The sequence below is a fragment of the Sorex araneus genome, chromosome 6 (assembly GCF_027595985.1).
Source record: "Sorex araneus isolate mSorAra2 chromosome 6, mSorAra2.pri, whole genome shotgun sequence".
NCBI lineage: Eukaryota > Metazoa > Chordata > Mammalia > Eulipotyphla > Soricidae > Sorex > Sorex araneus.
Window position 1 is genome coordinate 48,643,929 of NC_073307.1, and position 72,089 is coordinate 48,716,017.

At 38.7% G+C, this 72,089-nt stretch overlaps 3 protein-coding genes across 3 annotated transcripts; 2 read left to right on the forward strand and 1 right to left on the reverse strand.

The window, feature by feature from the left end:
• Positions 1 to 10,459: 10,459 nt before the first annotated feature.
• Positions 10,460 to 11,410, forward strand: LOC101542386 (olfactory receptor 2T29-like). The gene has a single exon (XM_004622576.2). It carries the CDS (start codon positions 10,460 to 10,462, stop codon positions 11,408 to 11,410), a length of 951 nt encoding a protein of 316 aa, XP_004622633.2.
• A 27,069-nt stretch (positions 11,411 to 38,479) lies between these two features.
• Positions 38,480 to 45,952, reverse strand: LOC129405729 (olfactory receptor 2T29-like). The gene is made up of 2 exons (XM_055142926.1): positions 45,927 to 45,952; positions 38,480 to 39,440 (listed from the first exon to the last, which is right to left on the reverse strand). The coding sequence occupies exons 1-2, from the start codon at positions 45,947 to 45,949 to the stop codon at positions 38,480 to 38,482; spliced, it is 984 nt and encodes a 327-aa protein (XP_054998901.1). The 5' UTR covers positions 45,950 to 45,952.
• A 13,193-nt stretch (positions 45,953 to 59,145) lies between these two features.
• Positions 59,146 to 60,096, forward strand: LOC129405852 (olfactory receptor 2T29-like). Its single transcript, XM_055143532.1, has one exon. The coding sequence runs from the start codon at positions 59,146 to 59,148 to the stop codon at positions 60,094 to 60,096; it is 951 nt and encodes a 316-aa protein (XP_054999507.1).
• Positions 60,097 to 72,089: the final 11,993 nt, after the last annotated feature.

Sequence of the window (72,089 nt, forward strand, 5' to 3'; positions counted from 1 at the left end):
TTTGTTCATTTTAAAAATATTTTATTATAGTTTAGGTAATCACTGTATCACTGTCATCCCTTTGATCACCGATTTGCTTGAGCAGGCACCAGTAATGTCTCCATTCATCCTAGCCCTGAGATTTTAGCACCTCTCTTTACTCATTCTTCCCAGCAGTGCCACAATGGAGGCTCTTTCAGGGTAAGGGGAATGAGATTCATTATTGTTACTGTATTTGGCATATCAAATATGCCATGGAGAGCTTGTCAGACTCTGCCATGAGGGAAGGATGCTCTCGGTACCTTGCCAGGTTCTCCGAGAAGGAGGACTAAGCTATAAGAGAACTAGGCTATAAGAGGTGGGCCATGCCCTTCCGGGAGTTTGTTTTATAGTCTCTGAATCTTGGCCTTTGATGGGATTACATGGCGCCAGGGGACAGTTTGTGGGTGTGGCTGCCAAGCTACTGGAAAATGGGGGATTTGGCTGGAGGAAGCCCAGTCCCAATCGGAGCAGGCTTGGAGATAACAGCCTTGGGTCTGCACACCTGGGTTTCTATGCTGGTTCCTTCATATGTGAGGCTTGTCTGAATGTGTGGAGAATGGCCTTGAGCATGGCTGTGGCTGGGTTCCGGAGGTCTTCAGCTGCCGGGCCTTTGCTTGGGACGAGGAGGGAAACTCAACACACACATTCTCCCTCCCCCATCCCTGCTCTGAGGGGCCTCAATGAAGACATCCAGGCTCGCTCTGCATCACTCTCTTCGGGGAGCATTGTTTAGTATTACCGATACGTGGCTTGAGTTTAGGTAATAGGGTTCTAATAGTGTTCAAGTTTATGGTATTAATGCATAACACCATCACAAAAGTGCCCATGACTTTCAACCCCTGTCCCAATGTCACCTCCAGTTCAACCTTCCTTCCCTCCCTCTCAACTCCATTCCTTGTTAATTGACACTTTTGGTTTTGTTGCATCCTATAACCTCCCTTAGCACCATCCAGACTATCCATCTATGTTCCCATGTTACCTCCAATCGATACTCTCAGAACTGTTTTTCAGGATTCAAAGTTTGTCATCAATTTCTTCATATTCACAATTTATTTCTTTATATACCACTCATGCATAGATAATCCTATATTTGTCCTTCAGCCTTTCCTAATTTTTCTCACATGATAGTCTCCAATTCCAGCCAAGTTGCCACATATTGCACAATTTTATTCTTTCTTGTGGAAACATAGTATTTTCCTGTCTGTATATACCAAAACTTCATCATCTGATTATCTCTGATGGACATTTGTCTTGTTTCCATATTCTTCATATTGTGCTAAGAGTTGCAACGGAAATGGAGGTGCATAACTACTTTTTAATTAATGTTTGTTTGGGTGTAGGACCTAGTCATGAGATAACTGAATCCAATTAGAGTACAAAACTTATATTTTCAGAAATATATATATTTTCCATAGTGGTTGGATCAGGTGAAATTCCAATGAGCAGTGATTGAGATTTCCCATTTTGTTCAGGTACCTGTCAAAATAAGTATTGTATTATATATATTTCTATAAGTCATATTAGAGGTGTGAGGTTGTACTTCTTTGTTGTTTTTGGCTGTTTTTTCTATAATGAGTGCTTTATTAATAAACTTGTTCACTTCCAATATGACTTATTTGTGGAGTGTTTATTCAACCCTTCTCCCAGTTTTTTGTGGCTTGTTGTCTTTTGGTTACTGAGCTTTATATAATGTTCAGAGTTTGTTGTTATTAACATTTCTTTTTAAAGGTTTTATTAAAATTCCATGGTATACATCTATTCATAGTTGAATAGTACACATACAATATTACAGCACCAATGTCACCACCAGGGCCAAACTCACTCCAACAACGTTTTCAGTTTCTGCCCATATTTTCCCAGCCACCCCAGCTCCAGCCAGCCCTCTTCACAGGCATCTTTCTAGGGTCAGTTGTTAAAGTTTGGGTATATAAAATGGATTGATTCATTTATTGATTCATTTGGTTTCTGGGGTCACACCCAAAGTGCTCAAGGGGATTCCCTAATTTTACATTCAGGAATTATGCCTGGTGGACTCAGGAAACCAAGTGGGATGGGGGGATGGAACCAGGATCAGCACATAGAAGGTAAGTGCCCTGCAAGCTCTACTAATTCTCTTGGCCCAAGAGCTTGACAGATTTTGAATGCTATTCATTCATCTGAATTGTTTGTGAGAATATATTGCCTAGTCTAATTATTTTAGCTATAGTTTCTTTTGCCATGTGCAACATTTTCACTTCATATTCCATTTGCTGATTTTTTTCTCATCATTTCCAGTGGAATCAAGTAATTGAAAACATCATTGATGTCCAGATCCCGAGTAGTTCTGCTTATGTTTCATCAAAGTACTTTTTAGTTTTTGATATAAAAAATCTAGGATTTTGATCCATTTAAATTCAGTTTCATTTGCATGGTGTGAGATAGGGATCCAGTTTTACTGTTTTACCCTATAGGGGTTTATCCAATTTTCCAACAACATTTCTTTAAAAGAGTTTTTGATCCACTCATACGTTCAACTCCTCTGTAATAGATTAACTGTCTCTATATCTGAGGATTGATCAATGGGATCTCAGTTCTATTCCATTCATCTGTCAGACTATCTTAATTCACAAAGAATTTTTTGTATAATTCTTAAGTGAGTTTTCATTGAGTTTTTAAATAATCCTTGTAATTTTCTTTTTATATATTTGTGTATATTTATTTTCTTGGCATATTAATTAAAAAGAGTTGCTTAAAACACAAATGCAATATTAGGAACATAACTATAAGTGAACAAATAAAACTCAATCAGTAATCTATTAAATAGCAATTTAAAAGGAGAAATATTTATTACTTCCCTTCCTATCTGGATGCCCTTAATCTCTTTTTCTTGTCTAATAGCTATCGCAAGTACTTCCAGTACTATATTGAAGAGGAGTGGTGAGAGTGGGCATCCTTGTCTTGTGCCTGATCTCAGAGGAAAGGCCCTTAGTTTTTCCCCGTTGAGGATAATGCTTGCCGTAGCTTGTGATAGATGGCTTCGACTATCTTGAGGAAAGTTCCTCCAAACCCCATTTTGGCGAGGGTTTTCATCATGAAAGGATGTTGGATCTTGTCAAATGCTTTCTCTGCATCTATTGATATGATCATATGGTTTTTATCTTTACTTTTGTTGATATGCTGGATTATGTTGATTGATTTCCGAATGTTAAACCATCCTTGCATCCCTGGGATGAATCCCACTTGGTCGTGATGTATGATCTTTTTGATGAGTTGTTGGATCCTATTTGCTAGTATTTTGTTGAGGATCTTTGCATCGGTGTTCATCAGGGAAATTGGTCTGTAATTTTCTTTCTTAGTGGTGTCTTTGTTTGCTTTTGGTATTAGGGAGATATGTGCTTCATAGAAACTGTTTGGGAGAGTTCCTGTTTTTTCAATTTCCTGGAAAAGTTTGAGGAAAACAGGCAATAGGTCTTCTTTAAATGTTTGGAAGAATTCGCCAGTGAAACCATCTGGGCCTGGGCTTTTGTTTTTGGGGAGGTTTTTGATTACCGTTTCAATTTCCTTAACATTCATGGGTCTATTCAGGTATTCCAGGTCTTCTTTCTTCAGTGTTGGGAGATTATAGGAATCAAGGAATCCATCCATTTCTTTTAGGTTCTCCTTTTTTGTGGCGTAAAGACTTTCAAAGTAGTCTCTAATGATCTTTTGAATCTCACTGGTTTCTGTTATGATGTCCCCCTTTTCATTTCTGATTCGATTTATTAGAGTTTTCTCTCTTTCTTTCTTTGTGAGACTTGCTAGCGGTTTATCAATCTTATTTATTTTCTCAAAGAACCAACTCTTTGTTTCATTGATCTTTCGGATTGTTTTTTTGGTTTCGATGTCATTAATTTCTGCTCTAATTTTTATTATTTCTTTCCTTCGGTCTGGTTTGGGGTCCTTTCTCTGGTCCTTTTCTAGGGTCTTGAGTCGTGGTCAAGAATTTTGTAGTCAAGTGGATGGGCATGAAAAGTTTCATGCTGAGTGAAATGAGTCAGAAAGAGAGAGACAGACATAGAAAGATTGCACTCATCTATGGTATATAGAATAACAGAGTGGGAGACTAACACCCAAGAACTGTAGAAATAAGTACCAGGAGGTTGACTCCATGGCTTCGAGGCTGGCCTCACGTTCCGGGGAAAGGTCAACTCAGAGAAGTGATCACCAACTACATTGTAGTCGAAGGCCATGTGGGGGAAGGGAGTTTCGGGCTGAATGAGGGCTAGAGACTGAGCACAGCGGCCACTCAACACCTTTATTGCAAACCACAACAGCTAATTAGAGAGAGAAAACAGAAGGGAATGCCTTGCCACAGTGGCAGGGTGGGGTGGGGGGGAGATGGGATTGGGGAGGGTGGGAGGGACACTGGGTTTACGGGTGGTGGAGAATGGGCACTGGTGAAGGGATGGGTTCCCAAACTTTGTATGAGGGAAGTATAAGCACAAAAGTGTATAAATCTGTAACTGTACCCTCACGGTGATTCCTAATTAAAAATAAATAAATTTAAAAAAAAAAAAGTAGTGAAAAGGCAGAATCTGTCTAAGTCGAATCAGGGGTGATATGTTCTGTGGCAAAGGATATGGGCAAGTTTTGTGCTCCTCGTTAATGATTCAATTTACTTTTATCATTTCCTATGAATACTCTTTCTATTATCATTGAATCTACATGGAAAGACATACTCAGTGAATGTTCAGTTGACTCTGAGCAATGGGAAATACACTTTTGACATAGATACAAATTATTTGTAACTGTATTTTATTTTAACACAACATGGATTCGTTGATGTCTTTTATAATTTCTGTAAAATAAATATGATAAAAATTATCACTATAGTATATAATTAAATGTTTATGAAATTGTCCACCTAGAAAAAAAAAAGGAGAAATATTTAAAACAGACACCCTTAGTTTTCATCTAAACTATGGTATTACTGTATGAGGCCTATGAAATTTAGTCTTGATTTGTGGAATATATTAAAGACACCATCCATTTGTTCATAACATTATTCTGTTTTGTTTTGTTTTGTTTTGTTGTGTGCCATACCAGATGTTTCTTAAGGTTTATTTTGGTTATTTTGGCATTTATTTCTGCATTCAGAAATCATACCTGTTGGGACTCATATGCAGTGCGGGGGATTGAACTCAGGCCAGCCACATTCAAGGTAAACATCCTACCTGCTATACTGTCTCTATAGGCTCATAAAACTATTCTTTAAATAAAGGCATATACACGTACAAAAATATCAAATGAACTTATAGACATATAAATACTAACATATTACTTAAATATGAATTCATTGTTGATGTTGATTTTCAGCTTGTGTTTGGGTAGTTAATATTTGTAACCACCAATTCCAGATTCCAAAAATTCATGAGAAAAAAGAGAGCTATCTTCTAGCTTCATAACCTCTCAGTTTCTCTACCTCCGCTTTGTAGTCTCAGAAAACAGCTATGAAATGAAAAGCATCAACCAATACCCAAGTGGATACTACAAAATGAGGGATGATGTCACTCTACCATTTCTCATTATACTGTTAAATGACCACAGTCTATTTATCTGTCTGAGGAGAGCTGAGGATCATAGGAAGATGGATTCATCCAGAATAGTGAACAGATCTACAAAAGCCAAATGGTAATTCTGCTTGTAATATACTATATTAAACATTTTACATTTTTCTATCGTTTATTGTTTTAAATTTTTCAAAGATATATTATGATTTGTTATGAGAAAAATAGAAAGAAATAAGTTTTAGTTTGTGAAACATTTGTTTATAACATTAGATATGCTTTAGGTATATGGCATATCTCAACACCTGTACATATTCTTTTGTAATATTCACACCACGTAAATCACCCCTTCACATGATGTGCTTACTCCCCGTCTCAACCCCTTTTCTTCTAATGCTTTACTTTCTCACAGTATAAGAATTTTATGGGTTACATTTTTGTTTGCTCACTTGTTTAGTTTCGATTATTTTAATGATTTTTTTTTATTAAACCATCTTGAGATACAAAGTTGTTCCTGACTGGGTTTCCATCATATAATGGTCTCACTGTACCTTCACCAGTGTACATTTCCCACCACCCATGTCCCCAGTTTCCCTCCTTCAGCCTCCCACCCCCAACCTGCTTTCTGCCTTTATAGCAGGCATTTTTTTCTTTCTCTTTCTTTCTCTCTCCCTCTCTCTCGCTCTCTCGCTCGCTCGCATGCTCTCTAAAGCTCTCGCTGGCTATAGCTCTCTCTGTCCTTCCCTCTCTCCTTCCCCCCTCTGTCTCTCTCTGTCTTTGTATCTCTGTCACTATCTCTGTCTCTGTCTCTGTCTCTCTGTCTCCGTCTCTCTCTCTCTCTTTCTCTCTCTCTCTCTCTCTCTCTCTCTCCCTGGGCATTATGGTTTCCAGAGCAGGTACTGAAAGGTTATATGCATAGCCCTTTACCTACTTTCAGAATTCAATTCTTGTCCAGAGTGATCATGTCATAGTAGTCTCTTCTCTACCCTCTACCCACTACCTGAGGCAAGCAAGCTTCCAACCGTGGACCGGTGGACCAGATACTATTTTATCTATTTCAGTATTTAAAATAATGTTTTCTGATATCAAAAATCATAATGACACTATATTAAAATTTTTGTTGAGGAAACATTTATCTACAAAATTTATATATATTAGAATTAAGCCTGTTTAAAATATTTTATTTTGAGGATTCCTGCAACTGAAATACCAATTATCACTCTACAACTGTCTATTTGGTTCCCTTCCCTTCTTTGCCTCATCCTATACTTCTCTAGTAACATCACTTCTTTATATATTTTCTTGAGAATAATTTTTTTCATAGAATGGAAGCTTATGTTTTCCAGATGAAATGGTCTGTGGGTGACGAGTACACAAATTGTAAGGTGTTTAATTGTAGTCTAAAATTTCCCAGTATACTCATCAGAATCCTGTGTTCTCAGAAACTAAGTTACAGGCTTAGATACCATATCTATGCTGTTACATCTGATACTGCTTCCTGATTTTGTTCTTCTTGTTGTGTGTTTTAATTTTGCCCCTCATTCATATTTTATCTGCCACTGCTGATAGAATATGAAAATATAGTGCATTTTTCTGTAATAAAATGTGTCCTATATTTATCTAAAATTTATATTGAAGTTTCAAATTTATTTTCAGTTCTCTGTGATTTAGTACTTCAGATTTTGGGTTTATGTACCTTGACAGATATATCACCAATACTTTACAATTATTAGTAAAACAAAGTATTAGGTAATGAAACTTTCCCTTGAAGTGTCCCTGCATTTCAAAATATAACCTTTTGTAAAATAAAATCCATCTTTTAAAAAAAATTCATATTTACTATAAAATTAAAATGATGCAAAGTTTTCATCTCGTTAAGATAAAGCGGTGGCACTATTACTGAATATATTAGTAAAAGCCAAATGGAGCCAGAGAGCTAGCTCAAAGCACTGAGTGATGGTCTGTCTGCTGGAAATTCAAGTTCAGTCTCTATCATCCCATGGTGCCCTGAGCACTGGGAACAGAGCTGGGAGTAATTCCAGAGCATCACCAGGTGCTGGGAGTAAAAAATAAAATAAATACCATATATATATTTCTTCTACTAAATTTTATTTTTTAATTTTGTAAACATTTAAAATTATACACTGAATCATATTTATATGACCAGGGCCAGAATAAACTGACTGTGGGTCTCCTTAAGAGTAACCAATTTAATTGGACTATAATCTGTCTTCGGTATCTAACACATAAAAATTTGAGAACAATGAATTAAGTGAGTGATCAAGACTCCTTGCTGCTGAGTTTTGCTCTCTGCTTACATTTTCCATGAAAATTGATTACTGCAAGGAATAGTGTAGCGAATATGAAAACCAAACAGAGTAAATTCTTGTTTTTTCAAAGGCAGTTACATTCTACATCTTTTCCCAATTAAAGAATAGTATGGGGGCTGGAGCAATAGCACAGCGGGTAGGGTGCTTGCCTTGCATGCAGCCGACCCAGGCTGACCCAGGTTCGAATCCCAGCATCCCATATGGTCCCCTGAGCACCGCCAGGGGTAATTCCTGAGTGTAGAACCAGGAGTAACCCCTGTGCATCGCTGGGTGTGACCCAAAAAAGCAAAAAAAAAAAAAAAAAAGAATAGTATGTGGGAGAAGAGAAAAGGAGAAGTTGTAAAACTTGTACTTGAGAGACAAAACAGGATTCCTATAAGGAACACGAAGACACTGGCACATACATATAAAAAGATCATTTTTAGGAGCTGGAGCCATAGCACAATGGGTAGGGCGTTTGGCTTGCACGCGGCCGACCCGGGTTCGAATCCCAGCATCCCATATGGTCCCCTGAGCACAGCCAGTAGTAATTCCTGAGTGAAGAGCCAGGAGCAACCCCTGTGCATGGACTGGTGTGACCCCCCCCAAAAAAAACATATCATTTTTATAAAGTAACTAACACATATGTTTTATACTGTACCTGATATATTTATATATATATATCCGAGTGTAGTATATGTACTACACGATGCTTATATAGTTCTTAATATATCTATGCTTATATATTAAAGCAAGGGGACAAGAGAAAACTTGGAACACGAGTGAAGGGAAAGGTACACTAGCGAAGAGACTGGTGTTATTACATGACTGAAACCTAATCATGAATAACTTTGTAACTGTGTACGTCACTGTGATGCAATTAAACAGTAAATTTAAAAAATATAGAAGCTTATAGTATATAGAATTCTTTCATACAAACCTGACAACTTAAGTCTGTATCTAATGTCATAAGACTATGATAGCAGGACCTTCAAACAGCAGGTAGGGCGTTTCCCTGGCATGCAGCCAACCCAGGCTCAATCCCTGGTGTTCCAGTTGGTCCCCTGAGCACTGCCAGGCGTAATTACTGAGGGCAGAGCCAGAAATAACCCTAGGGCACCACTCAGTGTGAACCATAAAAGACAACAACAATAGCAACAACAAAGAATAGCACGAATCATTTCTTGCACACATTTTTAAATAATAATTTTCAATGTTCTAAAGCACACTCAATATTTTGCCTCATTTGAACCTTACCATATCTCAATAAAATACTATTCTTACTCTCAACTTTTTTGTAAAGTGGACAGAGGTATCATATCTATAAGCAAACTAAACTCAGAGCTTCAGTTCACTCTTAGATAAATTCTAATGTTAGGATTCTGATCTACTTTTGAATATACATGTTCAGAGCACAATATGCCTGTGAAGGAAAAGGGAGCTCAAATATTTTACATGGAACTTGTTCAAATTATACGAAAGTTTAAATTATTTATTATTAATGTTATATTGATATTTATGTAAAATGGTTATAATATAATTAATATTAATACTTTTGGTGTAAAAAGTAGCTGCATCTCTATCATAACCAAAGTGCATTAAGATTCCCTGCTCCGATTTTAACTACTGGACTTCTTTACCCAATCTGAAGACCAATTGCCTCTGAAAATAATTTTCCCCCTGTGAAATACATCTCCGACTGTTTAACTACTTCATTTTCTTCAAATGCTAAACAACAGATTAATTGAACATGCCTCTGTCTTAAATACATTTTCTGCTATTGTTTCCATATTTGGTAAACCTCCATAGTTAGTAAGATTTCAGCTGACCTTGAATCTATTACCAAAGACTAATAATTTTTTAATCTTTAATTTTGTATATAACCAATTGTAGGAGATACACAATTAACGAAATTGTTCAGGATTGAATTTCAGTTATGTAATGTACCAATACCTGACCTTTGGCAGTGTATATTTCCCACCATCATGTCCTCAGTATCCCTTCATTACCCAGAGGGAGCCTGCCTCTATAGCAGAGATTGTTCTCTTGTTTTTCTGGTTTTCCTTTTTTAGGCACTATGATTTGCAATTGTGTTACTGAAAGAGTATCATGCTATATCACTTGACCTCCTTTCAGCACCCAGGTCTTGTCCAGAGTAATTATTTTCAACTATAATTGACGTTGAAAAAATTATTTTGTTTTTGGGCCACACCCAGCAGTGTTCAGGGGTTACTCCTGGCTCCTTACTAAGGAACTGTTCCTGGCAATGCACAGGGGACCTTTGGGATGCCGGTTTGAACTGGGGTCAGCCCTATTCAAGGCAAGAACCCTACCCACTGTACTATCACTGTGACCTTAGCTGAAAATATTTTGACCTAACATTATGATTCCTTAATTTTCCAGTCAATTTGATATATTAAAGGAACTTAAACATTCCAAATTATAGCCCATGGTATTTGTTAATAAAAACTATATTGGTCTGCATGTACATAAAGAAAATTCACACTGAAGACAATTAATGAAGGACAATAAACATTTTGAGTTCTCACATTTCCTAAGTTAAATACTAACTCAAAGTTCTCATTGAATTATAGATCAATACTCATGGATAACACAAGCTGGGGGTTAAACCACACTGGATCTTCAGATTTTATCCTATTGGGTTTCTTCACTCAATTGAATCACCCAGCTCTTCTTTGTGCCGTCATTTTTGTGGTTTTCCTGCTGGCCTTGTGTGGAAACAGCATTCTGATCCTTCTGATACACTGGGATATCAAACTCCATACGCCAATGTATTTTTTCATCAGCCAGTTGTCTCTCATGGATGTCATGTATATTTCAGTCACGGTGCCCAAGATGCTCTTGGACCAAGTCATAGGTGTAAATACAATTTCACCTCCTGAATGTGGGATTCAGATGTTCTTATATGTGACAGTAGGAGGTTCAGAATATTTCCTTCTTGCAGCCATGGCCTATGATCGTTATGTGGCCATCTGCCATCCACTCCATTATTCTATTCTCATGAATCAAAAAATGTGCTTCCTTTTAGTGTCTGCCTGCTGGTTTCTGGGATTGGTGGATGGGTTCATGCTCACAACCGTCACCATGACATTCCCATTCTGCAGATCCCGGGAGATCCAACATTTCTTCTGTGAGGTCCCTGCTTTATTGAAGCTTTCTTGTTCAGACACAACCCTCTATGAGACAATTATGTATATATGCTGTGTCCTCATGCTTCTTTTACCAGTAGCAACAATTTCAAGCTCTTATTTTTTAATCCTTCTTACCATCTACAGGATGAACTCAGCAGAAGGCCAGAAGAAGGCCTTTGTAACTTGTTCTTCTCATATAATTGTGGTTACTATTTTCTTTGGGGCTGCTATGTACACATACATGCTTCCAAACTCCTATCACACACCTGAGAATGACATGGTGATCTCTGTTTTTTACACTATAATGACACCTGTTATAAACCCATTCATATATAGTTTTCGGAACAAAGATGTCACAGCAGCTCTGACCAAACTGGTGAGTGGGGGAGTTCTTATGCAGTGAAGTATAAAGGTATTTTATTACTAAGTAAAGTGTTTCTTATTACACATCAGAGTTTTATGTCTTATTATACATTATTCCCATTATTCCCCTGATTATCTTATACTCTGTTGTCATTCCACATTCTGTTCAGACTTCTATGTTTGTTTTGGGGCCACATCACGTACTTTTCAAGATTTAATCCTACATTTGCACTCAAAAAACCTCTGGTAGTGCTCATGGGAACATATGGGAAGCTATGCATGTCAGATGGCTTTTGTTTTGCACTGAAATCCATTGAGCAATGGAGCTGGAGACTTGTAATATAGTGTGGGTCAGGAATAATATAGTCTAGCTGTGCAAAAAAAACACCAGCTCATTTTTTTTTATTGAATCACCATGTGGAAAGTTACAAAGCTTTCAGGCTTAAGTCTCAGTTACATAATGCTCGAACACCCATCCCTTCACCAGTGTGTGTATTCCACCACCAAGAACCAGGGTAAACCTCCCCCCAGCCAACCTCCACCCCCCAGTCCCCCACCCCTCCTGTGTAGCTAATAAATTTCACTTTACTTTCTCTTTACTATGATTACAATAGCCAGAATCTTGGAAAAGACCAAATGCCCGAGAACAGATGACTGGCTAAAAAATCTTTGGTACATCTACACAATGGAATACGATGCAGCTGTTAGAAACCAGGTCATTTTTGATATTTTCTTGAGAAAACTGCATTTCTTGGAAAGTGAATTTGCCTACATATTTCGAAGAGAACTTTGATATTAGCCATCCCAGTTTTATCGATAAATAAGACACTCTTGGAGATTCAAACTGAAAGGGCAGTTCAATAAACTGATTATCGAAGCTACACAGCAAAGCCAGGAAAGTCCCCTCTTTTTTAGAAAGGGTTTTTTCCCATTGATTTCGATGGTAGCTACAATGCAGTTCAATGAAATATACAAACGAATCCAGGATTTTAGCTGAAGGGGCCAAAATTTAAGAAATCCCACTACCGGTTCTATTCAACATACCATGTATGAGTCGTGAAGTGAAAATAACATGACATTTGGTGTATCATTTACATTACCATTAATATTCCTCATACTTTTCCTGAAAATTTCAAACTATTGTTAAATTCAGTTATCTTCCTTAAGGAACTTACATCTTATGGCAATCTCTATTTCTAAAAAGCAGTGATATTTTCCAGGAAAACAGAAAAAAGAACAATGTTTAATTTGTGAAATGAAAAAAGGATTCTAAAGCAAATGAGAGAATAAATGGAGGTCTAATACTAAGTTCATTGGAATCAACAATATCGCAGTTAAAAAGAAAATGGCTATAAAAAAGACAGAATGATAGGCTAAAAATAATTGAAACAAGACACTTGTTCTGCACATGATTCATCTATCAGTACTCCTGTAAATCACAGCTCTTCAAATTAATTTCAACTCAGCAACTATGAAAAATAAAGTGCTCATAAAAAAGAAAGCCCACTCTTACAGGACATTTAATTCATGACAAAGATCTCAAAGTGATATAGTCAGGGGAAACTTGTCAAGAATTGATGCTGGAAAATTTGGATTATCACCCACCTCCCATAAAGCAAGAATGGAATAAGAAATAAAATGGGTTTAATATTTAAAAAAATACATAGAGAACAACAAATATATCTTTAGGCAAAATATTTATAATTACACTTTTGGTTACAATCTTAAACATTTGCTTCTTTCAATTAAAAACTAGGGTCTCTTATGAATTCTATCTTATTTTCATCCATCTTTTGACTTTCTTCATTTAACATTATAACTCTCAGTTCCGTGTCAGTTGTGTCAAATTGCATGATTTTATTCCTTCTAGCATGTAATATTCCACGTGTGTGTGATATTATACCACATCTTCATCTTGCCTCTGGTAGTAATTCAATGGTTTAAAAGACTGAACACAATGGCCACTCAATACCCCTATTGCAAACCACAACGCCCAGTTGGAGAGAGAGAACAAAACAGAATACCCTGCCACTGAGGCAGAGTGGTGTGGGGGGAGATGGGATTGAGGGGTGGGAGGGATACTGTGTTTATTGGTGGTGGAGAATGGGCACTGGTGGAGCGATGGGTTCTTGAACATTGTATGAGGGAAACACAAGCAGGAAACTGTGTAAATTGTAAATGTACCCTCATGGTGATTCACTAATTAAAAAATAAATAAATTATTTTTTAAATAAAAAAATAAAAAGCAAACTGAAAAACAAGTGGGTTGTGCCAGATCACCCTTAGCCTCAGAGCATAGGCAGGAGAAGGAAAGAGAATGGATGGAAGGGGAAAAAGAGAGATGAGAAATCAAGGGGGCAGGGTGTAGGGGTCCAGGGAATTCAGGAACAGTGGTAAATAGCCAAAACACAGAGTTAACTGCATTGAAATTATGAGATCCAAGCTTTAACAACTGAACTTTAAAAGGTCCCTGTCAAGAGGGCCGGCTGAGGGGAGAGGTGGTGTGTGGGTGGGAAACTGGAAACCCTGGTGGAGTGAAGTTGACACTGGTTGTGGGGAGGGTGCTGGACATTGTACGTCCAGAACCCAACAATAAATTACTTTGTAAATAATAGTGCGTTGATAACAAAATAAAATGAAAATAAAGAGATAAATAAATTAAGCCTGAGGCCACTTGTTCCTTTCATTATCCATGGAAACTCCTACTGAAATCAATGGATAATGCATTTTTATAAAAACACATTCTTTTAAGGAAAAATAAGCTAGAACTTAGCATAACTACTATTATTTGGAGTACTTAGAACTCTGATCATAGTGAGAATATCTAATTTCTGCCTTATTTTATTTTAAAATTAGAGGTGCTTGTTTTATTCATTGAATTGTATGGAAACTCCCTTGGAAATTAGCATGAAGATACACTTGGCTAAGAAAGAGTGAGGTAGAGCACTGCCACCACATGGGGAAATCACTCTCCTGAATGGACTCTTCTAAGAAAGACTGAGCTAAAGCGTAGGCATGTTATTTTTATATGCAGCTCCTTATTTAATAATTAAGGGAGACCTCCTATCTTCTCATTTTCTTTTTTTGTTTGTTTTGGGGTATTTGGTTGAGTTTTTGTTTTGTTTTGTTTTGTTTTGTTTTGTTTGCTATCCAAGAGAGTCCAGTTGTTCTGTGATCATTGCAATCCACCAAAACTCCCATTTAAAACACTGGGAAAAACACTTTGTAGAATTTAGGATTCTCCGAGAAGGCGTAAGCTAGAGCTTAGGCGCCTGGCATTTTGACACAGTTCCTTAAGCTGCACCAGGAGAACGTAGTTAAAACTTCTGCCTTTCCCGTAATAAAATTGGGGTTATTTGATCCTATCATTTAAATCATTCAACAGTCTCCTTGACTTCCATGGGAAAGCACACTCTCCTAAGAATGCACTTTTCTCTGAGTAGAGGAGTTAGAGCTTAGTTGGCATGGAGCGTGAATAAGCAGCAAGTTGAATTGCAACTGGAGGGAGAAATGCCAACTATAGCTTTACTTTCCCATGACATTAGGTCACTTGATTCTACAAAGAAATCCTTTGGAAATCCCACTAATATTAATAGGAAATTATTTCATGGCAAAACAGGCTTTAAAAATTTGTTGTTTTCTCTGAGGAGTGAGCTACTTGAAGGGTCACGGCATATATATATATATATATATATATATATATATATATATATATATTCAACTAATTCATTAAACTGCACCTTGAGGGAGATAATGACATTTGATAATGTTTGGAAGTTTCTTTAAAGTGATACATGGTGGTATAAAATCACCAATTTTATTTGGATGTTAACATGAAAACAGAATTATAGAGCAAGAGAAGAAAGACAAATAAAATCAGATTCTTTTCAGGTCTGACATTTTAAAAATTTGTGATAATCTTGTATCGTTAGAAACTTGTCTCAAAAAGGGACCCTTCTACACTGCTGGTGGGAATACCGACTGGTTCAGGCCCTTTGGAAAACAATATGGACACTTCACAAAAAATTAAAAATTGAGCTTCCATTTGAGCCAGCAATACCACTTCTGGGAATATATCCTGGAGAGGCAAAAAAGTACAGCCGAAATGACATCTGCGCTTATATGTTCATCGTGGCACTGTTTACAATAGCCAGAATCTGGAAAAAAAAACCGAGTGCCCAAGAACAGACGACTGGTTAAAGAAACCTTAGTACATCTATACAATGGAATACTATGCACCTGTTTGAAAAAATGAAGTCATGGACTTTGCATATACGTGGATCAACATGGAAAGTATCATGCTAAGTGAAACGAGCCAGAAAGAGAGGGACAGACATAAAAAGATTGCACTCATCTGTGGAATATAAAATGGCAGAGTAGGAAACTAATACCCAAGAATAGTAGTATATAATACCAGGAGGTTGGCTCCATGGCTTGGAAGCTAGCCTCACACACTGGGGGAAAGTCATCCCAGATAGAGAAAGGAACACCAAGTAAAATGTGATTGGAAATCCCGGGCAGGGAGGGAGATGCACGCTGAACGTAGACTAGAAACTGTACATGATGGCCACTCAATGCCCCTGTTGCGGACTTCAACATCCAAAAGGAGAGAGAGAGAACAAATTGGAATGCTCTGCCACAGAGACGGAGTGGGGTGGGGGTGGGATGGGGGGGGAGAGATACTGGGTTCATGAGTGGTGGAGAATGGACACTGGTGGAGGGATGGGCTCTCGATCATTATATGACTGAAACATAAGCAAAAAAGTTTGTAAGTTTGTAACAGTACCTCATGGTGATTCATTAAAAAAATTTTTAAAATGAGTGTACAATAGATATAAATTACTGCAAATTAAATCTCATAATGAAGTTTTTCTGAACATAAAAAAGAAACTTATCTCAAGAAAAAAAAGATGCCAAGAAATTTATACAAATTTATAAAATTTATACAAATTTTTGAAATTTATACAAATTAGAGGGAATTAAACTACAATGTAACCTTAGCTAGTTGTCCTCTTGTAGAGAATCTTCATGATAAGTAAACCTAAAGGCAAGATTTCTCTGTAATACTCATATGTTCTTAGAAGAAATTTCATAGGTATTTGTGGTAAAGAGTTGTTCACATATAATATGTTATGTACCAACAGGGAAAGGAAACAAAACGCATAACAGTTAAATTTCTCCAAATCTTAGTTTCAAGTTCTAAAATAGTCAATTGAAAATAAAATCACCTTCAGACACTGAATAGAGAAGAGGCCAGGCAGTCTGGTGAGCAACGCGGCCGGAGAAATGCTCCGGACCGGAATCCGGGCCAACAACACCAGGGATCCAGACGGAGGAGGTACAGCTGGGACGCCTTCTCCAAATGGAGCCCTGGCGACACTGAGCAGCAACTAACACGGCTCCAGGTTGCGGGACTGGAACACATCCAAACCGCACAGCTGCATTAGCGGCCGCGTGACCTTTTCTAAAAACTGAAAACATACAATCTTTTAATGGAAAACCAATTATCAAATGCTTCCTTAGTAAGGCTGTCTTTCTTGGGGGGGAACTCCAACAACAAAAGTGAGTTTTGTTTTGCAATATGGAACGTAATCAAGGTAAAGAGAAAATGAAGTGAAATTCATCAATTATACAGTGGGGGGTGGGGGCGGGGGGTATGCTGGGGATTCTGGTGGTGGAATTTGGGCACTGGTGAAGGGATGGTGTTTAAATATTGTATAACTGAGACATAAACCTGAAAACTGTGTATCTGTCCACATGGTGATATAATAAAAATTTAAAAAAAAATTATAATTCTCATAAAAAAAAGAAATAAAGGGGATAAAATTCAAAGCAAAAAAAAATGAGTGAAGAGATAAATCATATTAGCTCTAATTAAAGTATATTAACATTTGGTTGCATATGAATAAAAATCAGACCAAAAGAAGGCTGACTTCTCATAAAGAGCAAATTTATGGAGATTTATGAAGATTTTTGGAAACTTGCACAATTTCATTACTCAACATCTCTATTATGATCTTTACAAGCATGAATAATGAAAAGTCTAATAAAAGATTTAATAAATGGAAAAAAAAGAAAATAAAATCACCTTCAAAGTCAAGTATTTCGTATGCTTGAACATGCAAATGTCATCAAATGAACACCAAAATTCATTTTAGAGACCCCTCCAGCCCCCTTACTGGGAATAAATGACTAACTACAAATAAAGGAAATTCTGTTTATTTTACATGAAATTTCTCTACACTCAAAAACAAAATCAGTAATGCAAGAGGTCTGAATTCCACATAGAAGACCATCACTAATGTTTAAATCACATCTGAATATAAATTTGATACTGCTTCCAATTCAGCTACATTTTAACTGGTGTACCACAATTTCTATAGCTAGTTACATTAAATATCCTACACATTTCTTGTATCACTCGATCCTTTCAAATAATTCACAATATTCCTAAAACATTATAAGTTATGTATGTGTTTTCACATACTTTTCCATAGTCCTAACATCATTTTTTAAATTGATGATCCTAAGTCAGTCTAAGATTCATATTTGAGTAAAGAGAGAAGCATAGAATATACGTCTAGAGAAAAAGATACAGTGCAAGAAAACATAAGAGATAGATTGCCTACAGGTATTTCATCCTCCCATTAATAGCTTTATTGGCCACACCAATTTCACCAAGATGAAATACTATTTATTTATTACTCAAAAGTAGTGAAACGTGATTTATCAATCTCAAATTCCAGTGTATTAAGCTTTCATTTTTACTGTATTATTATCTAAGTAACCCACCTTTGAAACCACTACCTTAAAAGTTAATCTCCAAAAAAGAAGTATATTGTCAACATTTCTGTTGTGGTTTTATCATTACATTCTTGGTCTGACAGGTTACATATTATAATGACATCCCGATGTCAAGGGAGAAATTAAATCAAGAGTGAATATTTAATATTTTCCCAAATAGTAGACATAGATGTGAATACACATGTGTGGTTTTCAAAAGATTAAATAAGTACTCCTAGTCCTACAGTACTTTCAAATAAGAATATAGCATTTGGTCACAAAAGCACATACAAGTCATTAACTTAACCTCAAAATAAATCCTCTGACATTCTCCCCCTTTTTATTTTTATCTTTTGGACTAGTGCTTGCTGTGGGATGCAGCTCAGTGGCTGGGGGAACATTCTGGACAGTGTGAGGTAAAGCATGTGTTTCGTTCCTGGGATCTCTCCAGTCCCCAGTTGAGGTTTCAATCCAAATGAGTTCATATTTATAATGAATGTTTAGAATGAAAATATATGATGTTAATATGATGTTAATCATAATAAGTTTTCATGAAAGTTCTTAACAGATAATCAAAAATGAGTTATTTACTAAATACGAGACTTTCATTCTTACTTTCTAGGTTCTTTCCTTGAGCACAAGTTTATCAGGAAAATACTTAAAAGTTGAGGATCCAACACAAGTTTTTTCTGAGAATCCTTAAAACCCACTATTTTAAAAACAGCTGCACGGAAACCAGAGTTACAAATAGAAAAAAACAATTCTGTTCCCTTTTCCAGTATTTAATCTTTCATTGTTATCATGAAGCTGTCTGATAATTTTTAATATTCTCCAAAGGAAGATTACTTGTTCCTCTATAACCAGAAAAAGGTATCTAAAAGCACAACATGCATGCATCCAAATATATTTCTATGTAAACAGAAACACCACTGTAGTTTGAGAAGAAAACATAGATTTAATACAATTGGTCAATAATCTTTGCATAATCTGGCTCATAAATTGCTAGCCCACTTCCTGCCCAGCAATATATTAAAGGCTCTGTCTTAAAAGAAATTACAAATCAGAAAATTATTAAGTCATTTGCTCTCCAGTACACTGACAGTCATTATTAAGAGCATGAGGGAAAAATTTTGAATGTTAGTACAGACATGGGTGCTTAAGAAGTGTTCAAGGTGGGAGTCTGAGTGATAGTACAGCGGGTAAGGCATCTGCCTTGCACATGGCCAACCTTGGTTAAATTCCCAGCATCCCATATTGATATCACAAGCACTGCAAGGAGTAATTCCTGAGTGCAGGGCCAAGAGTAACCCCTGAGCATTGCTGGGTGTGACCCAAAAAGCAAAAGAATAAAAGAAGTGTTCATGGTGAAGCATAATGATACATTTAAAATGAATTGAAAATGATGAATGTTTTACAGATGTGATTTAAAAGAAAAAATACTAATTGTATCTCTAGAGTATGTAACTTCACAATGTAATTCCTTTAAATTTTCAGTAATTCTGAACTTTCAACATGAAGCGTTGGGGACAGGACAAAATAGATTCTAGTAGTGTTGACCAAGCACAGGCAGAAGTTGGTGCCTCAAAGGGCCAAACAGATGCCAAATAACTCAAAGCAAACAGATGCCAAGACGCTGGAAACAAAGGTTACGACTAAGCTGAACTTGGAGGAGTCAAATGGCACTGTTCTGAGGCCAGACTGCTTCGAAAAACATAGCTATCACAACCAGGGTTCACAGAATAAAATGCAAATGAAACATATTGGAAATAGGGGTTCTGCAAGATAAAATTTTCATATCCTTTACAATGCATTACTGGACTGGAGCTCAGAACTAAATGCAATCTTTAAAAATACTATTTCATATCTCATCATTAACATAGGTCTCAAAGAACTTTGTGACTGAGAATTGTGGGCTCAATGAGACTGGTAATGGATATCCTCAGCCCGTATCCCCCTGTCTCCAGTGACTCAGCAGTCATGCCCATAAGCCACCTCTGGCCAGTACAAGATTATCTGGTCCTCAAACACCATCCAGATGGCATGTCCTTCTCTCCTGGAAGGGAACATAACATGATGCTCACCATAACCATGGCACCAGATCCCATGCCAGGCTCTCTTACTCAGGGTACCCCAGAGAGGTGTGAGTGAAGCCCTCCCCTCTCCAAGGGACCCAAGGGACCCAGCCCCGGCAGCCAAAAACCTCCAGAACTCAACTGCCAACACGCACACAGCCACTTTCCACATGCTCAGGCAGAGCCTCACCCAGGAGCGAACCTATTCTTGGGTCACATGACCGTGAATATGGTCGCTCGACACTTCATAGGACACATCGTACCCATACTTTAAGAATAGCACACCACATTTGATGGGGTTCAAAGTAGTAGGCAGCCTCCTCTTTAACAAATTTGCTAGCAAAACTGGACAGCAACATGCAAAAAATAATGGGCTCAGACCTTTACCATGTACAAAAGTCAAATGAAAATGGATTATATACAACATCGGACCAGAATCCATGAGGGACATTGAAGAAAAGAATATTCACCCACTACCCTTCTGCTAATTGGTTGATATCAAGGATATATAAGGCACTGTTGACCTCTACAAGAATAAAACATCCACATCCAATCCCATCAGAAAATGGTGCGATGAAATTAACAGAAACTTTCTCAAAGAAGAAATTGAAATGGCCAAACGGCACATGAAAAAACGCTCTTCATCACTAATCACCAGGGAGGTGCAGATCAAACAACAATGAGATATCATCTCATACCACAGAGACTGGCACACATCCAAAAGAACAAATGCAACTGCTGTTGGTGTGGATGTGGGGAGAAGAGGTCTCTCCTTCACTGCCGGTGGGAATTTCAACTGATTCAGCCTTTTTGGAATACAATATGTACGTTTCTCAAAAAGCTAGAAATTGAGCTCCCATTAACCCAGCAATGTGTAAACACACAAAAAAGAAGAGAGGGGACACACCGCACCGGGCACAGGGTAGCAGCGCTCTATCTCTCATGCTGCCCGCGTTCGGTAGTCTCTAGCTGCTTCCCCCACCTCGGGGAGGTTGATGGTGATGACGAGGCAGGCAAAGGAAGGAACGAGGCCAGGCTGGTTAGTCTCAGTTTCAGTTTATTCCAATCTCCTCTCTATACATTCCTCTCTCTCTCTCTCTCTCTCTCTCTCTCTCTCTCTCTCTCTCTCTCTCTCTCTCTCTCTCTCTCTCTCTCTCTCTCTCTCTCTCTCTCTCTCTCTCTCTCTCTCTCTCTCTCTCTCTCTCTCTCTCTCTCTCTCTCTCTCTCTCTCTCTCTCTCTCTCTCTCTCTCTCTCTGCTTCCTCTTTTAAACCCCCTCTTACAGACTCCTTAAATCCCCAGCATGAGAGGTCAGGATTTACACATAGGTGTGGTCACAATCAATAGGGGTAAAATTCTTTCCCTCAGGGGATGCTGCTTCCAGGACAGATTCTCTTTCAGTAGGATGACCCACCCAAGGGAGGAATCCCATGGGTGTGTTTCTCCTCTCCTTGTCCAACTAACATATAAGTATTCATAATATTAATCATTTTGTGTGGACATAGCAAGAGATGCATTAAATTTATAGAATTGCCCTCCTGGAGTCATCTTGATTTCAGACTACAGTGCTCAGGCCAGATTAGTCTTTCCTATCCCTAGAAGGGTCCTAGTCTTGTTGTTGCTCTTGGATCATGACGTGACATGTCCATGACCAAGCTATTAACATATATTTAAGCTTTAGGCACTTTGGCCAAGCCGTTCTCGATGCCAGGGTAGCACATAACTCACCGCTTGCCGTGGGTCCGTCTTGTCCCTCGTCAGGACCCTGGTTTTGGGGGTGCTAGGAACTGAGGGCAACTGAGGCTTAAGTTGAGAAAGCAGATGCCCGGGAGTGAGTAATATTAGAAGCCAATTAAATCCCATGTTACCAAAGCATATTAATATCTGTCTTTCTTTGTCCATACAAAAAGAACATTGCTTTAAAGTAAACTATTCAAAAGACACGAGGAGAGGAGCAAGTCAATATTAATTTACAATACAAGTTCAGTGTCCTAGAAAGGTCTGACCTTACAAATTAACAGAGTCTGATTAGGGGAAGAGCTGATTAACTGGTTGGGGAAGAGAGCATAGAAGTGGTTACAGATAGACAAAGGAATGGGAGTGACTCGGGAGCACCTTGATGGGCATGCCCCGATATATCTAAGCTCCTTGTGGCAACGGGAACAGGACATACCAATGTTGTCTAGAATTGTTTAGAGATTATTACCAGATAAAGGTAAAGTCTTTATAGCAAGTAAGAAAGGACAAACCAAAGTCAGGCCTAAAATATTTAGATCTATATTATAACACAGAAATACCACTTCTGCAAATGTATCCTGAAGATTTATTCATGAATAAATGGACATGAAGAGTATCATGCTAAGTGAAATAAGTCAGAGAAAGAGAGACAGACAGAGAAGGCTGCACTCATTTGTGGAATATAAAGTAACTGAATGGGAGACTAACGCCCAAGGATAACAGAGGTAGGGGCCAGGAGGATCGCTCCACGACTTGGAAGCCAGCCTTACATGCTGGGGAAAAAGGCAGCTAGGATAGAAAAGTGACCACTAAGTGAATGAGGCCTAGAGGGCTCACTCGGGTTGGGAGATGCATGCTGAAAGTAGACTATAGACCAAACATGATGGCCAGTTACTACCTGTATTACAAACCATTAACACCCAAAAGGAGAGAGAGTAAAAGAGGAAGTGCCTGCCACAGAGGCAGAGGGTAGGGCAGGGGTGGCAGAAGGAATCTGGGAACATTGTTGATTGTAGGATGACATTACTTTGCCCTTTCCCTCCTTGCCACAAGTAGCTTGTCCCGGTTTTACCCAGAGTTTAGGCTTACCCCAGTCTCACCCATCAAGGTGTTCCCGAATCTCTCCCATCCCTTTGTTTAGCTATAATCACTTCTCCATGTTCTCTTCCCCAAAACAGTTAATCCGCGGCTTTCCCTTAATCCGACTCTGCTAATTTGCAAGGTCAGACCTTCCTAGGATACTGAATTTATATTATATAAGTTAATATTGCCTTTCTCCTCTTCTTGTGCCTTTTGAATAATTTACTTTAAAGCTATGTCTGTTTTGTATAGACACAAGAAGACAATATTATGTTTTTATAACTTGGGAATTAATTGGCCTCGAATATTCCCTCCCGGGCCTCTGCTTTCTCCACTTAAGCCTCAGTTGCCCTCAGTTCCTAGCACCCCAAAGTAGGGTCCCCGACGTGGGACAGGAAGGATCCAGGGCAAGCGGTGAGTTATGTGCTACCCTGGCATCGAGATGGGCCTGGCCAAAGTGCCTAATTCTTAACTATAAGTTAAGAGCTTGATCATAGACAAATGCTGTCATGATCCAATAGTAATTATGAGACTGGGACCCTGCCAGGGATAGGAAAGACTGATCTGGCCTGAGCACTGTAGTCTGAGATTGAGATGGCTCCAGGAGAGCAATTCTATAAGCTTTAATGCATCTCTCATTGTGTCCATATAAAATAATTGATATTATGAATTCTTATATGTTTGCTGGCTGAGGAGAAGAGAAACACATTCATGGGACTCCGCCCTTGGGTGGATCCTCCTGCTGAAAGAGAATTAAGTCCTAGGAGAAGCATCCCCTAAGGGAAAGGAACCTTACCCTATTGATGGTGACCACACCTACGTGTATGCCCCAACCCCCTGATGCTGTGGAGATTTAACTAGGCTGTGAGAGTGGGTTGGGGGGCCAGATCCACAAGCCAGATCCACGGGGCAGATCCACGGGGAGAGACCCAGGAGAGCGGGAGAGAAGCGGAGGGAGAGAATGAAATAAACGGATCGAGCAACCAGTTTGGCCTTCTTCCTTCTTCCTTCCGTCGCCTGCCCTCGACCGACGGCACACACAGCGCTTCTGGGGCACCGGACGCGGGCGGTGAGACAGAACCACCGGGAGAACCTGCGAGTGCTCGCGCCCCCTCGGCGTGTTTTAGTTTTTTACAGTTGATAGGGAATGGTCACTGGTGGCGGGAAGGGTACTTGATTAACTTGATTATTGTTTTGTTTTGTTTGCTTTTTGGGTCACACCCAGCGATGTGTGGGTGTTACTCCTGGCTTTGTACTCAGGAATTACTCCTGGCAGTGCTTGGGGGACCATATGGGATGCCAGGGATCGAACCCAGGTCGGCCGTGTGCAAGGCAAACGCCCTCCCCGCTGTGCTATCGCTCCGGCCCCTAACTTGATTATTGTATGACTGAAAAGTAATCACGAAGTTTGTAAGTCTGTAAAAAAAAAAAAGTAGTAGGCAACCAACCTTGAAAGGATTTATATATATATATATATATATATATATATATATATATGAGCACATAATTCTCAACCTTTAACAACATGTTAATGATCTCTTATAGAAAGACTTAATATCCCCTGGGTGATATAGAACAATTGTGACACTCATTCCTCGAAGGACAATTTTTTTGTAGCATCATCAGTGGTTTTTCATAACAAACAAAACAAAATTTATTATCAGTTCCTCTTTGGGACAGGGATTCAGGTTTGGATGGAAACATCCGAAATAAGGTGACAGGATAAGGTGAAATAAGGTGACAAAATAAGGTGGTGGGACTGGTGTTTGAATGTTAAATGTAATCAAAAATTATGAACTTCTTCATAAATTTAAAAAAGCTACTTATAAAATTAAAAAAAAACCTCCAGAACTCAACCAACACGATGTTCACAGCTGCTCTCCACACACTTGTTCAAGCCTCACCCACCACTGAACCTATTTCTGGACCACGCGGCCGCACTCACGGCCTAAAAATGTGAATGACTTGACACAATTGCGGTAAATGATAACTGGTTCAAATGAAGTAGTTTATTTTAAAACATAGTTAAGAAGCTAAATATAAAATATTCATTCTCTGCTTATTTATTAATTGTATTAATAACTTCTACTATATAAATAGAAAAGTAATTGAATTCCTCCTGTCAGGTTCTTTGACAAATTTAGACAAATTCTTTGGCAAATTAGAGAAACAAACTGAAGTCCTCCATATTAATGCCATTGGATTTTATATGCAATGTTAACTTGATGAAAATGGGATGTTGTTTTTTGGTTTCTTTATTTGGTTATTTTTTTTGGAGGAGTGCACCCAGCGGTGCTCAGGGACCACTCCTGGCTCTGCTCTCAGGGATCACTCCCAGTAGGCTCAGGAAACCCGACAGGGAACCAGAGATCAAACATGGGTCAGCCGAGTGCATGACCAGCACTGCAGTATCGCTCTAAAACAACTAGATGAAAATTCACACAGTCTCCCTTTTTTATGGTTTTTGGGCTACAACCTGTGGTGTTTATGATTACTCCTGGATTTGTGCTCAGGAATAACTCCTGGGGGGCTCAGGGGACCTGTGGGAGGCCAGGAACAAAACCCAGATGGGTCATGGGCTAGGTGAGTGCCCAATGAGCTTCACTTCCTCTATGGCCATCTCTTTAATTCTTGAAAACAATGTATTTAGTCACTATGAAGTTACAAAGTTATTCACAATTATGTTTCAGGCATGCAATGTTTCCACACCAATTCATTCACAGTGTCTACTTCCCTCCACAAATACCCACCTCCAATTCATTTGACACCCATCTGTCTGCTTATACTATAAGAAAAAAATGTTTGTGTTGCATTGTGGTTTACAATGCTCTTGCTGTAGAGTTTCATACATTACAAGTTACCACCTTATAGCACAATGTTCTCTGTCCCGTAGAATATTTCCCTCCACCTTTGGCACAGCCTGCCCATCCCCATCATGTCTCCCATCCCTCTCGAGAGGCATGTTTCCTACTGAGTATGAGTTCTCACATTCTTTGTTTCCATGGTCTTTGGGGATTTGTTATTCCACTATTATGCTTCTTCGTATCTTACATATGAAAGAAAATGTTCTGTGTTGGTCTATTTCACTCTGGCTAACTTCACTCAATGTGATATTCTCCAGGTCCCTCCACATAGGAGCAAATTGTAGGATACTTTCTTTTCCAATGGTCATATAGTATTCCATTGGGCATAAATGCCATAGTTTCTTTATCCAGTCACCTATTCTAGGACATTTGAATTGTCTTTATATTTTGCCTATTGTAAATAGTGCTGCAAGGAACATAGGGATATATATGTTCTTTGTGTATTATGTTTTGAGTCCTTGGGGTATATTCCAAGATGTGGAGTTGGTGGGACAAATGGAAGCTCAGTTGCTAATTTTTTATTTCAGGAATATCTACATTGTTTTCCAAAATATCTGGATCAGTTTATGTTCCCTCCAGAATTAAATGAGATTCTCTTTCTCCTTACATCCACCCTACCACTGGTTGCTCTTGTTCGTTTTCATAAAGATAATTAAGATGCCTAATAAGATCTAATGTATGAATATAAGCACACGTAGGCATTTGTCATTTTTTACCATTTTAACTGTTCTTGCTTTGCTTTTGTTATTTTTAATATTTTAATGTTTTTGTTCATTCTAGGACAAATGGAGACGTTACTGGCGCTGGTTCGAGCAAATCATCAACCAGATGACAGTGATACTGTATTTTTTGTTGCCACTTTACCAAGTAAAATTGTAGTACATACTTTATCACTGTCATCCAGTTGCTCATCTATTTGCTCGAGCAGGTGTCAGTAATATCTCCATCGTGAAACCACTGTGAGTTGTTACTGTTTTGGGCATATCGAATTCGCCATGGGCAGTTTGCCAGGCTCTGCTGTGCAGGCAACATACTCTCAGTAGCTTGCTGGCTCTCCAAGAGGGATGGAGGAATGGAACCCAGGTCAGCCGGGTGCAACGCAAAGGCTCTACCTGCTGTGCTATCGCTCCAGTCCAGCAGAGTGATACAGTAAAGATTTTTATTGAGATGCCAAGATTTTAGAGTACTGATATTGAGTTTTTTATGTATACATCTTTGCAACACCACATCTATCCCTTCATCAGTGTCCAAAGGGTCCTTCTTAGCCAAGCCATCTCCAGTCTCTTTTTTAAATTTTTTATTAGAGAATCACCGTGATGTACAGTTACAAACTTGCAAACTTTTGTGTTTGCATTTTACTCATACAGTGATTGTTTGCCCATCCCTCCCCCAGTGCCCATTCACCTCCACCAATGATCCCAGTATCCCTCTCACCACCACCACCCCATCCCCCACCACCCCACCCTGACTCTTTGGCAGGGCATTCCCCCTTGTTCTCTCTCCTTTTGGGTTTTTAGTTTGAAATAGAGGTATTGAATGGTCATCATGTTCGGTCTATAGTCTACTTTCAGCTCGCATCTTCCAACCCGAATGGGTCCTCCCAACATCCTCTACTAGGTGTTCCCTTCTCTATCTGAGCTGCTTTTCCCCTAGCATGTGAGGCCAGTTTCCAAGCTGTGGAGCAGACCTCCTAATGCTTATCTCTACAACTCTTGGGGTGTTAGTCTCCCACTATGTTATTTTATATTCCACAGATGAGTGCTTTCTATGTCTGTCCTTCTCTTTCTGATTCATTTCACTTAACATGATACTTTCCATGTATAACCACTTATATACACATTTCATGACTTCATCTTTTCTAAAAGCAGCATAGTATTCCATTGTGTAGATGTACCAGAGTTTCTTTAACCAGTCATCTGTTTTTGGGCACTCTGATTTTTTCCAGATTTTGGCTACTGTAAACAATGCTCCAATGAACATAGAAGTGCAGATGTCATTTCTACTATACCTTTTTGCCTCTCAGGGATATATTTCCAGGAGTTGTATTTCTGGGTCAAATGGGAGCTCAATTTCTAATTTTTTGAGAATCGTCCATATTGTTTTCAAAAAGGGCTGAACCAGTTGGCATTCCCACCAGCAGTGAAGGAGAGTCCCTTTCTCCCCACATCCACACTAACAGCGGTTGCTTTTGTTCTTATGGATGTGGGCCAGTCTCTGTGGTGTGAAATGATATCTCATTGTTGTTTTAATCTGCATTTCCCTGATGATTAGTGACATAGAGCATTTTCTCATGTGTCATTTAGCCATTCGAATTTCTTCTTTGAGAAAATTTCTGTTCATTTCTATCCCCCATTTTTGATGGGGTTGGGAGTTTTCTTCTTGTGGAGTTCAATCAGTGCCTTGTATATCCTTGATATCAACCCCTTATCAGATGTGTATTGGGTGAATATCCTTTCCCATTCTGTAGACTGTCTTTGTATTTTGGTCACTGTTTCTTTTGAGGTGCAGAAGCTTCTTAGTTTAAGATAGTCCTATTTGTTTATCTCTGTTTTCAGTTGATTGGCCAGTGGTGTGTTATCTTAGAAAATACTTTTAGCTTCAATGTCTTGGAGGGTTTTTCCAACCTTGTTTTCCATGTACCTTATGGATTCTGATCTGATGTTGAGATCTTTGACCCACTTTGACCTGACTTTTGTACATGGCATTAAGTAGAGATCTAAGCCCATTTTCTTGCATGTTGCTGTCCAGTTTTGCCAGCACCATTTGTTGAAGAGGTTTTCCTTGTTCCAATTCACATTTTTGCTCCCTTATCAAAGATTAGATGATCATATATTTGAGGGTGTGTATTAGGATATTCAAGCCTGTTTCATTGGTTTGTGGCTCTGCATTTGTTCCAGTACCATACTGTTTTAATTATTACCACTTTGTAGTATAGATTGAGGTTGGGGAGGGTGATTCCTCCCATATTTTTTTTCCTAGAGTTGCTTTAGCTATTAGTGGGGACTTATTGTTCCATATGAATTTCAGGATTGTTCGCTCCATTTCTTTGAAGAATGTCATGGGTATCCTTATAGGTATCGTATTGAATGTGTACAAAGCTTTGGGGAGTATTGCCCTTTTGACAATGTTAATTCCCCCAATCCATGAACAGAGGATATCTTTCCATTTCCTCATGTCCTCCATACTTTCTTGAAGTAGCGTTTTGTAGTTTTCTTTGTACAAGTCCTTTACCTCCAGTACTGCATTGAACAGAAGTGGAGAGTGTGGGCATCCATGTCTCATCCCTGATGTTAGAGGAAAGGCTCGTAGTTTTTCCCCATTGAGGATGATGCTTGCCATATGCTTGTAGTTGATGGCTTTGACTATATTGAGGAAAGTCCCTTCTATACCCATTTTGGCTAGAGTTTTCATCATAAATGGGTGCTGGATCTTGTCAAATGCTTTCTCTGCATCTATTGATATGATCATATGGTTCTTATCTTTTCTTTCGTTGATATGATGGATTATGTTGATTGATTTCCGAATGTTAAGCCAAACTTGCATCCCGGGGATGAATCCCACTTGGTCGTGGTGTATGATCTTTTTGATGAGTTGTTGAATTCTGTTTGCTAGTATTTTGTTGAGAATCTTTGCATCTGTGTTCATCAGGGATATTGGCCTGTAGTTTTCTTTTTTTTTTGTGGTGTCTTTGTTTGCTTTTGGTATTAGGGAGATATGTGCCCCATAGAAACTGTTTGGGAGGGTTTCTGTTTCTTCAATTTTCTGGAAAAGTTTGAGGAGAACTGGCAATAGGTCCTCTTTAAATGTTTGGAAGAATTCGCTAGTGAATCTATCTGGACCTGGGCCTTTGTTTTGGGGAAGACTTTTGATTACCGTTTCAATTTCCTTGATATTAATAAGACTGTTCAGATATTCCAGGTCTTCTTGATTCAGTCTTGGGAGATTATAAGAATCCAGGAATTTATCCATTTCTTCTAGGTTCTCTTGTTTGGTAGCGTACAGATTTTCAAAGTAGTCTCTGATGATCTTTTGAATTTCTTTGGTTTCTGTTGTGATATCCCCATCCCTCTTTTCATTTCTGATTCAGATTATAAGTGTTCTCTCTCTCTTTCTTTGTGAGTTTTGCTAGTGGTTTATCAATCTTATTTATTTTCTCGAAAAACCAGCTCTTGGTTTCATTGATCTTTCGGATTGTTTTCTGGGTTGCCATGTCGTTGATTTCTGCTCTAAGTTTTATCATCTCTTTCCTTCTGCCTGGTTTGGGCTCCTTTTGTTGGTCCTTTTCTAAAACCGTAATCTGTGGAGTCAAGTTTCTTATGTGCGCCCTTTATTCCTTCCTGAGATATGCTTGCAGAGCTATAAATTTTCCCCTTAACACGGCTTTAGCTGTGTCCCACATGTTCTGGTAGCTCATGTCTTCATTATCATTTGTTTTCAAGTACCTTTTGATTTCTTCCTTGATTTCTTTCCTGACCCACTCATTGTTCAACATTGAGTTGTTTAATTTCCAGGTGTTTGATTTGATTTTCTGCGTCTGTACATAATTCACTTCTATCTTCAGTGCATCATGGTATGAAAAGATAGCTGATACAATGTCTATCTCCCTGATTCTGTTGAGGTATGTTGTGTGGCCCACACATGGTCTATTCTGGAAAATGTTCCATGTGTACTGGAAAAGAATGTGTATTCTTTTTTGGGGGGATATAACACCCTTTATAAATCTATATATTAGCCCTCTCTCTTCAATTTCTTCCTTCAAAGCCAGTATTTCCTTGGTGAGTTTTAATCTTCTTGATCTATCCAGAGGTGATAGGGCAGTGTTGAAATCTCCAACTACTATTGTGTTGTTCACAATGTCCTTCTTAAGGTCTGTTAGCAATTGTTGTATGTATTTAGCTGGTCCCTCATTGGGTGCACACACGTTTAGGATTGTGATTTCCTCCTGCTGTACATATTCCTTGATTAATAAAAAGTGGCCTTCACTATCCATTCTAACCTTTTTCAACCTGAAATCTATGTTGTCTGATACTAGTAAGGCCACCCCAGCTTTTTTGAGGGAATTGTTTGCTTGCAGTATTGTTTTCCATCCTTTGACTTTGAGTCTGTGTTTGTTCTGGCTATTCAGATGTATTTCTTGCAGGCAGCAGAATGTTGGGTTCTATCTCTGAATCCATTTTGCCACTCTGTGTCTCTTAATTGGTGATTTTAGACCATTGACATTGAGAGAGATTAGTGTTATTGAGTTTTGCGCCATCTTTCTGTAAGGGTTTGTTGTGCTTGTAGGGATTTTTCTTGTCTTACAATAGCCCCTATAGTCCTTCTTTTAGGTTTGGTTTTGAGTCAATGAAGTTCCTGAGCTGCTGTTTATCCACAAAATAGTGTATCGTTCCTTCGAGTTTGAATGAGAGTTTAGACGGATAAAGTATTCTTGGTGAAGAGTTCATTTTATTGAGTCTTTTCACTATATCCCAACATTGCCTTCGGGTTTGGAGGGTTTCCTCTAATAGGTCTGCTCTGCATCTAAGGGGTGTTCCTTTGTATGTGATTTCCTTCTTTGACCTTGCTGCTTGCAGTATTGTGTCTCTAACCATGACGTCCATCATTCTATGATATGTCTTGGAGTTTTTCTGTTAGGGTCTCTTTTATCTGGCACCCTTCGGGTGCTTTGAATCTGGATGCCTGCATTCTCCTGCTCTGGGAACTTTTGAGCAATAATTTCTTTGACTGTGGCTTTTTCATTGGGGTTGGTTTCCTGTCCTTCTGGTAGTCCAATGATTCTAATGTTCCTCTTGAGATCATCCCCTAGGACTCTGATTCGTCCTAGAGCTATTTTGAGGTCTCTTCCCATTGTTTGTTGTTGCCTGTAGGCTGCCTGCAGCTCATCTTCAAGTTCACTGATTCTGTCTTCTGCTGCAGTCATTCTATTGTTGAGGGCACCTACTGAGTTTTTTTTTATTTCATCTACTGAATCCTTCATTTGTGACATTTCTTTTTGTAGCTTTTTTATTTCTGCTCTCATTTCTTCCCGTATTTTCTCAGCTGTCTGTTGTATTGTTTCTGTCAGGTCCTCCTTTAATATAATGGATACCTTTTCAATCTTTATGTTGAGTTCATTGAACATCTTCAGCACTTCAACTCTGAATTCTTTATCAGAGAGCTCAAGTTTGTAGGAAATGCCTATTGAGACTTCTGGACTTCTTTCATCGTCCTCTCCTTGTGGTGGGGATTTGCGCTGTTTCTTCATGTTGTTGTGGTAGTATGGAAGAGGGACCTTCAAGTTCACTATCCCTGTTCCCTCTTATTGCAAAACAGGAATCTGGATGGTATCCGTTAATGGTAGTAACCTTTTTATTATTCCCTTCTAGAACATGTCCTTCCTCTCAGATGTTCCTCTAATCTTTTGGTGAGAACAAACGTGATGCTTTTGGAGAATGTGCTCTTCTACATTGGGCTTTGATGGGTTACGATCACGATCATGATCACAAAATCCCATTAATCATTGATTTCTTGAGCAGGTTTAGTAACCTCTCCATTCGTCCTTTCCCTGAGATCTTAGAACTCTCTCTCGACTTGGCCCTCCCAATGATGTCGCACTGGAGGCTTTTTCAGGGTCAGGGGAATGGGATCCAGCTTGTTACTGGATTTAGCATATGAATACACCATGGGGAGTTTGCAAGGCTGTCCCATGTGGGCAGGAAACTCTCAGAAGCTTGCCAGTTTCTCCCAGAAGGAGAAATAGGCTACAAGATATCAGTTCTGGGAGCTCGCTTTTAAGTCTCTGGATGTTGGCCGTTGATAGGATTACACACACCTGGGTTCCTCTGCCAGTACCTTCATGTGTGAAGAGGGGCCTCGAGCATGGCTGTGGCTAGGTTTCGGTGGTCTTTGGCCGCCAGGAGCTCTGCTCGGGGTGGGGAGGGAAGCTAGAGCCCATCCCCTCTGAGGGCCCCTGTGGAAGACAGCCAGGTGTGCCGGCAAGAAACTCTCTGGACATTGGGCTTTGACGGGTACTTGTATTTATTGGTATTTGGGTGAAATTAAGATAGAATACTGGCTTATTATCTTACTGTTCTTTGTATAGTTAGGATGTTACTCATGCACATAGGTAATAAAGACTGAGATGTAACAACAGATTGTTTGATGCTGGAAAAAACTGCTGCTGTGGCCACCGACTCCAAAAGAGGCCAAGCCCACTTTTGCTGCGGCCATGCCCCCTGATGATTAGGCCACGCCCCTTTCCCCCGCAATAGCACACACCTGTGCCAGAAAAGAGAATGGCTGTGGTGCTTGGGGGAGGCGTGCCGGCCACGAGGACGGCAGTCCAGATGGGGGCGATGGCTGGGGTGCTCCCCCAGTCTCTTATAAGTTCAGTTCTATAGATGAAATACTTTTGGCCCCTTTAATATATTCATTTATACTTTATATATGAAAGAAACTTTTTACAATTTGTTTTAATAGTGATGACATTGACACACATAACTAAGCTAAACTGAAATCCGACAGAATTGTAAACCAATGATAAGTTGACTTTTTTCCAAAACTGTATAAAACTCTTTTTACAGGTATGTAAACCTACAGAGGTTAATAGTATGAATAATTTTATGCTGGTAAATGTTGATTTTTAAATGAGATATATATTCTACAAATAATTTAATAAGAGTGAGAAGAATTAATAAAATATTAAGGAGGAGCCAGAACAATCATACAGAGGGTAGGGTGCTTGCCTTGTACCTGGCCAACCAGGGTTCAATGCCCAGCATCCCATATGTTCCCCCTGGGGCTGTCACGAGTAGCTTTTGGGTAGAGAGCCAGTTGAGGAGATAGGGAACTTCCTTTGAACATGGAAAACCCAAGTTGTATCCTGAATCCAAAAATGGTCTCGCAGCTTACCCAAAGGGATCCATATGCATAGAACCAGGAGGAATAAGGCCTGAGCATGTAAGGTTTGATCTAAAATCAAAGGTAAAAGTACCTGGAGTATTTGGAGTATTTGTTCTCTTCCCTTTCAGTTCTGTTGGAATGCTCATAAGAAATGCAATATATGCTGAATGTGTGTATGTGAGAGAGAGAGAGAGAGAGAGAGAGAGAGAGAGAGAGAGAGAGAGAGAGAGATCTTGGCTTTGCTGGGCATTTTAGTAATGTCAATTCTTCCTTCCATGAACATAAAGTAAATATTCGTTCTTTTGTACCTTTTATTTCATTAATTTTTTTTGAGACTTCACACTTGGTAGTGCTCAGGGCTTATTCCTCACTCTGTGCTCATGGATTACTCCTGGAAGGCCCAGTGAACCATATGGAGGACTTGAGATCAAACCCAAGATGGATTCATGCAAGCAAATGCCCTACCTGCTATAGGTCAAGCCCCTGTCTCTAATATTTCCTTATGTTTTTGTCATTAATTCCCTGGGTACTTGTCTCTTTAATGGATGCGGTAGTGTAAGTGATCATATTTTTTTTTATCTCTTTAAGCTTTTAGTTGCCATTTTGCCAAGTATAATTGTAGTATATAATGTTGATTGTAGTGACTTTTCAGGTCCGGAGCGATAGAGAGGTTCAGGTGATTGCCTTGCATCCTGCCGGCCCTGATTCCATCCCCCAAACCCCATATGGTCCCTGAGCCCACCAGGATGATCCTAGGTGCAGAGTCAAGAGAAAATCCTGAGCACTGCTAAGTATGACCCAAAAGGAAAATACACGATAGTAATATCTTTTAGGTTTATATGTATATTATGTTATTTGAAAATCGTAATCATTTTACTCTTTACAATTCGAATTCCTTTTATTTTGTTTTTCTGGACAAATTTCTCTGACTATAGAATTACATATACTATATTTAGTAAAGGTTTCCATGGAGTTGGTGATGGGCTACATACCCCACCCTTCCCCCAATCTCATTGTACTTCCGGAAGCCCTGGAAGACATGAACATGCCCAAAGCCACCACTCAGTTAAAAGTTTTACTCCAACCCAGTTAAAATTTTAAAACTTCCTGGAAGGCAAGGCCACAGTCATGGATGTGCAACTTATAAAACTCTACAACACTGATAAACCAGGTGTAGCACACCAAATTTGGATGGGATGTAATGTAGAAGGCAACCAAACTCTATTAACAAAATATAAACACAGAAGGCTTATTTTTATTACAACAGCTTAGTAACCTCTTATGCAAGGGTTTAATGACCCCATAGGGAGATACAAAAGTCATCACTAACTTCCTCCCAAAGAAACATTTTTTGATCACTCTTTAGCACACTATTCATAACAAGAAATATAAAATAAATTATTGAGGGCCCGCTGTGGTGGCATGCTTAAGGGGTGGTTGGGAAAATTGGAGACAAATGTGGTGAAAATGTGCAATGATGTTGGGAATCATGTTGGAATATTGAATGTCTGTAACAAATCATCATGAATTAAAATGATTTTTAAATTTTAATTGAAAAAAAGAAATTAAGTTTTGATTGAACCTCAATTTTTTCTGATCAAAACCAGAAATTTCTGGCTGTTATAAGTGGTCCCTGTATGATACATCTCAAATTAATATTATCATTTTCTCCATTGACATACTAAAAAGCCAAAGTACCATGTTTATATATATTATGCCGTCTTCTGATGTATGATTTTGCGTTGAGTATTTACTGTATGGTAATTAACTGTTCATATTCACTGTCCATATCATACTTATGCATATATTTAGGGAAAATTAACTATTAATAAGCAGTTTATCATCTGTTTGCATAAATTACTTCATCTTCTTCCAAAGACATGCTACTCAGACTTGCTTCATGACATATACATTACTTCTTGCCAATAAATACCTTCTTTTCTATAAACCTGTTCTTGTGATTTTTTGGATCACAGGGAGACAACTTGAAACATAGAAACATATGTTCTGCCTTCCGTTAATCCACCTTAAGAATAATTACATGCAAAACATGTAATTACATGCCTTTAACCTGGGAGTCATTTGACTCTACATGATATTTTCCTCCAGGGCATCTGTTCTCTTGACCTAAGCCTCAGCTGCCCTTATTTCCTAGCATCCTCAAAGCAGGGTCCCTGACGTGGGACCAGAAGGACCCAGGGCAAGCGGTGAGTTGTGTGCTACCCTGGCATCGAGATGGGCCTGGTCAAAGTGCCTAATGCTTAACTGTAAGTTAAGAGTTTGATCATGGACAAATGCTATCATGATCCAAACTGTGATAACCAGATTTGGACCCTGCTAGGGTGAGGAATGATTAATCTGGCTTGAGTGCTGTGGTCTGAGCCTGTGGCAAGATGTTGCCAGGAGAGCTGCCTTGCATACCTCAATGTATCTCTTGCTATGTCCATGCAAAAATAACTAGTATTAAGATGTTAATGAGTGTTTGGAATGGGGAGAGGAGAAAAAACCCTTAAGAGGTATTTTGTCTACTGGCAGTCAGGAAGGGCTTTAAAAGGCCCCTAGGTTATGTTCCCTTAAAACCTGACAGCCCTCAGGAAGGGTTTTATTATGTTGATTTTGCTACCTGGCTGGGTGTAACCTAGGGGCAAGGGCAAGAGAGGAAAAGGAGACAGAGAAGCAAGAAAGAAGCCGCAGTTGATCCAGAGAGAGGACTGAGCTGGGAGTGCGGGAGATGAGAAAGATGAAAGATTGAATAAACGGTAACTAATCAGCAACCAGCTTGGTCCTCGTTCTTCCTTCGCCTGTCCTTGACCACCGGCCGTCCCGATCCAGTCCACACACTGCGGTTCCAGGGCTCCGAACGCAGGCGGTGAGACAGAGCCGCCCAGAGAGCCTGCCAGTACACTCGCCCCGCGGCGAGCCTTAGTTTTTTACAATTTAAAAGGTTAGCAAATTCTGGCACATTTTATTATACAACGATTTTAAAATTTTGCTAACATCACAACCGTCTCAACAAAATATCTCTATTAGAATTATTTAATAATTCAAGGTCAGGAATATGTTTTCTAAAATTCCAGTTTCTAAAGCTTGAATTAGTTTCCCTTAAATGAGTGTCATATTTAGTTTGTTGATTTTAAAAATATGTTTATTATGGTTTAGGTAATAGGGTTCTAATAGTGTTCAAGTTTATGGTATTAATGCATACCACCATCACAAAAGTGCCCATGACTTTCAACCCCTGTCCCAATGTCACCTCCAGTGCAACCTTCCTTTCATCCCTCTCAACTCCATTCTTTGTTAATTGACACTCATTTTGAGATTTTTGTCATGAATTAAATGTCCTGTAAGAGTGGGCTTTCTTGTATTCTTTTCTGAGCTCTTTATTTTTCATAGTTGCTGAGTTGAAATTAATTTGAAGAGCTGTGATTTACAGGAGTACTGATAGATGAATCATGTGTCTTGTTTCAATTATTTTTAGCCTATCATGTTGTCTTTTTTATAGCCATTTTGTTTTTAACTGCGATATTGTTGATTCGATTGAACTTAGTATTAGACCTCCATTAATTCTCTCATTTGCTTTAGCTTTATAATCTTTTTTCATTTCACTAATTAAACCATTGTTCTTTGTTCTATTTTCCTGGAAAATTTCATAGCTTTTTAGAAATAGAGATTGCCATATAGATGTAAGTTCCTTAAGGAAGATAACTTGAATTTAACAATAGTTTGAAATTTTCAGGGAAAGTATGAGGAATATTTTTATTAAGTTTTGGGTCACACCCAGCTATGCACAAGAGTTACTCCTGGCTCTGCACTCAGGAATTACTCCTGGCGGTGCTTAGGAGACCATTTGGGATGCTGGGATTCGAACCCAGGTTGGTCGCGTGCAAGGCAAACGCCCTGCCCACTGTGCTGAGTTCCAGCCCCAGTACGAGGAATATTAATCGGAATTTAAATGACACACCAAATGTCATATTATTTTCACTTCACGACTCATACATGGCATGTTGAACAGAACCGGTAGTGGGATTTCTTAAATTTTGGTTCCTTCTTCTAAATCCTGGATTTGTTTGTTTCTTTCATTGAACTGTATTGTAGCTACCATTAAAATCGATGGCAAATAACCCCAATCTAACAAAGAGGGGACTCTCCTGGCTTTGCTGTGTAGCTTTTATAGTCAGTTTCTTCAAATATGCTTTCAGTCAGGATCTCCAAGAGTGTCTTATTAATCGATAAAACTGGAATGGATTTCACTATTGTATATCAAAGTTCTCTTCGAAATATACGGGCATACACACTTTCCAAGAAATGCTCTTTGCTCAAGAAAATAGCAAAAATGAGCTGGTGGTTCTCCACACACCTAGTCTATGTTATTCTCTGACCCACACTGTGTTGCAAGTCTCCAGCTCCATTGCTCAACGGATTTCAGTGCAAAACAAAAACAATCTGGCATGTATAGATTCCCATATGATCCCGTGAGCACTACCAGAGGTTTTTTTGAATGCAAATGTAGGATTGAATCCTGAGAAGTACGTGGTATGGCCCTAAAACAAACATAGAAGTCTGAACAGAATGTGGGATGACAAATTATTATAATACAATCGGATGAATAATGGGAATAACGTATAATAAGACATAAAACTCTGATGTGTAATAAGAAACACTTTACTTAGTAATAAAATTGCTTACTTTGAATTCAGTGCATAAGAACTCCCCCACTCACCATTTTTGTCAGAGCTGCTGTGACATCTTTGTTCCGAAAACTATATATGAATGGGTTTAGGACAGGTGTCAGTATAGTATAAAATACAGAGACCACCATGTCCTTCTCAGGTGTGTGATAGGAGTTGGGAAGCATGTATGTGTACACAGCAGCCCCAAAGAAAAGAGTAACCACAATCATATGAGAAGCACAAGTGGCAAAGGCCTTCTTCTGGCCTTCTGCTGAGTTCATCCTGTAGATGGTGAGAAGGATTAAATAATAAGAGCTTGAAATTGCTGCTACAGGTACAAGAAGCATAAGGACACAGCATATATACATAAGTGTCTCATAGAGGGTTGTGTCTGAACAAGAAAGCTTCATTAGAGCAGGGACCTCACAGAAGAAATGTTGGATCTTCCGGGATCTGCAGAAAGGGAATGTCATGGTGACAGGTGTGAGCAAGAACCCGTCCACCATTCCCAGAAACCAGCAGGCAGACACTAAAAGGAAGCACATTTTATGATTCATGAGACTAGAATAATGGAGTGGACGGCAGATGGCCACATAACGATCATAGGCCATGGCTGCAAGAAGGAAATATTCTGAACCTACTAGTGTCAGATATAAGAACATCTGAATCCCACATTCAGGAGGTGAAATTGTGTTTATACCTATGACTTGGTTCATGAGCATCTTGGGCACAGTGACTGAAATGTACATGACATCCATGAGAGACAATTGGCTGATGAAAAAGTACATTGGAGTATGGAGATTGGTATCCCAGTGTATCAGAAGGATCAGAATGCTATTTCCAGACAAGGCCAGCAGGAAAACCACAAAAATAAAGGCACAAAGAAGAGCAGGGTGATTCAATTGAGAGAAGAATCCCAAAAGGATAAAATCTGACCATCCAGTGTGGTTTGATCCCCAGCTTGTGTTGTCCATGGGTGTTGATCTATAATTCAATGAGAACTTTGGGATTAGCATTTAATTTAAGAAATATGATAACTAATAGCCAAAATATGGAAACAACCTGAGTGCCCTAAAACAGATGACTGGTTAAAGAAACTTTGGTACATCTACACAATGGAATACTATGCAGATGTTAGGAGATAAGAAGTCATGAAATTTACCTTTAAATGGATAGACATGGAGAGTATCATGCTAAGTGAAATGAGTCAGAAAGAGAGGGACAGACATAGAGGGACTGCACTCATTTGTGGAGTATAAAATGACATCACATGAGGCTGACATTCAAGAACAGTAGATACAAGGGCCAGGGGGATTGCCCCATAGCTGAAGACTGCTTCTTGAGGAGAGAGGAGAAGGCAGATGGAATAGAGAAGGAATCACTAAGAAAATTATGGCTGGAGGAACCAGTTGGGATGGGAGATGCATGCTGAAAGTAGATAATGGAACAATGATGACCTCTCAGTGTCTGTGTTGCAAGCCATAAAGTCCAAAAGTAGAGAGAGAGTATGGGGAAAATTGTCTGCCATAGAGTCAGGGGGAGGGTGGTAAAGGGGGAGTATACCCTGGATATTGGTGTGGGGAATGTGCACTTGTGGACGGATGGTGTTTGATCATTGTGAGATTGTAACCCAACATGAAAGTTGTAAGTATCTCACGGGGATTCAATAAAATTTTAAAAATTAAAAAAACAGTAATGTGAGAACTAAGAATGTTTATTGGCCTATATTAATTTTCTTCAGTGTGAATTTTCTTTATGTACATGCAGACCAATATATTTTTTATTAGCAAATACCATGGGCTGTTAATTTGGAATCTGTAGGTTCCTTTAATCTATCAAAATGATAAGAAAAGTTAGGAATCATAATGTTAGGTCAAAAATTTTCAGCTTCTGGATTAGAGTGATATTACAGTGGGTAGGGTGCTTGCCTTGAATAGGACTGACCCCAGGTTAAACTGCCATCCCAGTGGTCCCTTGTGCATTGCCAGAAACAGTTCCTTAGTGAGGAGCCAGGAGTAACCCCTGAACACTGCTGAGTGTGACCCAAAAACAAAAGAATGTTTTCAACTTCAATGATAGTTGGAAATGAACACTCTGGACAAGACCTGAGTGCTGAAAGGAGGTCAAGTGATATGCATGATATCCTTTCAATAACACAATTGTGAATCATAGTGCCTAAAAAAGGAAAACCAGAAAAACAAGAGAACAATCTCTGCTATAGAGGCAGGCTCCCTCTGGGTAATGAAGGGAAACTGAGGACATTGGTGTTGGGAAATATACACTGGCAAAGGGTTAGGTATTAGAACATTGTATAATTGAAATTCAATTCTGAACAATTTCGTTAACCGTGTGTCTCCTACAATTAGTTCTATACAAAATTAAGAAAATTAAAAAAATTATTTGTCTTTGGTAATAGATTAAAGATCAGCTGAAATCTTACTAGCTATGGAGGTTTACCAAAAATATGGAAACTATAAGAGAAAATGTATTTAAGACAGATACATGTAGTTATATATTCCAGAGTTCAATTAATCTGTTGTTTAGCATTTGAAGAAAATGAGATATTTAAATTGTTGGAGATGTATTTCATGGGGGGGAAATTATTTCCAAATGTTGAGTTAAGGCATTTGGTCTTCAGATTGGGTAAAGAAGAGCCAGTAGTGAAAGGATCGAAGCCGGGAATCTTAACACACTTTGTTCATGATGGAGGTGCAGCTACTTTTTACACCAAAAGTGTTAATAAGGGTTAATATTAATTCTAATTATAACCATTTACATAAGTATAAATATAACATAAATAATAAATAATTTAAATTTACATATAATTTGAAAAAGTTTCATGTAAAATATTTGGGCTCCCTTTTCCTTCACAGGCATATTGTGCTCTGAACATGTATATTAAAAGGTAGACTAGGATTCTAACATTAGAATTTATTTAAAGTGACCTGTAGCTCTGAGTTCAGCTTTGCTTATAGGTACGATTCTTTATCCACTTACAAAAAATTTGAGAGTAGGAATAATATTTTATTGAGATATGGTAAGGTTCAAATGAGGCAAAATATTGAATGTGCTTAGAACATTGAAAATTATTATTTAAAAATGTGTGCAAGAAATGATTGGTGCTATGCTTTGTTGTTGCTGTTGTTGTTGTCTTTTATGGTTCACACTGAGTGGTGCCCTAGGGTTATTTCTGGCTCTGCACTCAGTAATTATGCCTGGCAGTGCTCGGGGGACCAACTGGGATGCCAGGGATTGAACCTGGGTTGGCTGCATGCCAGGAAAATGACCTACCTTCTGTTAGAAGGCCCTGCTATCATTGTCTTATGACATTAGATACAGACTTAAGTTGTCAGGTTTGTATAGAAGAATTCTATATACTATAAGCTTCTATATTTTAAAAATGTACTGTTTAATTGTATCACATTGATGTACACAGTTAAAAAGTTATTCATGATTGGGTTTCAGTCATGTGATATTCCAACACCTGTCTCTTCGCCAGTGTACTTTTCCCTCACTCATGTTCCAAGTTTTCTCTTGTCCCCTTGCTTTAATATATAAGCATATATATTAAGAACTATATGCATCCTCTAGTACATATACTACACATACTGTATAAAACATATAAGTGTTAGTTACTATATAAAAATGATGTTTTTATATGTGTGTGCCAGTGTCTTCGTGTTCCTTATAGAGAATCCTGTTTTGTCTCTCAAGTACACGTTTTACAACTTCTCCTTTTCTCTTCTCCCACATACTATGCTTTAATAGGGAAAAGATGTAGAATGTAACTGCCTTTGAAAAGACAAGAATTTACTTTGTGCTTGCTTTTCATATTTGCTACACTACTCCTTGCAGCAACCAACTTTCATGGAAAATGTAAGCAGAGAGCAAAACTCAGCGGCAAGGAGTCTTGATCACTCACTCAACTCATTGTTCTTTCCGTTTTGTTGCTCACAATTTTCATATGTGTTAAATACTGAAGACAGATTATAGTCCAATTAAATTGGTTACTCTTAAGGAGACCCACAGTCAGTCTATTCTGACCATGGTCATATAAGTATTATTCCATGTATAATTTTAAAGACTAACCAAATTAAAATTAAAAAATAAAAATCAGTAGGAGCAATATATCTATATCTATATATGGTATTTATTCTATTTTATTTATTTATTTTTCACTCCCAGCACCTGGTGATGCTCTGGAACTACTCCCAGCTCTGTTTCCAGTGCTCAGGGCACCATGGGATGATACAGACTGAACTCGAATTTCCAGCAGACAGACCATCACTCAGTGCTTTTAGCTAGCTCTCTGGCTCCATTTGGCTTTTACTAATGTTATCAGTAATAGAGCCACCACTTTATCTTAACGAGATGAAAACTTTGCATCATTTTAATTTTATACTAAATATGAATTTTTTAAAAAGATAGATTTTATTTTACAAAAAATTATATTCTGAAGTGCAGAAACACTTCAAGGAAAAGTTTCAACTACCTAATACTTTGTTTTACTAATAATTGAAAAGTATTGCTAAGATATCAATCAAGTTACTTAAACCCAAAATCTGAAGTACTAAATCACAGAGAACTGAAAATAAATTTGAAACTTCAATATAAATTTTAGATAAATATAGGACACATTTCATTACACAAAAATACACTACATTTTCATATGCTACCAGCAGTGGCATATAAAATATGAATGAGGGGCAAAATTAAAACACACAAACAGAAGACCAAAATCAGGAAGCAGTGTCAGATGTAACAGCATAGATATGGTATATAAGCCTGTAACTTAGTTTCTGAGAACACAGGATTCTGATGAGTATAGTGGGAAATTTTAGACTACAAATAAATACCTTACAATTTGTGTACTAGTCACCCACAGACCATTTCATCTGGAAAACATACGCTTCCATTCTATGAAAAAAATTATTCTCAAGAAAACATATAAAGAACTGATGTTACTAGAGAAGCATAGGATGAGGTAAGCAAGGGAAGGGACCCAAGTAGACAATTGTAGAGTGATAATTGGTATTTCAGTTGCAGGAATCCTCAAAATAAAATATTTTGAACAGGCTTAAAATTTTAATTCTAATGTATATAGATTTTGTAGATAAATGCTTCCTCAACAAAAAATTAATATAGTAGTATCATTATGATTTTTAATATGAGAAAAAAGTATTTTAAATACTGAAATAGATAAAATAGTATCTGGTCCACCGGTCCACGGTTGGAAGCTTGCTTGCCTCAAGAGGGTAGAGAAGAGACTACTATGACATGATCACTCTGGACAAGAATTGAATTCTGAAAGTAAGTAAAGGGCTATGCATATAACCTTTCAGTACCTGCTCTGGAAACCATAATGCCCAGGGAGAGAGAGAGACAGAGAGACAGAGACAGATGGAGACAGAGACAGAGAGACAGAGAGAGGGGGAAGGAGAGAGGGAAGGATAGAGAGAGCGATAGCTAGTGAGAGCGAGAGTGAGAGTGAGAGAGAGACAGAGAGAGGGAGAAAGAGAAAGAAGAAAAATGCCTGCTATAAAGGCAGAAGGAAGTTTGGGGATGGGAGGCTGAAGGAGGGAAACTGGGCATAGGGGTGGTGCGAAATGTACACTGGTGAAGAGACAGTGAGACCATTACATGATGGAAACACAGTCAGGAACAACTTTGTGTCTCAAGATGGTATAATAAAAAGAATCAGTAAATTAATAGAAACTAAACAAGTGAGCAAGCAAAAATATAACCCATAAAATTCTTATACTGTGAAAAAGTAAAGCATTACAAGAAAAGAGGTTGTGATGGGGAGTAAGAACATCATGTAAAGGGGTGATTTACGTGGTGTGAATATTACAAAGGAATATGTACAGGTGTTGAGATATGCCATGTACCTAAAGCATATCTAATGTTATAAACAAATGTTTCACAAACTAAAACTTATTTCTTTCTATTTTTCTCATAATAAATCATAATATATCTTTGAAAAATTTAAAACAATAGACGATAGAAAATGTAAAATGTTTAATGCAGAATTACCGTTTGGCTTTTGTAGATCTGTTCACTGTTCTGGATGAACCCAGCTTCTCATGATCCTCAGCTCTCCTCAGACAGATAAATAGACTGTGATCACTTAACAGTATAATGAGAAATGGTAGCGTGACATCATCCCTCATTTTGTAGTACCCACTTGGGTATTGGTTGATGCTTTTCTTTTCATAGCTATTTTCCGAGACTACAAAGAGGAGGTAAAGAACCTGAGAGGTTAAGAAGCTAGAATATAGCTCTTTTTTTCTCCTGTATTTTTGGAATCTGGAATTGTTAGATTACAAATATTAACTACCCAAAGTCCCTCAAAAAAGCTGGGGTAGCTATATTAGTATCCGACAACATACATTTCAGGCTGAAAAGATCAGAAGGGACAGCGAAGGTCATTTTCTATTCATAAAGTGATATGTACAACAAGAAGAAATCACACTCTTAAACGTATATGCACCTAATGAGTGACCAGCTAAATACTTAAAATAACTCCTAACAGAATTTAAGGGGGACATCACTAGCACCAAGAAAGTAGTTGGAGACTTCAACACTGATTTGTCACCTCTGGATAGATCAATAAGAACAACACTTAGCAAGGAAACAATGGCTCTGAATGAAGAAAAGGAAGGGGACAGAGCTAATAGACCTATATAGGGCTATACACCCCAAAAAGAAAGAATACACATTCTTTTCCAGTACATATGGAACATTTTCAGAAATGGACCACGTTCTGGGTCACAAATCATACCTTAATAGAATCGGAAAGATAAAAATTGTAGCAACTATCTTTTTAGGCCATGATGCGCTGAATATAGAAGTTAATCACACACAGACATGGAGAACCAAATCAAAAACCTGGAAATTAAACAACTCACTGTTGAACAATGAGTGGGTCCTAAAGGAAATCAAGGAAGAAATCAAAAAATACCTCGAAACAAATGAGAATGAGTTCACAAGCTACCAGAAACTATAGGATGCAGCTAAAGCTGTGTTAAGGAGAAAATTTATAGCTCTGCAAGCATTCCTCAGCAACGAAGAAAGGGCCTACATAGATAGCTTGACTTCGCAGCTCAAGATCTTAGAAAAGGACCAGCAAAAATAACCCAAACCAGATTGAAGGAATGAAATAATAAAACTTAGAGGAGAAATTAACGACATGGAAACCAAAAAACAATCTAAAAGATCAATGAAACAAAAAGCTGGTTCTCCAAGAAAATAAATAAGATTGATAAACCACTAGCAAGACTCACAAAGAAAGAGAGAACCCTGATAAAGCGAATCAGAAATGAAAAGGGCGACATCACAACAGAAACCAATGAAATTCAAAACATCATCAGATGCTACTTTGAAAGTCTGTATGCCACGAAACAAGACAACCTAAAAGAAATGGATAAATTCCTGGATTCCTACAATCTCCCAAGACTGAACCAAGAAGACTCGGAATACCTGAACAGACCCATTAATATAAAGGAAATTGAAAGTGTAATCAAAAGTCTTCCCAAAAACAAAACCCCAGGCCCAGATGGTTTCACTAGTGAATTCTTCCAAACATTTAAAGAAGACCTGTTGCCAGTTCTCCTCAAGCTTTTCCAGGAAATTAAAAAAACAGGAACCTTCCCAAACAGTTTCTATGAGGCATATATCTACCTAATACCAATAGCAAATAAAGACACTGCGAACAAGGAAAACTGCAAGCCAATATCCCTGATAAACATGGATGTGAAGATCCTCAACAAAATACTAGTAAATAGAATCCAACAAATCATCAAAAAGATCATACATCAGGACCAAGCCAGATTTATCCCTGGAATGCAAGTATGGTTTAACATTTGGAAATCAATCAACAGAATCCATCACATCAACAAAAGTAGAAATAAAAACCATATGATCATTTCAGTAGATGCAGAGAAAGCATTTGACAAGATCCAACATCCATTTATGATGAAAACTCTCACCAAAATGGGTTTAGAAGGAACTTTCCTTAAGATTGTCAAAGGCATCTACCACAAACCTTAGGCAAGAATTATCCTCAATGGAGAAAAACTAATGGCCTTTCCTCTGAGATCAGGGACAAGACAAGGATGCCCACTCTCACCATTTCTGTTCAACATAGTATTGGAAGTACTTGCAATAGCAATTAGGCAAGAAAAAGACATTCAGGGCATCCAGATAGGAAAGGAAGAAATCAAGCTCTCACTATTCACAGATGATATGATTCTATACCTGGATAATCCTAAAACCTCTACTAGGAAACTCCTAGAAACAATAGACATGTACAGTAAAGTTGCAGGATATAAAATCAATACCCAAAAATCCATGGCCTTCCTATACACAAATAGTGAGACAGAGGAAAGAGACATTTAAAAAATGCCATTAAGATATCTCTCTGGACTTAGTTACTAAAATACTAAAATACAGAAACCCCAAACCGAGAGGCCGCTAAGTGTGGTCACTCGACCTCATATCTCTTCATCCTCAGCAATGGAAAACAAATTATCTAAAGTCTCCTTTTCAGCAGGTCTGACTTTAGGGGAGAGACTCTCCAAACAATAATATTGAGTTTTGTTGAAATATTGAATGCAATCAAAGTGAAAGTAAAGTGAAATTTATTAGTTACACAGGCGGGGGGGGCTAAGTGGGGGGGGTAGGGGCGTGGGGGGGTTAGGTGTGTGGGGGTTGGAATGCTGACTGGTTCAGCCCGATTGGAAAACAATATGGATGATTCTCACAAAACTAGAAATTGAGCTCCCATTTCACCCAGCAATACCACTCCTGGGAGTATACTCCGAAGAGGCAAAAAGGTATAGTAGAAATGACATTTGCATTTCTATGTTCATTGCAACACTATTTACAATAGCCAAAATCTGGAAAAAACAGAGTTCCCAAAAACAGATGACTAGTTAAAGAAAATTTAGTACATCTACACAATGAAATACTATGCAGCTGTTGGAAAAGATGAAGTCATGAAATATACCTATAAGTAGATCAACATGGAGAGAGTCATGTTGAGTAAAATGAGTCAGAAAGAAAGAGACAGACATAGAAAGATTGCACCCATATGTGGAATATAAAGTAGCAGAATGAGACACTAACACCCAAGAGTAGTAGCAATTAGAACCAGGAGGTTTGCCCCACAGATTGGAAACTGGCCTCACATACTGGGGGAAAAGGCAGCAGAGACAGAGAAGGGAACACCTAGTAGAGAATATTGGGAAGACCCAATCAGGTTGAAAGCCGTGTACCAAAGTGGACTATAGACCGAACATGATGGCAACTCAATACCTCTATTGCAAACTACAACATCCAACAAGAGAGAGAACAAAAGGGAATGCCCTGCCACAGAGGCAGGGTGGGGTGGTGGGGGTTGGGGTGGTGGTGGTGGGAGGGATACTGGGAAAATTGGTGGAGGGAAATGGACCCTGGTGGAGGAATGTAAACCAAATACAAACATGAAAGTTCGTAAGTTTGTACTTGTACCCCCCCCAAAAGAAAATTCTAGAACACTAATAAATGAGGTGTAGCACACCAGATTTGAATGGAATGTAATTTAGAAGGGAATCAAACTTCATTAACAAAATATAAACACAGAAGACTTATTTTTATTACAACAGCTTAGTAATCTCTATTGCAAGGGCTTAATGACTCCATAGGGAGATAAAAAAGTCATCACTAACTTTCTTCCAGAGAAACATTTTTTGATCACTCTTTTAGCGCATTATTCATAGCAAGTGATATAAAATAAATTATTGAGGGCCCGCTATGGTGGCATGCTTAAAGGGTGGTTGGGAAAATTGGAGACAAAGGTGGTGGGAAGGTGCAATGGTGTTGGGAATCATGTTGGAATATTGAATGCCTGTAACAGATCATCATGAATTAAAATGATTTTTTAAATTTTAATTGAGAAAAAGAAATTAAGTTTTGATTGAACCTCTATTTTTTTCTGATCAAAACCAGAAATTTCTGGCTGTTATAAGTGGTCACTATATGCTATCTCAAATAAATATTATCGTTTTCTCCATTGACATACTAAAAAGCCAAACTATCAATGTTTATACACATTATGCAGCTTTCTGATGTATGATTTTGTGTTGAGTATTTACTGTATGGTAATTAACTGTTCATGTTCACTGTCCATGTCATAGTTACACACATCTTTAGGGAAAATTAACTCTTCATAAACAGCTTATCATCTCTCTGTTTGCATAAATTTCCTCATCTTTTTCCAAAGACTTGAGCTACTTGGACTTGCTTTATGACATATACATTACTTCTTGCCAATAAATACCTTCTTTCCTATAACCTGTTCCAGTGATTTTTTGGATCACAGGGAGACAACTTGAAACATTGAAACATGTTCTGCCTTCCGCTAATACACCTTAAGAATAATTACATTCAAAACAATGTTTTTATAAGCTTTGTATTCATACTACTGTATAATTTACAAATTTATAGATATGATACACATTAAAGTTAAATTCAATATAGTTTATTTGTTAGTATAAACCTCACTGCACATGAGAAAACTACATATTTCAAATGGAAGGGACATAAAGCAAGAGGGAGATTGGTTACCGTGGCTACCATGTACTGTAAGGAAAAGTGGACAGTAGGGAAGAGATTGTTGTCACTCAGAGATAACTAATAATCTGTCACTGTCACTGTCATCCCGTTGCTCATCGATTTGCTCGAGCGGGCACCAGTAACGTCTCCATCTTGAGACTTGTTCTTACTGTTGTTGGCATATCGAATACGCCATGCGTAACTTGCCAGGCTCTGCCATGCGAGAAAGATACTCTTGGTAGCTTGCCGACCTCTCCGAGAGGGACAGAGGAATCAAATCTGGGTAGGTCATGAGCAAAGCAAATGCCCTACTGCTGTGCTATCGATCCAGCCCACTAATAATCATGTAATAATATATCACCATGAAACCACAATAGCTAAGTGAATGGGACACTTTACTCTGGGAGCTGCAAATACAACAATATTTTGTTGTGATACAGAAACCTGGACCCCATGAAACCATCTGAGACTGTCTTTTTCAAATTGGAGCCCCAAAGATCTTCTGTATTTTTCAGTTGTTTTTGCCATTGTAACTAATAAAAATCATCACCATTAATACAACCAAATAATGAACTTTTGTAATCATCAATTGCTGTACCCTATGGCCAGCATACTCAGAAGTTTAAGAAAAATGAGGTGAAAGGGACTAGAACAAGCCAAACGAAGCATGGAATATTTTAGACACAGGAGGTTCCAACCCTCAAAAATGAGCCTGAATGACAGATGTTACTCTCTGTGCAATATTATGGCATGACAATGCCATGGCAATAAGAGTAATTACAATAGCTACAAAGATATGTTAAAAGGTTCAGAAGAATTTGATTACAAGTTATGTGAATGAAGAATATATTTATGTTGTTACCAAATTGATCCCAAGTTTCATTTCCTTGCATACACCTGTTATATGTTTTCTACTTTTCATATCATTTATTAGTCATTTTAAAAGTTAGCAAATTCTGGCACATTTCCAACTATTTAAAAATATTATTAACATCACAACCATCTCAACAAAATATCTCTCTTAGAATTATTTAATAATGCAAGGTCAGAAATATAAGTTTTCTAAAATTCCAGTTTCAAAAGCTTGGATTCATTTCCCTTAAATGAGTGTCATATTTAGTTTGTTGATTTTAAAAATGTGTTTATTATAGTTTAGGTAATAGGGTTCTAATAGTGTTCAAGTTTATGGTATTAACGCATACCACCATCACAAAAGTGCCCATGACTTTCAAGCCCTGTCCCAATGTCACCTCCAGTGCAACCTTCCTTCCCTCCCTCTCATCTCTACATACTTTGTTAATTGACACTTATGGTTTTGTTGCATCCTTTAACCTCCCTCAGCACCATCCAGACTACTCATCTATGTTCCCATATTACATCCAATCAACCTTTTCATTTCTCTGAATGTATCTGAACAAACTTGATACTTTCACATCTGTTTTCCAGGATTCAAAGTTTATTATCAATTTGTTTATATTTACGATATATTTCTTTATATACCACTTATGCATAGATAACCCTATATTTGTCTTTCAGCCTCTCCTAATTTCTCTCAACATGATAGTCTCCAAATCCAGCCAAGTTGCCACATACTGCACAATTTTATCCTTTCTTGTGGAAGCATAGTATTCCCTGTCTATATATACCAAAACTTCGTTATCTGATCATCTCTTGATGGACATTTGTCTTGTTTCCATATTCTTCGTATTGTGCTAAGAGTTGCAACGGAAATGGAGGCGCTTGCATATTTTTAATTAATGTTTGTTTGTTTGGGTGTAGAAACTAGTTGTGGGATAACTGAATCCAATTGGAGTACAAAACATATTTTTCTCATAAATATCCCTATTTTCCATAGTGGATGGATCAGGTGAAATTCCAATGAGCATTGATTGAGATTTCCTATTTCGGTCAAATCACTGTCACTGTATCACTGTCATCCCATTGCTCATCGATTTGTTCTAGTGGGCACCAGTAACATTTCCATTGTGAGACTAGTTGTTACTATTTTTGGCATATTGAATATACCACAGGTAGCTTCCAGGCTCTGCCATGTGGACGATATATTCTCGGTAGTTTCTCAGGCTCTCTGAAAGGGGCGGGGAATCGAACCTGGGTTGGCTGTGTGCAAGGCAAACACCCTACCCTACCCACTATGCTATCACTCCAGCCCATTTGGTCAGATACCTGCCAAAATAAGTATTGTATTATGTATATTTCTATAAGTCATATTAGAGGTGTGAGGTTGTACTTCTTTGTTGTTTTGGCTCGTTTTTCTATAATGAGTGCTTTGTTAATAAACTTGTTCACCTCCAACACTCCTTTGTGGAGTGTTTATTCATCCCTTCTTCCCATTTGTTGTGGGGTTGTTGTCTTCATGTTACTGAGTTTTATGTATTGTTCAGAGCCTGTTGCTATTAATGTTTCTTCTTAAAAATTCATTTAGATGCCATGGTTTAAATCTATTCATAGTTAAATTGTAGACATACAATATTACAGCACCAATACCACCACCAGGGCCAAACACCCTCAAGCAATGCTTTCAGATTCTTTCCCATATTTTCCCTTCTGCCCAGCTCCGGGCCACCCGCTTGACAGGCATCTTTCTAAATTTGATTGTTAAATTTTGGGTATATAAACTGGATTGATTCACTACAGAATGGGAAAGGATATTCACCCAATACCCATCTGATAAGGGGTGGATATCAAGGATATATCAGGCACTGGTTGAAGTCCACAAGAAGAAAACATCCAACCCCGTCAAAAAACAGGGTAATGAAGTGGACAGAAACTTTCTCAAAGAAGAAATCTAAATGGCTAAAAGGCACATGAGAAAATGCTCTCATCACTAATCATCATGGGGATGCAGATCAAAACAACAATGAGATATCATCTCACACCACAGAGACTGGCCCACATCCAAAAGAACAAAATCAACCGGTGTTGGCATGGATATGGGGAGAAAGGAACTCTCCTTCACTGTTGGTGGGAATGTCAACTAGTTCGGCACTTTTGGCAAAAGTATGGACAATTCTCAAAAAATTAGAAATTGACCTCCCATTTGACCCAGCAATATCACCCCTGGAAAATATCCCGGAGAGGCAAAAAAGTATAGTCAAAATATATTTGTATGTTCATCGCTGCACTACTTACAATAGCCAAAGGCTGAAAAAAACCAGAGTGCCTGAAAACAGATGGCTGGTTAAAGAAACTTTGGTACATCTACACTATGGAATACTATCCAGCTATTAGAAAAGATGGAGTCATGAATTTGCATATTAGTGGATCAACATGGAAAGTACCATGTAAGTGAAATGAGTAAGAAAGAGAGGGACAGACATAGAAAGATTGCACTCATCTGTGGAATATAAAGTAACAGATGGGGGAGACTAAAACCCAAGAATAGTAGATATAAGGACCAGGAGGTCTGCTCCACAGCTTGGAAACCGTCCTCACATGCTAGAGGAAAAGGCAGCTCAGGTAGAGAAGGGAACAACAAGTAAAGGAGGTTGGGAGGACCCATTTTGATTAAAAGATGTGTGCCAAAAGTAGACTATAGACAGAACATGATAGCCACTATTTGCCTCAATTGCAAACTACAACACCCAAAAGGAGAGAGGGAGCAAAAGGGAATGCCCAGCCACAGAGGTGGGACAGGGTGGAGAGAGGGGTTGGGGTGGGGGGAGAGATGCTGGGACCATTGGAAAATGGGCACTGGTGGAGGGATGGGTACTCAATCATTGTATGACTGAAATGCAAGCATGAAAGTTTGTAAGCCTGTATCTGTACCTCATGGTGATTAACTAATAAAAAATAATAAATAAAATAAAATGGATTGATTCATTTGGTTTTGGGGGTCACACCCAATGTGCTCAGGGGTTTACCTGATTTTGCATTCAGGAATTACATCTGGTGGGCTCAGGAGACCAAATGGGATGCTGGGATGAATCCAAGATCAGCCACATGCAAGTCAAGTGCCCTGCATTTTCTACTAGTTATCTTGGCCCAAGGGCTTGACAGATTTTGAATGTTATTCATTTATCTGAATTGTTTATGAAAATATAAACTAGACCTAATTATGTAGCTCTAGTTTCTTTAGTCATGTGCAACATTTTCAACCTCATGCTTCATTTACTGATTTTTATTATTTTCTCATTATTGTCAGTGGAATCAAGTAATTAAAAACATCATTGATGTCCAGTTCCAAGTAGTTCTGCTTATGTTTTATCAAAGTACGTTATAGTTTCTGATGTAATCTCTAGGTTTTTGATCCACTTTAATTTAATTTTTTGCATGGTGTGAGATAAGGATCCAGTTTTACTGTTTTATAGGGGTTTATCCAATTTTCTAACAACATTTCTTTAAAGAGTTTTTGATCCACTCATAAGTCCAACTCCTCTGTCATAGAATAACTATCTCTGTATCTAAGGATTGGTCACTGTTATCTCAGTTCTATTCCACTCATCTGTCAAACTATCTTAATTCACAAGGAAATTTTTGTATGATTTTAAGTGAGTGAGCTTTCATTGAATTTTTAAAAATTTTTTAATTTAATTATTTATTTTGGGGGTCACACCCGGCGGTGCCCAAGGGTTGCTTTTGGCTCTGCGCTCAAGAATTACTCCTGGCGGTGCTCAGGGGACCATATGGTATACTGGGAATCGAACCAGGGTCAGCCACATGCAAGGCAAATGCCCTACCTGCTGTGCTATATCTCCAGCCCCAACCATTGAGTTTTTAAATGTGCCTTGCAATTTTCTTTTTTTATATATTTGTGTATAGCCATTTTCTTGACACATTAATTTAAAAGAGTTGCTTAAAACACTGCAACATTAGAACATAAATCATAAGTGAACAAATAAAAGTCAGTCAGTAATCTATTACATATCAATTTGGAGAAATATTTAAAATAAACACTCTCAATTTTCATATAAACTCTGGTACTACTGAGGGTTATGAAATTAAGTCTTGCTTTGTGAAGTATATACAAGACACTATCTATTTTTTCATAACATTATTTTGTTTTGTTGTTTTTTGTCATAACAGGTGTTTCTTAGGACTTTGTTTCACTCTGCACTCAAAAATCATACCTGTTGGGGCTCATCTGTAGTTCTGGAGATTGAACTCAGGTCAGCCACACTCAAGGCAAACATCTACGCGGTATACTGTCTCTATCTCATGAAATTATTCTTTAAGATAAAGACATATTCACATACAAAAATATCAAATGAACTTATAGACATATAAATACTAATATATTACATAAATATAAATTCATTGTTAATGCTGATATTCAGCTTCTGTTTGGGTAGTTAGTATTTGTAATCTAACAACTACAGAGTTCAAAAACACATGAGAAAAAGAGAGCTATCTTCTAGCTTTTAACCTCTCAGTCTTTTTACCTCCTCTTTGTAGTCTCAGAAAACAGCTATGAAAAGAAAATCATCAACCAATACCCAAGTGGATGGGTATTACAAAATGAGGGATGATGTCACTTTACCATTTCTCATTATACTGTTAAATGACCACAGTCTATTTATCTGTCTGAGGAGAGCTGAGGATCACGAGAAGCTGGGTTCATTCAGAATAGTGAACAGATCTACAAAAGCCAAACGGTAATTCCACTTGTGATATATTACATTAAACAATTTACATTTTTCTATCATTTATTGTTTTAAATTGTTCAAAGATTTATTATGATTTATTAAGAGAAAATATTAAAAATAAGTTTTAGTTTGTGAAACACTTGTTTATAACATTAGATATGCTTTAGATATATAGCATATCTCAACACCTGTATATATTAGCTTGTATTATTCACACCACGCAAATCACCCCTTCACATGATGTTCTTACTCCCCATCTCAACCTCTTTTCTTGTAATGCTTTACTTTCTCACAGTATAAGAATTTTATGGGTTATATTTTTGTTTGCTCTGTTGTATAGTTTCTATTATTTTAATGATTTTTTAATTAAACCACCATGAGATATAAAGTTGTTCCTGACTGGGTTTCCATCATATAATGCTCTCACTGTCCCTTCTCCAGTGTACATTTCCCACCACCTATGTCCCTCTCCTTCAGCCTCCCACCCCCAACCTGCTTTCTACCTTTGTATCAGACACTTTTCTTCTTTATTCTTCTCTCTCTCTTACTCTCTCTCTCACTATCACTCTCTCTCTATTCTTCCCTCTCTCTTTCCCCCCCTCCTCTCTCCCTCTTTCTATCACTGGGCATTATGATTTCCAGAGCAGGTACTTGAAGGTTATATGTATATCCCTTTACCTGCTTTCATAATTCAATTCTTGTCCAGAATAATCATGTCATAGTAGTTCCTTCTCTCCCTTAACTGCCATCTACCCACCAGTTTAGACAAGTGAACTTCCAACTGTGGACTGGTGAACCAGATATTATTTTATCTATTTCGGTATTTAAAATAATATTTTCAATATTTTCGGATACTGAAAATAATAATTATACTATATAAAAATTTTTGTTGAGGTAGCATTTATCTACAAAATTTATACATATTAGAATTAAAATTTTAAGCCTGTCCAGAATATTTTATTTTGAGGGTTCCTGCAACTGAAATACCAAATATCACTCTACAACTGTGTACTTGGTTCCCTCCCTTGTTTGCCTCATTCTATGCTTCTCTAGTAACATCAATTCTTTATATGTTTTCCTGAGAATAATTTTTTCATAGAACGTGAGCTTATGTTTTCTAGATGAAATGGTCAATTGGTGACTAATACACAAATTGTAAGGTATTTAATTGTAGTCTAAAATTTCCCTCTATACTCATCAGAATCCTGTGTTCTCAGAAACTAAGTTATAGGCTTAGATACCATATCTATGCTGTTACATCTGATACTGCTTCCTGATTTTGTTCTTCTTGTTGTGTGTTTTAATTTTGCCCCTGATTCATATTTTATCTGCTACTGGTGGTAGAATATGAAAATATAGTATATTTTGTGTAATGAAATGTGTCCTATATTTATCTAAAATTTATATTGAAGTTTCAATTTTCAGTTCTCTATGGTTTATTCTTCAGATTTTGGGTTTATGTAACTTGATTGATATCTCACTTATACACTGCAATTATTAGTAAAACAAAGTATTAGGTAGTTGGAACTTTTCCTTGAAATGTTCCTGCATTTCCACTTCTTCAAAATATAATCTTTTGTAAAATAGAATTCATCTTTTAAAAAAATTCACATTTACTATAAGATAAAAATGATGCAAACTTTTCTTCTTGTTAAGATAAAACGGTGTCACTATTACTGATCCATTGGTAAAAGCCAAATGGAGCCAGAGAGCTGGCTCAAAGCACTGAGTGATGGTCTGTCTGCTGGAAATCTGAGTTCAGTCTCCAACATCACATGGTGCCCGAAGCACTGGAAATAGAGCTGGGAGTAGTTCCAGAGCATCACCAGGTGCAGGGAGTGAAAGAAATTAAATAAAATTAAATAAATACCACATGTATATATTGCTTCTGCTGATCTTTATTTTTTAATTTTGTCAGCATTTAAACTTATACACTGAATTATATTTATATGACATGGCCAGAATAGACTGACTGTGGGTCTCCTTAAGAGTAACCAATTTAATTGGACTATAATCTGTCTTCAGTATTTAACACATGAAAATTATGAACAACAAAAAGGAAAGAACAATGAGTTGAGTGAGTGATCAAGACTCCTTGCCGCTGAGATTTGCTCTCTGCTTACATTTTCCATGAAAATTGATTCCTTCAAGGAGCAGTGTAGCAAATATGAAAAGCAAACACATAGTAAATTCTTGTCTTTTCAAAGGCAGTTACATTCTACATCTTTTCCCTATTAAAACATAGCATGTGGGAGAGGAGGGAAGAAGGAGAAGTTGTAAAAACGTGTACTTGAGAGACAAAACAGGATTGTCTATAAGGAACATGAAGACACTGGCACACACATATAAAAAAATCTGTTTTTAATATAGCAACTGATATATATTTTTATATAGTACCTGATATATTTATATAGATATAGATTCAATTGTCGTATATGTACTAGAGGATTTATATAGTTCTTAATATATATGCTTATATATTAAAGCAAGGGTGGAAGAGAAAATAGGGAACATTAGTGGTGGGAAAGTTACACAGGCGAAGAGACGAGTGTTGGAATATCACATGACTGAAACCCAATTATGATAACTTTTTAACTGTGTACTTCACTGTGATACAATTAAACACTAAATTTTAAAAATATAGAAGCTTATAGTATATAGACTTCTTCCATACAAACCTGACAACTTAAGTCTGTATCTAATGTCATTAGACAATGATAGCAGGGCCTTCTAACAGCAGGTAGGGCATTTCCCTTGCTCGCTGCCAACCCAGGCTCGATCCCTGGCATCCAGTAGGTCCCCTGAGCACTGCCATGAATAATTGCTGAGTTCAGAGCCAGGAATAACCCAAGGGCACTGCTCAGTGTGACCCTTAGAAACAACAACAATAACAACAACAAAAGATACTACCAATCATTTCTTGCACACATTTTTTAAATAATAAATTTCAATGTTCTAAGCACGTTCAATATTTTACCTCATTAAACCTAACCATATCTCAATAAAATATTATTCTTACTCTCAATAGTTTTGTAAAGTGGACAGAGGAATGGTGCCTAGAAGCAAAGCTGAACTAAGAGCATTAGTCCACTCTTAGGTGAGTTCTAATGTTAGGGTCCTGGTCTACCTTTCAGTACGCATGTTCCATTTACCCCCCATGTATTTCAGAGCATAATATGCCTCTGAAGGAAAAGGGATCTCAAGTATTTTACATGAAACTTGTTCAAATTATATGTATCACTGTCATCCCATGTTCATTGGGATGAGCAGGCGCCAGTAATGTCTCCATTTGTCCCAGCCCTGAGATTTTAGCAGCCTCTCCTTACTCGTTCTTCCCAATGGTGCCATATTGGAGGCTCTTTTAAATTATATCTAAATTTAAATATTTACTATCGATGTTATATTGATATTTAGATAAAATGGTTACAATAGAATTAATATCAATACTTTTGTGGTAAAAAGTAACTGCACCTCATTATTACCAAAGTGCTCTAAGATTGTCCACCGGATACTTCTGCTACTGTGACTTCTTCAAACAATCTGAAGACCCAGTGCCCTAACTCAACATTTGGAAAAAATTTTTATCCTGTGAAATACATCTGAACAACAGATTAATTGAACTCTGGGTTATATAACATGTCTCTGTCTTTAATAAATATTTTTCTGTTATTGTTTCCATATTTTTGATAAATCTCCACATCTAGTAAGATTTCAGCTAATTTTGAATGCAGCAATATTACAAAAGACTAATAATTTTTTAATTTTTGTTTTTCCATAGAACCTATTGTAGGAGATACACAGTTACAAAATTGTTCAGGATTGAATTTAAGTTATACAATGCTCTAATGTTCCCTTTACCAGTGCATACTTCCCACCACCAGTGTCCTCAGTTTTCCTTCATTAGCACAGGGAGCCTGCCTCTATAGCAGATATTGTTCTCTTGATTTTCTGGGGTTTTTTTAGGCATTATGATTTGCAATAGTGTTACTGAAAGAATATAACGCATATCACTTGACCTCCTTTCAGCAATCACACCTTGTTTAGACTGATCATTTCTAACTATCATTGAAGTTGAAAATTTTTTTTTCTTTTTGGGCCACAGCCAGTAGTTTTCAGCGGTTACTCCTGGCTCCTCTCAGGAACTTTTCTGGCAATGCACAGGGGACCTTTGGGATGCCAGTTTAAACTGGGGTCAGCCCTGTTCAAGGCAAGCACCCTACCCATTATACTATCACTCTGACCCAGAAGGTGAAAAAATTTTGACCTAACATTAGGTTTCCTTACTTTCCTTGTCAATTTGATAGATTAAAGGAATTTATAGATTCCAAATTAACAGCCCATGGTGTTTGCTAATAAAAACTATATTGGTCTGCATGTACCTAAAGAAAATTCACACTGAAGAAAATTAATGCAGGCCAATAAACATTTTGAGTTCTTATATTTTTTAAGTTAAATACTAACCCAAATTCTCATTGAATTACAGAACAACACCCATGGACAATACAAGCTGGGGATCAAACCACACTGGATCGTCAGATTTTATCCTCTTGGGATTCTTCACTCAATTGAATCACCCTGCTCTTCTTGGTGCCATCATTTTTGTGGTTTTCCTGCTGGCCTTGTGTGGAAATAGCATTCTGATCCTTCTGATACACTGGGATATCAATCTCCATACGCCAATGTACTTCTTCATCAGCCAGTTGTCTCTCATGGATGTCATGTATATTTCAGTCACGGTGCCCAAGATGCTCTTGGACCAAGTCATAGGTGTAAACACAATTTCACCTTCTGAATGTGGGATTCAGATGTTCTTATATCTGACACTAGGAGGTTCAGAATGTTTCCTTCTTGCAGCCATGGCCTATGATCGTTATGTGGCCATCTGCCATCCACTCCATTACCCTATTCTCATGAGCCATAAAATGTGCTTCCTTTTGGTGTCTGCCTGCTGGTTTCTGGGCTTGATGGATGGGTTCATGCTCACACCTGCCACCATGACATTCCCATTCTGCAGATCCCGGAAGATCCAACATTTCTTCTGTGAGGTCCCTGCCCTAATGAAGCTTTCTTGTTCAGACACAACCCTCTATGAGACACTTATGTATCTATGCTGTGTCCTCATGCTTCTTATACCTGTAATAGCAATTTCAAGCTCGTATTACTTAATCCTTCTTACCATCTACAGGATGAACTCAGCAGAAGGCCAGAAGAAGGCCTTTGTCACTTGTGCTTCTCATATGATTGTGGTTACTCTTTTCTATGGCGCTGCTGTGTACACATACATGGTTCCCAACTCCTATCACACACCTGAGAATGACATGGTGGTCTCTGTTTTTTACACAATATTGACACCTGTTCTAAACCCATTAATATATAGTTTTCGGAACAAAGATGTCACGGCAGCTCTGACAAAAATGGTGAATGGGGGAGTTCTTATGCACTGAATTTAAAGTAAGCAATTTTATTACTAAGTAAAGTGTTTCTTCTTTTATGCATCAGAGTCTTATGTCTTATTATACATTATTTCCCAGATTATCTTATAAATTGTCGTCCTACATTCTGTTCAGACTTCCACATTTGTTTTGGAGACACACCACATACTTCTCAGGAATTAATCCTACATTTGCACTCCAAAAACCTCTGGTAGTGCTCATGGGAACATATGGGAAGCTATACATGCCAGATTGCTTTTGTTTTGCACTGAAATTCGTTGAGCAATGGAGCTGAAGACTTGCAATATAGTGTGGGTCAAAAAAACTAGCTGTGTTATTTTCTTGATAAAAGTGCATTTCTTGGAAAGTGCATTTGCCCGCATATTTCGAAGAGAACTTCAATATACAATAGTGAAAGCCATCCCAGTTTTATCGATAAATAAGACACTCTTGGAGATTCTGACTGAAAGGGTGTTCAAGATACTGATTATAAAACCCACACAACAAGCCAGGAAAATCCCCTCTTTATTATAAAGGGGTTTTTTCCATTGATTTCAGTGATAGCTACAAAGGAGTTTGATGAAACAAACAAACAAATCCAGGACTTTAGCTGAAGGAGACAAATTTTAAGAAATCCCACTACTGGTTCTGTTCAACATACCATGTAAGAGTCGTGAAGTGAAAATAATATGACATTTGGTGTATCATTTAAATTACCATTAATATTCCTCATACTTTCCGTAAAAATTTCAAACTGTTGTTAAATTCAGTTATCTTCCTTAAGGAACTTACATCTATATGGCAATCTCTATTTCTAAAAACAGTGATATTTTCCAGGAAAATAGAACAAAGAACTATGTTTTAATTTGTGGAATGAAAAAAGGATTATAAAGCTAAAGCAAATGAGAACAATTAATGGAGGTCTTATACTAAGTTCAATGGAATCAACAGTATTGCAGTTAAAAACAAAATGGCTATAATAAAAAGACAGAATGATAGGCTAAAAATAATTGAAACAAGACACTTGTTCTGCATGTGATTCATCTATCAGTAACTCCTGTAAATCACAGCTCTTCAAATTAATTTCAAGTCAGCAACTATCAAAAATAAAGAGCTCAGAAACAAAGAAAGCCCACTCTTTTTTAAATTTTTTTAAAAATTTTATTGAATCACCGTGAGATAGTTACAAGCTTTCATGTTTGGGTTACAATCTCACAATGATCAAACACCCATCTCTCCACCAGTGCACATTCCCCACCACAAATATCCCCGGTATACCCTACCCTTTCCCACCCTCCCCGTGCCTCTATGGCAGACAATATTCTCCATAGTCTCTCTCTACTTTTGGGCATTATAGCTTGCAACACAGACACTGAGAGGTCATCACGTTTGTTCCACTATCTATTTTCAGTATGCATCTCCCATCCCAACTGGTTCCTCCAGCCATCATTTTCTTAGTGATCCCTTCTCTATTCCATCTGCCTTCTCCCCTCTGCTCATGAATCAGTCTTCCAGCTGGGGCAATCCCCCTGACCCTTGTCTCTACTGTCCTTGGGTGTCAGCCTCATGTGATGTTATTTTATACTCCACAAATGAGTGCAGTCCCTCTATGTCTGTCCCCCTCTTTCTGATTCATTTCACGTAGCATGATACTTTCCATGTCTATCCATTTATAAGCAAGTTTCTTGACTTCATCTCTCCTAACAGCTGCATAGTATTCCACTGTGTAGATGTACCAAAGTTTCTTTAACCAGTCATCTGTTTTAGGGCACTTGGGTTGTTTCCATATTTTGACTATTGTGAACAGTGCTGCAATGAATATATAGGTACAGATGTCATTTCTACTGTGTTTCTTTTTTGCATCCTCAGGATATATTCCCAGAAGTGATATTGCAGGGTCATATGGAAGCTCAATTTCTAGTGTTTGAAGGACTGTCCATATTGTTTTCCAGAAAGGCTGGACCAGTCGGCATTCCCACCAACAGTGAAGGAGTGTCCCTTTTTCCCCACATCCAAGGCAGCTCTGGTTGTTTTTGTTCTTTTAAATGTGTGCCAGTCTCTGTGGTGTGAGATGATACCTCATTGTTGTTTTGATTTGCATCTCCCTGATGACTAGTGATGTGGAGCATTTTTTCATGTGCCTTTGGCCATTTGAATTTATTTTTTGAGGAAACTTCTGTTCATTTCTTCTCCCCATTTTTGATATGGTTGGAGGTTTTTTCTTATACAAATCTACAAGTGTCTTGTATATCCTGGATATTAATCCTTTATCAGATGGGTATTGGGTAAATATTCTTTCCCATTCTGTGGGCTCTTTCTGTATTTTTGTCACTGTTTCTTTTGAAGTGCAGAAGCTTCTTAGTTCGGTGTAGTCTCATTTGTTTATGTTTGCTTCCACTTGCATGGTCAGTGCTGTTTTGTCCTTAAAGTTGCTTTTAGCTTCAATGTCATGGAGAGTTCTGCCTACATTTTCTTCTATGAACCTATAGATTTATGTCTGATATTGAAGTCTTTAATCCACTTTGATCTGATTTTTGTGACTGGCATTAGACAGAGGTCAGAGTTCATTTTTTTGCGATAGCTATCCAGTTTTTCCAGCACCATTGTTGAAGAAGAAGAAAGCCCACTCTTACAGGACATTTAATTCATGACTAAGATCTCAAAGTGATATAATCAGGGGAAACTTGTCAAGAATTGATGCTGGGAAATTTGGATTATCACCCACCTCCCGTAAAACAAAAATGGAATAAGAAATAAAATGGGTTTAATGTTTTTAAAATACATAGAGAACAATACATATATTTAGGCAAAATATTTATAATTACACTTTTGGTTACAATCTTCAATATTTGCCTGCTTTCAATTAAAAACTAGGGTCTCTTATGAATTCTATCATCTTATTTGTATCCATCTTCTGACTTTCCTCATTTAACAGTATAACTCTCAGTTTCATATCTGTTATGTCAAATTGCATGGTTTCATTCCTTCCAGCATGTAATATTCCACCATTTATATATATGCCACATCTTCGAAATCTGCCTCTGGAGGTAATGCAATGGTTTAAAAGTTAGTGGTGCCCATCCAAAAGAACAAAAGCAACCGCTGTTGGAGAGGATGTGGGGATAAAGGGACCCTTCTACACTGCTGGTGGGAATGCCGACTGGTTCAGCCCTTCTGGAAAACAATATGGACGCTTCTCAAAAAATTGGATATTGAGCTCCCATTTGACCCAGCAATACCACTGCTGGGAATATATCCCAGAGAGGCAAAAAAGTATAATCGAAATGACATCTGCACATGTATGTTCATCGCAGCACTGTTTACAATAGCCAGAATCTGGAAAAAACCCGAATGCCCTAGAACGGATGACTGGTTGAGGAAACTTTGGTACATCTATACAATGGAATACTATGCAGCTGTCAGAAAAAAGTAGGTCATGAATTTTGTATTTAAGTGGATCGGCATGAAAAGTTTCATGCTGAGTGAAATGAGTCAGAAAGAGAGAGACAGACATAGAAAGACTGCACTCATCTATGGTATATAGAATAACAGAGTGGGAGACTAACACCCAAGTATTGTAGAAATAAGTACCAGGAGGTTGACTCCATGGCTTGGAGGCTGGCCTCACATTCTGGGGAAAGGGCAACTCAGAGAAGGGATCACCAACTATAATGTAGTCGAAGGCCATGTGGGGGAAGGGAGTTGCAGGCTGAATGAGGGCTAGAGACTGAGCACAGCGGCCACTGAACACCTTTATTGCAAACCACAACAGCTAATTAGAGGGAGAGAACAGAAGGGAATGCCCTGCCACAGTGGCAGGGTGGGGTGGGGAGAGATGGGATTGGGGAGGGTGGGAGGGATGCTGGGTTTACTGGTGGTGGAGAATGGGCACTGGTGAAGGGATGGGTTCCCGAACTTTGTATGAGGGAAGCATAAGCACAAAAGTCTATAAATCTGTAAATGTGCCCTCACGCTGATTCACTAATTAAAAATAAATAAATAAATTTTTAAAAAGTTAGTGGTGCCAGATCACCCTTAGCCCCAGAGAGTAGGCAGGAGAAGGAAAGAGAATGGAGGGAAGGGGAAGAAGAGAGAGAGATAGAAACCAAGGGGGACCAGGGGCAGAAGTAGAGGGAATTCAGGAACAGTAGTGGTGTTAAGGAAGAATAGAACTAAATAGCCAAACCACAGAGTTAACAGTGTTGAAATTATGAGACCCAAGCTTTAACAACTGAACTTTAAAAGGTCCCTGTCAAGAGGGCCGGCTGAGGGGAGAGGTCGTGTATGGGAGGGAAACTGGAAACCCTGGTGGAGTGAAGTTGACACTGGTTGTGGGAAGGGTGCTGGACATTGTATGTCCAGAACTCAACAATAACTTACTTTGTAAATAATACTGCATTGATAACAAAATAAAATGAAAATAAAGATATAAGCAAATAAATAAAACCTAGGGTCACTTGTTCCTTTCATTTTCCATGGAAACTCCTACTGAACTCTAGTGGATAGTACATTTTCATAAAAACACGTTATTTAAAGGAAAAATGAGCTCATAGTGAGAATATCCATTAAACATTTCAATGAATAATGTTTTATTCATTGAACATTATTCATTGAAATGTATGGAAACTCCCTTGGAAATTAGCATGAAGCCACACTTGCCTAAGAAAGAGTGAGGTAGAGCATTGCCACCACACGGGGAAATGACTTTCCTGAATGGACTCTTCTAAGAAAGACTGAACTAGAGTTTAGGCATGTTACTGTTATTTTATTTTATTTTTTTTTTGAATTTTTTTTTAAATTTATTTATTTTTAATTAGAGAATCACCGTGAGGGTACAGTTACAGATTTATACACTTTTGTGCTTATACTTCCCTCATACAAAGTTCGGGAACCCATCCCTTCACCAGTGCCCATTCTCCACCACCCGTAAACCCAGCGTCCCTCCCACCCTCCCCAATCCCATCTCCCCCCCACCCCACCCTGCCACTGTGGCAAGGCATTCCCTTCTGTTCTCTCTCTCTAATTAGCTGTTGTGGTTTGCAATAAAGGTGTTGAGTGGCCGCTGTGCTCAGTCTCTAGCCCTCATTCAGCCCGCAACTCCCTTCCCCCACATGGCCTTCGACTACAATGTAGTTGGTGATCGCTTCTCTGAGTTGACCTTTCCCCGGAACGTGAGGCCAGCCTCGAAGCCATGGAGTCAACCTCCTGGTACTTATTTCTACAGTTCTTGGGTGATAGTCTCCCACTCTGTTATTCTATATACCATAGATGAGTGCAATGAGTCACCATGAGGATGCAGTTACAGAGTTTCGTGCCTTTGTTACAGTCATACAATACTCGAGTATCCCTGCCTCTACCAGTGCCCATTCTCCTCCATCGATAGCCCCAGGGACCCCTCCCCCCGCCATGCTGTCCACCCCCCCACCTCCCCCCATGACAGGGAATTCCTTAATGTTCTCTCTCTCTCCTTTTGGGAGTTATGGTTTGAATGGAGATACTGGATAGCTATCATGTTCAATCTATAGTCTGCTTTCAACCCGCCTCTCCTATGCTGAGTGGATCCTCCACTGCACTATGGTTGGTGTTCCCTTCTCTCTCTGAGATTCCCTCTCCCCCAGCATGTGAGGTCAGCTTCCAAGCCATGGAGCAGGCCTCCTGGTATTAATTGCTACTATTCTATTTAATATTCCGCAAATGAGTGTGGTTTTTCTCTGTCTCTTTCTTTCTGACTCATTTCACTGAGCATGATACTTTCCATGTTGATCCACTTATATGCAAAGTTCATGACTTCATCCTTTCTGACAGCTGCATAGTATTTCATTGTGTAGATGTACGAAAGTTTCTTTGACCAGTCATCTGTTCTCGGGCATTCGGGTTTTTTCCAGATTCTGGCTATTGTAAACAGTGCTGCGATGAACATACAGGTGCAGATGTCATTTTGACTATCCTTTTTTGCCTCTCCAGGATATAAAACCCAAAAGCGGTATTGCTGAGTCAAATGGGAGCTCGATTTCTAATTTATTGAGAAGCGACCATATTGTTTTCCAAAAGGGCTGAACCAGTCGGCATTCCCACCAGCAGCGTAGGAGGGTTCCTTTCTCCCCACATCCATGCCAACACCGGTGGCTTTTGTTTTTTTGGATGTGAGCCAGTCTCTGTGGTGTGAGGTGGTATCTCATAGTTGTTTTGATCTGCATCTCCCTGATGATTAATGATGAAGAGCATTTTTTCATGTGCCTTTTAGCCATTCATATTTCTTCCTTGAGAAAGTTTCTGTTCATTTCTTTACCCCATTTTTAATGGGGTTGGATGTTTTCTTTTTGTAGAGGTCAACCAGTGTCTTGTATATCCTTGATATCAACCCCTTATCAGATGGGTATTGGGTGAATATCATTTCCCATTCTGTAGATTGCCTTTGTATTCTGGTCACTGTTTCTTTTGCATTGCAGAAGCTTATTAGTTTAATATAGTCTCATTTGTTTATCTCTGTTTCCAGTTGGTTGCTCAGTTGCATGTCATCTTTGAAGGTATCTTTAGTTTCAATATGGTGAAGGGTTTTGCCGACCTTGTCTTCAATGTACCTTATGGTTTGTGGTCTGATGTTGAGGTCTTTAATCCATTTTGATCTAACTTTTGTGCATGGTGTTAGATTGAGGTCTAAGCCCATTTATTTGCATGTGGTTGTCCAGTTATGCCAGCACCATTTGTTGAAGAGACTTTCCTTGTTCCACTTCACATTTCTTGCTCCATTATCAAATATCAGATGATCATATATTTGGGGTTGCATGTAGGGATATTCCACCCTGTTCCAAAGGCTCTGCCTTTGTTCCAGTACCATGCTGTTTTAATTGTTACCGCTTTGTAGTAAAGTTTGAAGTTGGGGAGGGCGATGCCTCCCATCATCTTTTACTTTTATATGCAGCTCCTTAATTAATAATTAAGGGAGGGGCCGGAGCGATAGCACAGCGGGTAGGGCGTTTGCCTTGCACGCGGCCGACCCGGGTTCGATCCCCAGCATCCCATATGGTCCCCCAAGCACCGCCAGGAGTAATTCCTGAGTGCAAAGCCAGGAGTAACCCCTGAGCATCGCTGGGTGTGACCCAAAAAGCAAAAAAAAAAAAAATTAAGGGAGACTGTCTACCTTCCGATTTTTTTGTCTGTTTGAGGTTTTTGGGTTGAGTTTTTGTTTTGTTTTGTTTTATTTTGTTTGCATCCACTAGAAACCAGTTGTTCAGTGATCATTGCAGTCCACCAAAACTCTCATTGAAAACACCGGGAAAAACAACACTGGAGTGCCAGACGGAGAAGGTACAGCCACCCTGCCTTCTCCAGATGGAGACCTGTCGACACTGAGTTTCTAACATGGCTCCCGTTTGTGGGACTGGGACCATTTATCCAAACTGCTTGGGGGCACTGGAATTAAGAGGTTCCATCCCAGCTTCCTGCCCACTCCTGCCCCCAGAAGTCACGCCCTCAACCTGCCCCCAGTGCCGTCTTTCCAAAGCAGCCAGCAGTGAAGAATCCAGAATTCTTCACTGGAGGGCACCAGTTCAGACCACCAACACCAGACTCCCAGATGGAGAAGGGGCAGACACCCCGCCTTCTCCAGATGGAGTCCCGGCAACACTGAGCTTCTACTAAATGGCTCCGGTATGTGGGACTGGGACTATTTCTCCAAACTGCACAGCTGCTCATGTGGCAGCTCAACCTTTTCTGATATACAAAAAGCCACTCAGGAATGGCTCCACCACCCCTGTGCAGTCATTATCCCAGAAGCACAGAAACCAATCTCGGAACGCAGTGGCTACTGGCAGATATACTCATGGACTGTGAACTAAGCTATGGGCCCGTGCAGCTCCGGGAGGGGGAAGGGTTTTTTTGTCCCTCCGCCTTTTCCCCTTTGCAGCAACATGGTGACCGCCACCTTTCAGAGCCAATTGGACAGAGAGGTAGGAGCTTGCAGTGATGGCACGCACGGGGAATCTCGTGATGGGGGGAGCAGAACTGACCCTGCTAACCACCCAAATGAGACCCTGAGCGGCACCCATAAACAGCTCCACCACTCCTGAATAACCATGATTCCAGAGGCACACAAACCAATCTCGGAATGCAGCAGCTGCTGGCAGAAATACCTCTGGGCTTAATTACTAACATACCAGAATCCCACAACTGGGCGGCTGCTTTAGCAACCGTGCAACATCATATGCTCTTTGTTATCAACAATAGAAAACATATGATCTAATGATGCCATTTCGACAGGTCTGAATGTTGTGGGGGGAAACTCCAAATAATAATAGTGTGTTTCTGTCAAAAATTGAATGTAATCAAAGTAAAGAGAGAGTAAAGTGGAAATCATCTGGCACACAGGCGGGGGGGGAGTGGGAGGGGGACATGCTGGCATTCTTGGTGGTGGAACATGTGCACTGGTGAAGGGATGGGTGTTTGATCATTGTATGACTGAGACTTGATCTTGAAAGCCCTGTAACTGTGCTCAAAGTGATTCAATGAAAAGACAGAGAGAGAGCAAGAGAGAGAGAACACTGTGAAAAACACTTTGCTAAGAACCTAGGATTCTCTGAGAAGGAGTAAGCTAGAGCTTAGGCGCTTGGCATTTTGATACAGCTCCTTCAGCTGCAACAGGAGAACGTAGCTCTAACTTCTGCCTTTCTCATAATAAAATTGGGGTCATTTGTTCTATCATTTAAATTGTTAGACAGTCTCCTTGACTTCCATGGGAAAACACACTCTCCTAAGAATGCACTTTTCTCTGAATGGAGGAGTTAGAGCTCAGTTAGCATGGAGCATGAATAAACAGCAACTTGAATTGCAACAGGAAGGAGAAATGCCAACTGTAGCTTTACATTTCTATGACATTAGGTCACTTGATTCTACCATGAAATCCTTTGGAAATCCCACTAATATTAATAGAAAATTATTTCATGGTAAAAAGGGCGTTAAAATTTTGTGGTTTTCTCTGGGGAGTGAGCTAACCCTTTGCCGTTACAGAGGGTCACAGCACATATATATATTCAGCTAATTCATTAAACTGCACTTTGAGGGAGATAATGACATTTGATAATGTTTGGACGTTTCTTTAAAAGTGATACATGGGCCGCCAAGATGTGATCCTGGGGGCCACACGTGTGTGCGGCCTCTCCACAGCTGCACGAGCGTGACTCCAGATGCCAGCTAAATTTTTCAGCATGGGCAGCTCCTTGCAGAATGTCTCCAGACTGAGAACTAAGCCCTGGCCTGATGCCTGCCCAGGAGGGGAAAGGTATTTCTCTCTCGCCTCTTCCTTGCCAGGGGTGAAGGGCATGGTGACCGCCATATTATGAGGACCACAGATGGGATTTAAGACTGCAATAATAGGACGTGAGGGTGCTCTTGGGAAGGTGGGTGGCACTGGCCCCGCCTGCCGCCAAGATGTGATCCTGGGGGCCGCACGTGTGTGCGGCCTCTCTGCAGCTGCACAAGCGTGACTCCAGACGCCAGCTAAATTTTTTGGCATGGGCAGCTACTTGCAGAATGTCTCCAGACTGAGAACTAAGCCACGGCCCCATGCCCACCCAGGAGGGGAAAGGTATTTCTCTCTCTCGCCTCTTCCTTGCCGGGGGTGAAGGGCATGGTGACCGCCATATTATGACAACCACAGATGGGGTTTACAAGCTTGCAATGATCCAGTATCTGGAAGAAATCTCGCTGGACTTAGTTGCTAAAGTACAGAAATCCAAAACTGACCTCATATTTCTTCACAACAGGTCTGACTCTAGTGGGGTACTCCTAACAATAATAGTGAGGTTTGTGTTGAAATATTGAATGTAACCAATGTAAATAGAAAGTAAAGTGAAATATATCAGTTACAAGGGCAGAGCAGTGCGGGGGGGGGGGGGGCGGGATGGGAGGTGTACTGTGTTTGGGATTTTTTTTTTTTTGGTGGTGGTGGGATATGGACACTGGTGAAGGGATGGTTGTTTCAGCATTGTATAACTGAGAATTAAGCTTGAAAGCATTGTAATTTTACACATGGTGATTCAATAAAATAAAATTCTTAAAAACAAAAGAAATAAAGAGCAGCAAAAATAAAAGTGACACATGATAGTATATAATCACCAATTTTATTTGGATGTTAATAATAAAACAAAATTATAGAGCAAGGAAAGAAAGATGAATAAAATCAGATTCTTTTTAGGTCTGACATTTTTATAATTTGTGATAATCTTGTATAGTTAGAAACTTGTCTCAGGAAAAAAAAGATGCCAAGAAAATTGTAGGAATCAGAGGGGATTAAACTACCATATAACATTACTTAGTTGTCCTCTTATAGAGAATAACGATAAGTGAACTGAAAGGCAAGTTTTCTCTGTATACTCACATGTTCATAGCAAAATACTCAAATGGATTTGTGGTAAAGAGTTGTTCAAAAATAATATGCCATGTACCATGTACCAATAGAGAAAGGAAACAAAATGCACATTAGTCAAATTTCTCCAAATCTTAGTTTAAATTTCTAAAATAGTTAATTGAAAATAAAATCACCTTCAAAGTCAAGTATTTGGTAGGCTTGATCATGCAAATATCAAATGAACACCAAAATTCATTTTTGAGAACCCTCTTACCTCCATACTGGGAATTAATGACTTCCTACAAATAAAGAAAATTCTGTTTATTTTACATGAAATTTCTCTACACTAGGAAACAAAATCAGTAATAAAAGAGGTCTGAATTCCTCATAGAAAAACATCACCAACTTTATTTTTTTTTAAATTTATTTATTTTTAATTAGAGAATCACCGTGAGGGTACAGTTACAGATTTATACACTTTTGTGCTTATACTTCCCTCATACAAAGTTTGGGAACCCATCCCTTCACCAGTGCCCATTCTCCACCACCCGTAAACCCAGTGTCCCTCCCACCCTCCCCAATCCCATCTCCCCCCCACCCCACCCTGCCACTGTGGCAAGGCATTCCCTTCTGTTTTCTCTCCCTAATTAGCTGTTGTGGTTTGCAATAAAGGTGTTGAGTGGCCGCTGTGCTCAGTCTCTAGCCCTCATTCAGCCCGCAACTCCCTTCCCCCACATGGCCTTCGACTACAATGTAGTTGGTGATCGCTTCTCTGAGTTGACCTTTCCCCGGAACGTGAGGCCAGCCTCGAAGCCATGGAGTCAACCTCCTGGTACTTATTTCTACAGTTCTTGGGTGTTAGTCTAGCACACATCCAAAAGAACAAAAGCAACCGCTGTTGGAGAGGATGTGGGGAGAAAGGGACCCTTCTTCACTGCTGGTGGGAATGCCGACTGGTTCAGCCCTTCTGGAAAACAATTTGGACGACTCTCAAAAAATTAGATATTGAATTCCCATTTGACCCAGCAATACCACTGCTGGGAATATATCCCAGAGAGGCAAAAAAGTACAATCGAAACAACATCTGCACATGTATGTTCATCGCAGCACTGTTTACAATAGCCAGAATCTGGAAAAAACCCGAATGCCCCAGAACGGATGACTGGTTGAGGAAACTTTGGTACATCTATACAATGGAATACTATGCAGCTGTTAGAAAAAAGGAGGTCAAGAATTTTGTAGTCAAGTGGATGGGCATGAAAAGTTTCATGCTGAGTGAAATGAGTCAGAAAGAGAGAGACAGACATAGAAAGATTGCACTCATCTATGGTATATAGAATAACAGAGTGGGAGACATCACCAACTTTAAATCACACCTAGGTATAAATTTGATACTGCTTCTAAGTAAGCTACATTTTGACTGGTGTACCACAATTTCTAGACTTAGCTGTCATCCCATTGCTCCTCAATTTGTTCGAGTGGGCACCAGTAACATCTCTCATTGTGAGACTTATTGTTACTGGTTTTTGGCATATCAAATACATCACGGGTAGTTTACCAAGCTCTGCCACTCGGGCATGATACTATTGGTAGCTTGCTAGGCTCTCCGAGAGGGGCGGAGGAATCGAACACGGGTTGGCTGAGTGAAAGGCGAATGCCC

Coding starts and splice junctions, on each gene's coding strand:
- LOC101542386 (XM_004622576.2), top strand. CDS start 10,460: ATGGATAACACAAGCTGGGGGTTAAACCACACTGGATCTTCAGATTTT.
- LOC129405729 (XM_055142926.1), bottom strand. CDS start 45,949: ATGGGTCTGTTCAGGTATTCCGA. Junction 39,441..45,926: donor GGTCTGTTCAGGTATTCCGA/GTCTTCTTGGTT, acceptor ATTGAATTATAG/ATCAACACCCATGGACAACA.
- LOC129405852 (XM_055143532.1), top strand. CDS start 59,146: ATGGACAATACAAGCTGGGGATCAAACCACACTGGATCGTCAGATTTT.